At 36.5% G+C, this 72,089-nt stretch overlaps 2 protein-coding genes and 1 non-coding gene across 3 annotated transcripts; 2 read left to right on the forward strand and 1 right to left on the reverse strand.

Moving 5' to 3' along the window:
* The first annotated feature begins 1,929 nt into the window (after window positions 1-1,929).
* Window positions 1,930-3,043, forward strand: LOC131646434 (ribonuclease 1-like). The gene is made up of 3 exons (XM_058916465.1): window positions 1,930-2,113; window positions 2,213-2,368; window positions 2,455-3,043. The coding sequence occupies exons 1-3, from the start codon at window positions 2,009-2,011 to the stop codon at window positions 2,878-2,880; spliced, it is 687 nt and encodes a 228-aa protein (XP_058772448.1). The 5' UTR covers window positions 1,930-2,008; the 3' UTR covers window positions 2,881-3,043.
* Window positions 3,044-17,242: 14,199 nt separating this feature from the next.
* LOC131646436 (ribonuclease 1-like) lies at window positions 17,243-18,310 on the forward strand. Its single transcript, XM_058916466.1, has 3 exons — window positions 17,243-17,427; window positions 17,519-17,674; window positions 17,761-18,310. The coding sequence occupies exons 1-3, from the start codon at window positions 17,320-17,322 to the stop codon at window positions 18,184-18,186; spliced, it is 690 nt and encodes a 229-aa protein (XP_058772449.1). The 5' UTR covers window positions 17,243-17,319; the 3' UTR covers window positions 18,187-18,310.
* A 17,627-nt stretch (window positions 18,311-35,937) lies between these two features.
* Window positions 35,938-36,044, reverse strand: LOC131654397 (small nucleolar RNA R71). The gene has a single exon (XR_009299438.1). It is a non-coding gene; the product is annotated as a small nucleolar RNA R71 (small nucleolar RNA).
* Between the last annotated feature and the right edge of the window lie 36,045 nt (window positions 36,045-72,089).

Raw genomic sequence — 72,089 nt, forward strand, 5'->3', positions numbered from 1 at the left:
TTCTACAGTTAAATATGTTTTTAGCTAAGGTTTTGTAAGAGTTTGGTGAAATGAAATGTAGATTACATGAAATGTAGATTGCATGAAAAATAGACAAAGATAGTAAAATAGGGTTTAAAAACGATTTGAGAAAATTGTGCGAAGATTAGTTTTTGTTAGCTTGCTTCATACATACTCGATTAATCATGCGTATGAACTTATTAATGATTAATATAACCACGTATCCTCTCGATACCGTTTATCTCTAAAGAAATATCGTGAATATTATCATATTAACTATTAGATGATCTCTCATGCCAACAATCAACATGATAATCTTAAAAGCTTGATACAAGTGATTATCAACTCACAAATCTATCTCTAGAGTTTGTTTATTGATAGATGAATATCTTTTAGGTCAAAGTTTGAAACATATCTCTCAATAGTGATTCAAAACAACAAATAGAACATGAATAACAATATATTCACCATATATTAATCATCAACCAAGTTCATACACAAAAGACTAAAAGAAATACATATTTTACAAGCTAACTACCTCTAATCTTGACACAAAAGGAATTTAGCTCTCCATAGCCATGAAAACTTCAACAACAAGGAACATAACAAGATTCACTAGCATAAAAACTCAAAGAAGATGAAGAAAGATGCTTGGAAAATATTGAGTATTTCTCTTGAACTTTGTTTTTTCTTTCTTCTTCTCTTGCCCTAGATGTGCTGTGTGAAAGTATGGTTGGTGGAAAGGATAAGATCACCCCTAAAATATCTTTCAAGTGTCTAAAATCACAAGTGCCCAAAAAGTAATCTCGCTTAGCGAGATTGGATCGCTAAGCAGACTACTCAAAATATCTGAAAAGTAAACATACCTCGCTTAGCGAGATTGGCCCGCTAAGCGAACACCAAAATGTGTCTCGCCTCTGTTTTGAGTTCATCAAAGCGCGCTTGAAGCTGGCTTATTGAAAGAGACCTTCACTAAGCGAGATTGGTCCGCTAAGCGAGCACCAAAATTTGGTTAGCTTCGGGAAATAGGCTGGGGAAGCGCGCGTGGAGGTCACTAAGCAAACTTGATGATTTTCCACTTCTTGATTTTGGTTCCAAGCTTCTCCCAAGCCAAATCCTTCTACACTTTTCATTCTAATCTTGCCAAAAGTATAAAAACCTATAAAAACAAAGAAAAGTCAAGAAACTTGATATTTACAATCAAAACTCGTTTTTATTTATTTACTCAAATATAATGCATAATTGAATACACACTTGGGAAAAGAGTTATAGAAATACCACAAAAGTTATAAACAAAATATGTACAATTTGGATTCTAACAACTCTCCCCAACTTTGACATAACGAATTCTTTAACAACTATTTTAATAAATTATACTACACATAAACTAAAACTAAGTCCAAAATTGTTTTCATATACACTTACAATTTCAAGGTAACCTAAAACTAGAACAAGTTAGTAACATCTTATTGAAACCCTACTGTTGATAAATTGTTTTAGATGATTCAAACATTTTATTATTTTGGGACCAAACATTTGATTAATCTAGTAATTTATATAAATATCAATGAGTCGATATCACAAAACAACCTTGCGTCTTGTTTTGTATTTGGCCATAGCTCCAAAAAGAACCAAGAGTTAGAAACAAGTTTCGATTTGCACACGCATTCTACCGACCAATATGAAAGCAGTGACTAAAGAGATTCATGGTTATTATGATGGTTATAATACTAACAACATACGGTTAGTTGTAAAAAAGAAGCACCGACTTGTCACAATCATAAGCTCCGTTTTCACATGGAATTGGAAACCACAATTATTATTGCATGATAAGCATATCCCATTACGATACTCTACCTTTTTGGTTTATTATTAATTTCAATATTTTTTGACTCTTCAGTTTCTTCCTATAAATACATGAACCCATTCAACCATTTCATAATTGTCACACTCACTCAAAACTATAAAAACCTCACTAACTCTTCTCAGAATCACGTCAATACAAAAAATGGAGTCCAAAGGGTCTATTTTAGTTAAGCTTCTCTTGCTTCTTCAGTTATCAGTTCTATGTCTTTCACAACAAGATTTTGATTTCTTCTACTTTGTTCAACAGGTAACTTATAATTCATTTCAATCATCATCAATATATAGTTTAGTTACTGCTTACATTCAAATTAGTAATATCGCTTTTTTTTTTTTTCTGTATTTGCAGTGGCCAGGATCATACTGTGATTCACAGAAGAGTTGCTGCTACCCAACAAGTGGAAAACCTGCTGCTGATTTTAGTATTCATGGTTTATGGCCTAATTACAAAGATGGTACTTATCCATCTAACTGTGATCCCAACAGCCCTTTTGATCAATCTCAGGTACTTTTTCATTCTTCACCAATTGCATTTTTATATCATGTTTTCATTCTACTCACTTGTGTTGGTGCATATGATTATTATTACAGATATCTGATCTCAAAAGCAGTTTACTAAAGAACTGGCCCACACTAGCCTGCCCAAGTGGAAATGGAATTCAGTTTTGGACTCATGAATGGGAGAAGCACGGAACTTGCTCAGAATCAAGCCTTAAACAACATGATTATTTTGAAACAACTCTCAACTTGAAACAAAAATCAAACCTCCTTGATGCTCTTACAAGTGCAGGAATACAAGCTGATGGCAGTTCCTACAGCTTGAGCAATATCAAAAGAGCCATACAAAGTCAAGTTGGGTTTGCTCCATTCATTGAATGCAATGTGGATTCATCTCGTAACAGTCAGCTATACCAAGTTTACTTGTGTGTCGACACTTCTGGATCAAACTTCATTGACTGTCCAGTTTTCCCTAATGGCAAATCATGTGGATCTAATGTTGAGTTCCCATCGTTTTAAATATCAGTCTCTATGACAATACTGTATCTTCAAGTTTGTTTATCATCTTTGTTTAAACCTTTTTCTTCACATGTATGCACTTATTGTGTAATTGAATTTGAATTTGAATGCTATACAAAATATAATTGAGATGATGCATATTTTTATCACTTTTAGATTTTAAGTGAAGACGTTATATTCAAACACAGTTGTTTGGTCGTTAATAATTCAATGTGATGAACTAGTCTTGTGTTTTTGGCTCCTCAAAAGTATTACAACATCTAATTTTTAAGATATGTTTTCTGAAATTCTTTGAAGAGAATATGTTTTAAATTACGATTGCACACACTATGTTTTAGGCTTACTCACAATAGAAACTTTTCATCTTGCCAATATCATAATTGGTAACCATATCAAAAATAAAATAAGTATCAATGATAATAGGCTACCTCCAAATTATTTTTTCTGAATCTCAAAACTTTCATTTTATTGTTAAACTCTGATATATTGGATGAGACTGATTATATAATTTCATAATTTCAGATAAATAAAGAGTTTTGCTTGACTCATCTTGACATTATATCTACTGTGACTAAGTTAATGTAATTTTTTGGTCTCAAACTGAGTCTATTACACAAGTAAGGCACATTTTGTCTAGCATCCTTATAGGAAGATCACACTTCTCTATCTATCATATGGTTACATTTTAAACTCTTTCTGTGACTAATCTTTTTTCCGGTCATCAAACCTGTAGTAGGATATCCCGTTATCATCTTTCACGTCCTCTTCTTGGATGTCTTGAGTAGTGTTATTAGTTATGTTGACACTCTCATTTGTGATTAGACTTTGAGTAGTTTCATCTACTTTAGACTCGTTGTCTATGAAGCACGGACACCTCTAGGAGTAGGCGTGTCGCGGTGTCCGACACGCGTCGGTGTCCGACACTTGTATGACACCCGTACGACACGTGTCGGAAAAGTCAAACAAGTGTCGGAAAAGTCAGACAAGTGTCCCCTAAAAAAATAGTTTTTTTCTTTGCTTTGACACTCTTTTAATCAGTGTCCGACACTCGTATGACACTCATACCACATATTTCCGACAACTAAGACAAATATTTCAAACAAAAATTTGTTTTATTTCTTTGCTTCAACACATATTTATATATTTTTTTGACAAATCTCACACACATCTAAAAGAGTTAGACATGTATTGAACCAATGTTATCAATAAAGAATTTCAGACATTAATTTTGATCAATATATGGATAATTGAAACTCAAATATTAGCTTATATATAGCGGTGTCGGTGTCCTATGTTTTCAACATTATCGGTGTCGGAGTGTCCGTGTCGTGTCCCGGTATCCGTGTCGGAGTCTGTGCTTCATCGTTGTTCTCTTCAATTCTCTATTTCTGTTGAAGAGTTGGTGGTGGTTCGTCTTCTTCTTCTTCTTGTATTAACTTACTTATTTTTTAAGTTAGAGTTCTTGAAGTGTGTTCTTCTTATGTTATGAAGATTCTGTTTTATAAGCCTGTTTAACATAATTTATTTTGTTTAACCAATCGGTCTTTGAAAACAATATGGTTTGGTAGTCTTTTTTCAACCACTATTCCTTGGTTTCCTGAGTTTGTGCCCTAGTTGTAGAAATCGGTTGACTGTACTAAGAAGAAGCATTTTATTATTGGATATTCTAATTGAATACCATGAGTTAAAATTGATTATTTATCATATTTACTCAGAATTATTTTTTTCCCATATATTTTATTGAACTGTACTGAGCATTTTGATAAAATAAAGTGAATACACGTTGACAAAAAAGGGATTAAAACTTTCATTAATAGATAAGGGAAGTACATGCAAAAAAAATCAGATACAATACATTAAAGATAATATCTGAAACGTTTGGCCTTGAAAGAAGTTTTCCCAACTATAATCCTCCAAATCACCATCATATGAATCAAAATAAACACTATTTTTATCTAATTCAGAAGAGTCTTCTTCTGTGAGGGTCCTTCTCTTCTTGAATTTTTTTCTTCTCTGACATCTAGGGTGCTTCTTCGGACTTAGAAGTCTCAGGAGATGGGTTTGCTTCAAGAGGCTTGATCACCTCTTGTTTCTGCTCAATACAATGCTGTTTACCCAGATTTCTGGTAAACAACGCTAGTTTCTTCTTAAAGGTTGCAAGTGAGATCAACTAGAGAATCTCAGGACTAATTGTGTTATGTTTGGCTTAAATGTAATATTGACTCGTATTTAATGCAATAAAGGATAAATTCTACAAAGGTGTGAATGCATGGAATTTAAGGGTAAAGTACAAAAAATGACAAAAAATACAAAAAAGAGCAAAGACTGCAAAAAACAATAAGAATTTAAAGGGAAATTATTGCTTAATAATGTAAAATGATACGCATACGTACATTTCAGAAAGTTACACTCGTTTCTCACTTAATTTGCACAGAGATTGAGTATTCTTTTGTAAACGTAAAAATGCGGACCTTTAATCCTACGAACAAAGTAGCTTATATAGATTTACAAATAATAACTACCCTAACGGTCGACTAATACCCGACCAACACGTGTCTCGACCATGCAATCCTCGTCCAATAATCTTCCACGTGTCCCAAAGAAACAACCGTCTGCTTCTATCCGTTTGCTATCGACTCAAGGCGTCATATGTTCAAACTAAACCAAAAACTTCTAAGTCTTTTCCTTCGACCCCCTCCATACAAATCATTTTCTCGACTTTCTGTCGAACAACTTCGACTTAAACCCCTCTTCGACTATAACAATACCCCGCTTTCCTAAAAACCTTCCTTTTGGATACTTTTAGGGTGTTACTATAATCTAAAGATTCTAGTCGAAAACTTTGAGGTAACAAATTGCCCCCTCAAAAGGCCAATTTTGACTATATTGAGTGTTAGATCAAGATTGAGAATCTATGTTCAGAATCTAGTTTTGATGATAACAAGCATATATTTTGTAAGTAACAATTTTATTACTAATGGTTTCATTTAGTGTGCATAAATTATGCTAATACAGGTTGCATCAGAATCACAGGAACTGAATCAGACATGAAAGAAGAACCAAACATTCAGAAGATTAACTAAAGTCGAGACATCAGATGTTCTAATTAAGAACATATCAAGCAAGCCAAAGACCACAGAACAGAAGCAAGAGAAGCAATAATAAGGAACAAGATCATTAAGAAGAACAAGCAATATCAAGGCCTACATACAACAGTCTCAATCAGAAAGTACATGAGAAGCTGCAAGAAGATTGTTAGAAAGCATTGGATAAGTATTTCTTTTATCGTCTCCTCAGGGATTGATGCGATATTACCGCCGTTCTACAGCTTAGTGTGTTTTGAGTTAAGTTTGGGTAAAAGTTTGGTGACATAAAATGTAAATAGTATGAAAAGTAAGTAAAGACAATAAAATAGGGTTTGAAAACGATTTGAGAGAGCTGTGTCAAGATTAGTGTTTGTTAGTTTGCTTCATATGTACTCTAATGATCAAATATATGAACCTATTAATGATTAATACAACCACGCATCCTCTCGATACCGTTTATCCCTAAAACAATACCGTGATTATTATCATATTAACCGTCAGATGATCTCTCATGCCGACAATCAACGTGATAATCTTAAAAGCTTGATACAAGTGATTATCAACTCACAAATCTATCTCTAGAGTTTGTTTATTGATAGATGAATATCTTTTAGGTCTAGATTTGAAACATATCTCTCAATAGTGATCCAAAACAACAAATGAAACATGAATAACAAGATATTCACCATATATTAATCATTAACCAAGTTCATACATAAAAGATCAAAGAAAATACATATTTACAAACTAACTACATCTAATCTTGACACAAGATGAAACTTAGCTCTCCGTAGCCATGGAAGCTTCAACAACAAGCAACAAACCAAGATTTAGTGGCATCAAACTCAAGAAGAATGAAGAAAGATGCTTAGAAATCTCGATTTTACACTTTTGAAATAGTTTTCTCTCCTCTTCTCTTTGCCCTAGATTTTTCTATAAAGTGTGTTATGTTAAAAGTAAGTTGAACCATACAAAATATCAAGTTTAAGTGGCTAAGCACAAGAGATGTTAATACCTATAAAATACATTAACAAAAGTTACTAAACTAGCTTATATACAAAATAAACAAAAAGTTATTTATTTACATACTATTATATCTAAAGGAAATCAAACTTGGCACAAGAAGTTAAGAAATACCACAAAATTTGTTAGAACAAGATTTGTTCTTATCAATTATCTTAGTTTTGATGATAACAATAATATGAATTTTGCTTAAGATAATATGGTACTCTAATCCAATGCAATTTCCCTTTCAGGAAATATATATATAAAGAGTACGCATAATTCAGCGCTCAGAAGTTGTGTCTCAAATGGTTCAGCATGCAACATCAGAACATGGTCTGGCAAGACATCAGAAGATGGTCGAAGCAGAATCAGAACATGGCATCAGAAGAACATGAGATCAGAAGCACTGAAGATCAGAAGATGGTATCACGCAACAGAAGCACTTCAAGATCAGAAGATCAGAAGATGCTATGCACCAAGCTGTTTTGACTCTGATGATATTCAAACGTCGTATTCACAAACATCAGATCAGAAGGAAGTACAGGTGGCAGACTACGCTGACTGACAAAAGGAACGTTAAAGCTACTAAAGGCAACGTCAGTAGACACAGCGTGAACAAGGCTCGAGGTAGTTGACAAAAGCGTATAACATTAAATGCAATGCTGTACGGAACACGCAAAGCATTAAATGCATTCAACGGTCATCTTCTCAACGCCTATAAATATGAAGTTCTGATGAGAAGCAAGGTTACCAATTCTTAACAACTCTGAACGAAAATAAACTTGCTGAAACGCTATTCAATCAAAGCTCAGAATCTTCATCAACTCACTACATTGCTATTGTAATATCTTAGTGAGATTAAGCTTAAACGATAAGAGAAATATCACAGTTTGTGATTATAGCTTTTAAGAAGCATTTGTAAACTCTTGAATAGATTACATTAAGTTGTAAGGAACTAGAGTGATCGTGTGATCAGTATACTCTAGGAAGTCTTAGCAGTTGGCTGAGCAGTTTGTAACTAGAGTGATCAGGTTGATCAGTAGACTCTAGAAAAGTCTTAGAAGTTGTCTAAGCAGTTGTTCCTGGAGTGATCAAGTTGTGATCAGAATACCCTAGAAGACTTAGTCGTGGACTAAGTGGAAAACCATTGTAATCCGTGCGATTAGTGGATTAAATCCTCAGGTTGAGGTAAATCATCTCTGCGGGGGTGGACTGGAGTAGCTTCGTTAACAGCGAACCAGGATAAAAATAATTGTGCAATTTATTTTTATCGTCCAAGATTTAAAGTCACACTTATTCAATCCCCCCCTTTCTAAGTGTTTTTCTATCCTTCAATTGGCATCAGAGCGCCGGTTCTAAGGTGCAAGCACTTAACCGTGTTTAGAAAAGATTCAGGAAGAGAAAAACGCTTCATTTAAAAGATGGCTGGTGAAACTCCGACAAATCCACCTGCATCTACATCTGGCTCTGCTGAGCAATACAACGGTAACAATGGTTATACAAGACCGCCGGTATTTGAGGGTGAAAACTTTGAATACTGGAAAGATAAACTGGAAAGTTACTTTCTTGGTCTAGATGGTGATCTATGGGATCTTCTGATGGATGGTTACAAACATCCAGTGAATGCCAGTGGCGTAAAGCTGACAAGGCAAGAAATGAATGATGATCAAAAGAAGCATTTCAGGAATCATCATAAATGCAGAACTGTTTTGCTGAATGCTATTTCTCATGTTGAGTATGAGAAAATATCAAACAGGGAAACAGCCTATGATATATATGAGTCCTTGAAAATGACTCATGAAGGAAATGCTCAAGTCAAGGAGACAAAAGCTCTTGCCTTAATCCAGAAGTATGAAGCCTTCAAGATGGAGGATGATGAAGACATTGAAAAGATGTTTTCGAGATTTCAAACTCTGACTGCTGGATTGAGAGTTCTTGACAAAGGATACACCAAGGCTGATCATGTAAAGAAGATCATCAGAAGCTTACCCAGAAGATGGGGTCCGATGGTGACTGCATTCAAGATTGCGAAGAATCTGAATGAAGTTTCTCTGGAAGAGCTTATCAGTGCCTTGAGAAGTCATGAAATAGAGCTGGACGCAAATGAGCCTCAAAAGAAAGGTAAGTCTATTGCATTAAAATCAAATATCAAGAAATGCACTAACGCTTTTCAGGCTAGAGAAGAAGATCCTGAAGAATCAGAATCTGAAGAAGAAGATGAACTGTCCATGATTTCCAGAAGGGTAAATCAACTCTGGAAGAGCAAGCAAAGGAAGTTCAGAGGCTTCAGAAGTTCAAAGAGATTTGAACATGGAGAATCTTCTGATGAAAGAAGATCTGACAAGAAGAAGGTCATGTGCTATGAATGCAATGAGCCAGGACACTTCAGAAATGAATGTCCAAATCTTCAGAAGGAAAATCCCAAAAAGAAGTTTCATAAGAAGAAAGGTCTTATGGCAACCTGGGATGAGTCAGAAGATGATTCAGAAGATGAGCAGGCCAACTGTGCGCTGATGGCGACAGAAGATGACGGATCAGAATCTACATCAGAATCAGATTCTGAAGAGGTATTTTCTGAACTTACTAGAGATGAGTTAGTTTCCGGATTAACTGAACTTCTGGAATCCAAGTCTCAGATTTGTATCAAATACAAAAAGCTGAAAAAGCTATTTGAATTTGAAACAAAGAGGCTTGAATTGGAAAATTCTGAATTGAAAGATAAACTTTTAAAATTATCCAATGATGTTGGATCTCCTTCTAATTCAGAAAAATCCACTCCTAGTCTAAACCATATTCTGAAAGAATATGATTTAAGTTTCAGGAAGTTCTTATCTAGAAGTATTGGCAGAAGTCAGCTAGCTTCTATGATATATGCCGTATCTGGAAACAAAAGAGTTGGCATTGGTTATGAGGGTGAAACCCCATACAAACTTGAACCTGTTGATGAAATGAAACTCACATACAAGCCATTGTATGATCAGTTCAAGTATGGCCACTCTCATGATATTAGGCACACTTCACATGCACAAAGTTTTCACATAACACACACCAAGAAGCATGTGACACAACCTAGGAAATATCATGAAACTCATATTAAAAATTATCATGCTGTTCCTCCTATTGCTTATAATGTCAAACCCAAGTTCAATCAGAACTTGAGAAAATCTAACAAGAAAGGACCCAAGAAGATGTGGGTACCAAAGAAAAAGATTATTTCTTTTGCAGATTCTCTTGATAACAAAGAAGACAACATTCAACATGACATGACACCTGGACTCAAGTTGCTCTCAACACTTGAAGGGAAGAAAGATTGTCTTCCAAGCTCTGGTTCTTAAATCTGTTGAAGAAACTATGTTTGTAGGAATTCAGAAAAGAAGCTTATTAGTCTTGGAACCATCTATGATGTTTGCCTCTAAGGCTTTGATGTTTCTTTCTTGAGTATTCTGAATGCTCTAAATGCTACAGAATATACAACTTTGAAACATTGATTGTGGACAAATCAATAAACATCTGTTTTGATGATAAACTTGTTTCTGATGAAACAAAGAGCTTAAGAATTTCTGCAGATACAGTTTTGTCTTATCAGAAGCTGCAGAACAAAGAAGTAAACCTCCAGAAGCTGTGTACATCAAAAGTAATGGATCAGAAGATCATTCAGACTTATATCAGCACACTTCAGAAGGAGTATTTCCAGAAGAGAAATTAGATCAATTCAGAAGCAGTAATCAGAATTTGAAGGCGTAAAATCTTTCTGATATTTACAGCTGTCATCTATTATCTGATGATGAACACGTATCTGTACGGTTAGTACAAAGCGTGCAGTTGAAAAGACGCCGACCTAGGTAACTGTTTTAAATCATTTCATTTACCACGTTCTCTCTCCTCACGTCACTCATCATTTAATAAAATTGATTTCCTTTGATTCTGGAACTGTTCAATTTATATTTCTTATTTTTTTCTTTTCAAATCCGTCTCTATATATGTTTTTCAAATCATATCATACATCTTTTTCGCTCCTTTGTCTCTTTCTCTCTCTCCTTGCATTCTCTCGTTTGAAAAGTTCTTAGCCGTTTTCTAAAAACCCTAATCGAAAACCCAGTTCGCTTCTCTTGCTCGTTTTCGTTCATTCTGCATCAATGGCTGCCTTCTCATCCCAAAATGCTGAGTCATCTGTTCCTCATCATCTCCAAGAAGAAACGTTGCAACTTACTCCTGTTGTTGCATGCTCTATTCCCAAGAACAAATTAGAAGTTCTATGTGAACTTATTGTTGACTTTGACAACCTTGAAGAACATGGATTTAATCTTAAAGAAGACATCATCTTTCAAGGATGGACCTCGTTGTTTGCTGAGTTCGTTGGCCCAGTTTATCCAGATCTTGTCAAGGAGTTCTGGGCACATGCTGTGGTTGCTCCAAAATCAATACTTTCCTTCGTCCATGGAAAGTTTGTTGTTATTACTGAAAACATCCTAAGAGTGATGTTTGATTTGAAGAACGCGGAAGGAGCTTTTGAAATCGATAAAAGGGAAGATTGGGAAGATGTTCTATCCACTCTCTATTCAAATATCAAGAAAACAAAACACGTCAAGGAGTTGAGAGATATCTACAAAATCTGGACAAAGATCATTCTTGGGTGCTTCTACCATAGGAAAGCGACACATGCCGCTGACTTCATAAACAATGAGCAAAAATATATTCTTTATTGCATTGCCACTCAGAAGAAGGTTGATGTGGTTTACATTATCTTCAACCATATGTGGAAAGCAGTAAAGGATTCCAGAAACGCTTTCAGAAAAGAAAATGGTGGAACAATCATTCCTTTTGGTAGAATTATTACAAACCTTCTGGTGCATTCCAAGATTGTTGAGAGTCTGGAATCTGAAGGTATTGTGAAAGACCTTGCTGTCACATCTGGGGCTTGTCTGAACGCATTCACTTTAAAGAGGATGAACGTGATTAAGGCTATCATTAAGACTCCTCAACCTCTTACTGGAACAACAATCAGAAGAGAGCCAGTTCTAGCTGAATTCAAAACCTTCTTCAATAGTGAGGTACCACAAGTCAGAACTAAGTATCTGAAATCACAAAAAGAGGATAAGAGTCTTAAAGATCAAGACAAAGGTGCTCCTATTAAAGTGAATCGTAAGAAGGAGGAAAGGACCAAAAGAAAGTTTGATCATCCTGCTGCTACCACCAAGAAAGAAGTGGTCCCAGAAGAAGTGATTGCAAAGGCTGTTAAGGCTGTCTCTGCTGATTTTGAGAAGAAAAAGAAGGAAGCTGAGAAAAAGAAGAAGAAGTCAAATAACAATGCTGAAGTTGTTGAAGTTGTTGAGAAGAAGAAAATCAGAAAAAGGAAGATGATTATTCAAAGCTCAGATGAAGAAAATGCTGCTCAAGAGGCTGAGAATCAACCAGAAGTTCTGGCTTATGTCAGAAGGAAAGAAATCGCTAGCGGCAAAGCAAAGGTTATTGAAGAGCCGAAGCGTAAGAAGCAGAAAAAGACTGAGGATGTGGCCAAAGCTTTTTTGAGAGGTTCCAAAGGTATATGCATTTCTGAACCAAATTCTGTTCCTGCTGGTTGTTCAGAAGCTGCACCAATAGAGATTGTCCCTACACCTGAACCAGAAAAAGCCTCATCAGAATCACCTGTTTATGTCCATGTTCTTACACCTCCATCTTCTCCTTTAACCATTCCTTCCTCTCCACTTACCATAAATCCTGTTCTGGATATACCACCCCTTCAAACTCTCTTTCCATCTCAACCTTCTCTCAATACCACTCTTGAACACACTCCCTCCACCTCTCAAAACAATCCTTGTGATTCTCCTGTTCCAACCTCTGCATCACATGAGCAGCTGCTCCGTGATTGCAACTACACTCCCAAGCCTCGTCCTGAAGCTGAAGTGGTAGTGTTAGATTCTGATACTGAAGCAGAATCTTCTTATAGGTTGGATAGAGAACCTCTTCCATACTTCACCTCCAACCCTGCCTTTTCAAAAACCCAAATAAAATCCCGCCCTGTATATCCTATTGGTGTAGTTTTTGAAAACATAAAGAAGAATCTCAGAAGTACCTTTGATACTCTCAGAATTGCTGAAAGTTCTGGATTGAATGATGTTGCTATGCGGAACTTCTGGAGGATCTTTCGCCGAAAATCAGATGCTCTGTTTTTAGAACTTCAGGAAGCCTGTGTAGCTGCTGCCCCACGGCCTCGTGGAATTCTGAGGAATTATGAAGACTTCTGGTTTGCTCGCCTCAAAGGAAGATATCTTTTGGAAGAGAAGCCCTTTGTGGATGAATTGGAAGTATTAAGACTGGCTGCTGAAATGGAAGCAAATCCATGCAGGGATATGGTTATCTTTGTTCCTGATTATCCTGTTCTGCTAGGAGATTTCAAGACTCTCTTTGACTATCTGAGGGAAAACCCGTCTGAGAAAGATCCAAACTTGGTCATTCCAGAAGTTGTTGACCCACCAGAAGTTGAAGGTCCTTCTGCTCCAAGGAATCTAGCTGCCATTCTTCAGGCACTTGAGAATGGAGACTCGGAAATTCCTGCTGCAGAATATGGAGATGCTTCTATGCAAGAAGCAGATGCTGAAGATCATGTTGCTGAATCAGACCCTGTTGAGGATATCCCAGCAAATGATACTTCTATGGAAGCTGCAGATCAAGTTGTCATTCCTGTGGATCAAAGCTGTGAAGCTTCTTCTGATGAACCTTCTCGTCTTGCAAAAACGCTAGAAGAAATTCAGAGGAGACAGGATGAGCAAAGCTCACGCAATGACAAGTATGATGCTTTCATTGAGAGGCAAGAAGGACACAACAACGAGATGAAAGAGATGCTGGCCAAGATCTTGACAAGACTAGGGCCATCTTAGATTGAGTCTATGCTGTTTCTTTCTTTTCTTTGCATCTGTTTTGTTTCTGTGCATCTGATCTTTTCATTTTGTACTTCTGTACCCAATGGTTGAACCTTAATGACATCATCTTCTTCCTCCATGTGTTCTGTTTTATTCATCTGAATCTTTTCTATTTTTTGATGATATGACAAAAAGGGGGAGAAGATAAATGATAAATGATTTGATTAAATCTATCAGTTGCTGGGTAAAGAGGCTCCCACACATTCACTAACAAGAACTGCAAGTTCTATATGGTTTAAGTGTTTTGCAGGTACAGAGAAGTGAAGTGAATCTTCAGAAGCAAACACTAGAAGCAAAACCATAAGAAGCGTTATTCTGTAAAAGGAATAAGCTCTTGGAAACTGAAGCAAGCTGAGTGCTGTCATGCTTCAGAGATCAGAAGCAAGAAAGAAGAATGAATCAGAAGCACTGATAATAGAATTTGAATATCATTGTCTATCCTGTTCTGACAAAATTCTATTTGCTCTGATACATATAATGTTATGGCTCTGATACATTATTTCAGCCTATATGGCTCTGATACATATAATGTGTTCAAACATACATTTTATGTTCTAACTCGTTCATGCTGACTTTTGTCGTTTAGTTTTTGTTCTGTAACATTTCAGGATGTAGAGATGCTCTGATGATGCTCTGGTACATTCAACAATGTTCTGATACAAATCTAGCATGAAGTGATGTTGGTAGACATTCAAAGTTCTGAAGCTATCCGAGGGAAGCAGAAATCAGAAGATGTGAATGTTCTAAAAGATCCAGAAAACTCAAGTTCTGAAGCTGTCCTGAATGGAAGCAGAAATCAGAAGCTGTGAATGTTCTGAAGATCAAAGAAATTCAAGTTCTGAAGCTGTCCTGAATGGAAGCAGAAGTCAGAAGCTGTGAATGTTCTGAAGATCAAAGAAATTCAAGTTCTGAAGCTGTCCACGATGGAAGCAGGAATCAGAAGCTGTGAGTGTTCTAAGGATCTAAAGAAATTCAAGTTCTGAAGCTGTCCAATGGAAGCAGAAGTCAGAAGCTATGAATTCTCTGAAGGCAGAAGCTTATATGATCGTCTCTACCGAAATAATCAGGGAAGTCTTTTATCAAAGTTCTTCGAGTATTTATTTCAGGGGGAGATTATTTATCTCAGGGGGAGATTGTTAATCTCAGGGGGAGACATATTCATATGCTTATGCTATAGCTGTGTAATTTGTCTTTTGCCGTCTACTCTTTCTGATCGCAAATTCATATCATTTATATATGTTTTTGTCATCATCAAAAAGGGGGAGATTGTTAGAACAAGATTTGTTCTTATCAATTATCTTAGTTTTGATGATAACAATAATATGAATTTTGCTTAAGATAATATGGTACTCTAATCCAATGCAATTTCCCTTTCAGGAAATATATATATAAAGAGTACGCATAATTCAGCGCTCAGAAGTTGTGTCTCAAATGGTTCAGCATGCAACATCAGAACATGGTCTGGCAAGACATCAGAAGATGGTCGAAGCAGAATCAGAACATGGCATCAGAAGAACATGAGATCAGAAGCACTGAAGATCAGAAGATGGTATCACGCAACAGAAGCACTTCAAGATCAGAAGATCAGAAGATGCTATGCACCAAGCTGTTTTGACTCTGATGATATTCAAACGTCGTATTCACAAACATCAGATCAGAAGGAAGTACAGGTGGCAGACTACGCTGACTGACAAAAGGAACGTTAAAGCTACTAAAGGCAACGTCAGTAGACACAGCGTGAACAAGGCTCGAGGTAGTTGACAAAAGCGTATAACATTAAATGCAATGCTGTACGGAACACGCAAAGCATTAAATGCATTCAACGGTCATCTTCTCAACGCCTATAAATATGAAGTTCTGATGAGAAGCAAGGTTACCAATTCTTAACAACTCTGAACGAAAATAAACTTGCTGAAACGCTATTCAATCAAAGCTCAGAATCTTCATCAACTCACTACATTGCTATTGTAATATCTTAGTGAGATTAAGCTTAAACGATAAGAGAAATATCACAGTTTGTGATTATAGCTTTTAAGAAGCATTTGTAAACTCTTGAATAGATTACATTAAGTTGTAAGGAACTAGAGTGATCGTGTGATCAGTATACTCTAGGAAGTCTTAGCAGTTGGCTGAGCAGTTTGTAACTAGAGTGATCAGGTTGATCAGTAGACTCTAGAAAAGTCTTAGAAGTTGTCTAAGCAGTTGTTCCTGGAGTGATCAAGTTGTGATCAGAATACTCTAGAAGACTTAGTCGTGGACTAAGTGGAAAACCATTGTAATCCGTGCGATTAGTGGATTAAATCCTCAGGTTGAGGTAAATCATCTCTGCGGGGGTGGACTGGAGTAGCTTCGTTAACAGCGAACCAGGATAAAAATAATTGTGCAATTTATTTTTATCGTCCAAGATTTAAAGTCACACTTATTCAATCCCCCCCTTTCTAAGTGTTTTTCTATCCTTCAAAATTCATCTACAAAATATACACAAATGGGATTCTAACAACTCTCCCCAACTTTGACCTTTGTTTGTCCTCGAACAAAGCTAGCTCAAAAGCACACACCAACAAATCACACAAGGTTAATAACATCAATTGAATGGTTCAAACTTGAGTTACATACCTACAAAATAAGTCTTCCTTGCTTGTATAAGATTCTAGCATGACTGTGAACCAATTTCTAAACATAAACATTACAACACAATTGCATTAAGAAAATAATGTTCATGAATGAATCTCCTAAGTTTCTAGAACATTGGTTCTATATTAATACAACTTTCTTAAAAAAAAAAAAAAAAACTAACAACCTAGTTTCCTAAACTACCAACATAATTTTATCATCCTAATTGTATTTATATATTCTTGACAACTATTTTCATAAATTATACTAGGGATAAACTGAAAGCAAGTTAGAAATTGTTTACATATTCACTGACAAATAGTTTAAAAGGGACATAAAACTTGAAGAAATTAGTAAAATCTCATTGAAGCCTTAATGATTATAAATTGTTTTAGATGATTTAAACATTTGATTATTTTGGGACCAATATAAGTATATAACTGTTTTGGTTTTGGCCATAACAGGAAACAACAACCAAGAGTTAGAAACAAATTTCGATTGGCACACCCCATTCTACCGGCCAGTATGAAAGCAGTTACTCCAAAAGAAGCACCGACATGTCACGGTCATAAGTTGCGTTTACACATGAAATTGGAAACCACACAATTATTATTGCATGATAAGCAATGCATATCCTCTTACGATACTCTATTAGTACCTTTTTAATTTATTAATGTACTTTCAATTTTGTTTGATTCTTCACTTTCTTCCTATAAATACATCTATCCATTCAAATCATTTCATAATCTCACACTCACTAAACACCATAATAACCCTCCACTAACCCTTTTGTTGAGAATTACATCAGTTGAAAAATGGAGTCCAAAGGGTCAATTTTAATTAAGTTTTTCTTGCTTCTTCAATTACCAATTCTATGTCTTTCACAACAACAAGATTTTGATTTCTTCTACTTTGTTCAACAGGTAACATAGATTTCACTTCCATAGTCATGAACGTGATTTTAGTTCAGAAATGAGTTTTATGAAATAATCATTTGTGATTTTGCATTTGCAGTGGCCAGGATCATTTTGTGATTCACAGAAGAGTTGCTGCTACCCAACAAGTGGAAAACCTGCTGCTGATTTTAGTATTCATGGTTTATGGCCTAATTACAAAGATGGTACTTATCCATCTAACTGTGATCCCAACAGCCCTTTTGATCAATCTCAGGTACTTTTTCATTCTTCACCAATTGCATTTTTATATCATGTTTTCATTCTACTCACTTGTGTTGGTGCATATGATTATTATTACAGATATCTGATCTCAAAAGCAGTTTACTAAAGAACTGGCCCACACTAGCCTGCCCAAGTGGAAATGGAATTCAGTTTTGGACTCATGAATGGGAGAAGCACGGAACTTGCTCAGAATCAAGCCTTAAACAACATGATTATTTTGAAACAACTCTCAACTTGAAACAAAAATCAAACCTCCTTGATGCTCTTACAAGTGCAGGAATACAAGCTGATGGAGGTTCTTACAGCTTGAGCAGTATCAAAGGAGCTATACAAAAAGGAGTTGGGTTTGCTCCATTTATTGAATGCAATGTGGATTCATCTCGTAACAGTCAGCTATACCAAGTTTACTTGTGCGTCGACACTTCTGGATCAAACTTCATTGACTGTCCAGTTTTCCCTAATGGAAAATCATGTGGATCTAATGTTGAGTTCCCATCGTTTTAAGTATCAGTGTCTATGACAATACTCTATCTTCAAGTTTATTTATCATCTTTGTTTAAACCTTATTCTTCACATGTATGCACTTATTGTGTAATTGAATTTGAACCTTAATGGTATATAAAGGAAATGATCCATATATTTATCACTTTAAGGTTGTGCTAAGATTTTGGGTGAAGATGTGTTCACATTTTTGTGGTTGTTAATATTTCAATGTGTTAAACTTGCTTAGTGTTTTATGCTCCTCAAAAATCTATCCACATCTAATTTTCAAGAAATGATTCCTAATATTAGGTGAAGGCAATATGGTTTAAAATTGCGATTGCATACAATACAATGTTACAATGCACATTGTAGTGTAAAATAATTTTACGTGTACTTACCATAGAAACTTTTCAGCTTATACCACATATATTTTTATGATGAGTGAGTGTATTAAGTTAGTTAGAGTTTGTTTAATATATTGATTAGTTAATCAAGATTTGTCATGTGATGTTTTTCTCATTTTCAGAATGATTTCAAGCTCCCAATCTTTCGAATTCAATTTCTTTCATGATTCTGAGATTTATAATAAGGTTCATGATATACATGGCTTTGAGGGACATAAAAGGACAAAATATTAAAATTAAATTCAATGTTTGGAAGGTTAATTTTTTGAGAAAATTCCGACCAACAATGAAAACGAACATTTATACGGTTGTTAAAATGGCTAAAATGGTTGATGTAATTGTTATGACACGTGATTGATATTACTTTAGGGTTGTCGTACTATGTTGCTGCGAGATCGTTACCATAACAATATTGCAGATGAAATTTGAAACCCATGAAAGACACCTTCTAAGTAGACAAAATTGAAGAATCACATAACACCTGTTCCATACGGGAGTTAGAGTTGATCGGAATGTATGAATTTCAAGTTTATTGCGGTGGTTCAGAGCTACTAATACGTTGTAGAGGGGATGTCATGCATGATTAACATTTCAACGCTTAAGTTAGTACGAGAGTGAAAAGTGGTTTTGAATGAGAAGGAATTTGAATGTCTGCGAAGTGGTGGTGATATGCAAAAGGCCAATGAGAATGATAAGGGCCCAATTAAAGGAGCAGAAAACATAGAGAATCAGGGCCCAAGAACAAAAAGAATAATCAGACCTCCTAAGAAACTTGAAGACTTTGTGTTGAATTTGGCAGCTAGTGCAGAGAGCTTCTAGAAAATTGATGACTCACCTAAGTTTGTTAGATTTTATTTGATATTAGATTTTGCATATCTTTCTGTTATGTGCGTTGTACTCTATTGACTTGAATGAAATCACCAAATATTTGAGAAATGAGAATCAATTCCTCTAATTTTCTTAGGGTTTTTCTCTTTGAGCCATTAATTCAAAGATCTCACAAACACACACTGCTAACAGTGGTGCTTTCATCACTGACCTCTTTCTCCCGGCATATCCAAATGGCCAACGCCGTGACTCGTTCCACAAGCGAGAAATTGGACGAATTAATGCAAGTTATTTCACGTTTTCAGGAGCATTTTAACCTTTGTATGGATGAAGTTCACCACCGTGTTGAGTCTAGGGATGCTCAAATTAACCGGTTTAATGGTTTATCCATAACCATATCCATATCCGGTTATTAAAAACCGGTTAATTTTATTTTGAATTTTCAACCAATCCATTTTAAAATTTATTTGGATATCCATAACCAATTAGTTGGATAACCACAACCAAATAAAAGATCCAATATGGCCCAAAGCCCAAAAACCTAATCACGTTCCACGCTTCTCTTCTCCTTTCTATTGATTGAAAACCCAAACCCTAAACACTATTCTATCTTCTCCATTCTCGACCGATTCAGTTTCATCAATATCGTTTTTGTGCTCTTTCATTCTCAATTTGTGGAAGGAAAGAAGAAATCAACCCAGGTAAATTCATTCATTTCCCACCATCTGCAGCATGTGATAGTTTTGTTTATAATTTAGTGATTGAAATGAATTTTTTTCTTTATCACCATCTGCAGCATGTGGCAGTGTTTCGTTTGTTCAGCTATTTTCATGTTATTGTTTCTGCATTATTCTATTTCAATTGTCAATGTTAGGATAAAAAATTGAGTGTTGAAACTAACTCGTGTAACCTTAGAATTTGGGCAATGATGGTAGATAGTTTATTCTATGAAGATTTGTTAAATAACTTTGTTATGTAGTGTGCTCTGTTGACTGTTTATGCCTCAGTCATCATGCATGTTAGTACTTTTATTTTATTTTGAAATGACAAATGTTAGTTATAGTGATGCTACACCCACAGAGTTAACAGAACATAGCTGTCACAAAATCGAGTAGCATTACAACGCATGCAAATGGCTAAGTATGAAAAGGAACAAAACTTTCAGTGATTACATAACACAGTCTTTAATGAAGAGATTTGTTAGTTATTTTATAAGAAAATGTTAATTGTTTGTTGTTAGTAGGTTTCTTGTTGAAGAGTTCTTTAGGAAGTGAGCTTTGAAGGTGTTGAATAGTTACTGCAAAATGCCAATTTTTTAGTTATATATTGCTTCCATCACAGTCGAGAGATTTTTTATATGTAACAAACATGTAGCTTTAACAGTTTATCTCTTGTAATAATCCCAAATGTTTGCTGAAATAGCTTATCAGTTTTATGCCGAAAACCATTATAAAAAAAATAAATATTTAATTTTTAAAAAGTGAATTTTTATGTTCAAAACTGGATAATTTTTAAAACCGGTTATCAAACTAAAAACCAGTTATTAAATCAAAACTGGTTATTAAATCTGGTTATGGATATAACCGGTTTTGAAAAAATAAATCCGGTTATGACAATTGGTTTTAAGATCCGGTTATGCTAAATGGATAATATATGGATATGGACTGGTTATGGATAATAACCGTCCATGAGCATCCCTAGTTGAGTCCCTTGAGCGCCGCTCACAATCACTGGATGCCACTACTCCACGCAACCACATCGGCACGGAACAACCTCAACGTTACATTCTGAAACTTGAAGTACCCAGATTCAATGGTGTCGATCCTCATGGGTGGATTTTTAAAATCACTCAGTTCTTTCTTTACCACCAAACACCAGAGCAGGAATGCATTACCGTCACCTCCTTTTACCTGGATGGTTCGACTTTAGCGTTGTATCAATGGATGTACATCAACGGATAAATAGTTTCATAGACCCAATTTTTACAATCACTTGAGCTTTGTTTTGCACCGACGATGTACGACGACCCACGAGGTAAACTGTTCAAGCTTCAACAAGCAAATTCCGTCGCGAACTACCTCAGTGAGTTTGAAGCCCTTGCAAACTGTATCGTGGGAATCTCTCCACAAGATCTCTTAAGCTGTTTCATTTACGGGTTAAAATATGAGATCCGCCGCGAAGTTTTGGCTCAGCTACCTTCCTCCCTCTCACAAGCCTCAGGTCTTGCTAGATTGCATAAAGAGAAAATACAAGACTTAATGCGCCTAACCAAACCCATATCTTTTTTGCCATGGCATGGTTCTCCTTCTACCCGTACGATTTCCCTAATTCCGGCAAAATCTACCCCTGATTTTTCTGCGAGCAAGCCAAGTGCACCTCCGTTACTACCCACACCTCCGTCCAAAACCCGTTTTCGTCAATTATCGGCAGCTGAACTCGCCGAACAAAGAGAGAAAGGGTTGTGCTTAATTGTGATGAACGCTTTTCACGAAGTCATAAGTGTAAGGCTCACTTCCTCCTTTTGAGTGCAGATGACGATGGCTACAACACAAAAGAGAATGTTGAATTCGTTTCAGGGAATTGTGATCCGCTCGGTGCCTTGTTTCACCCACCGGATCCAACCCAATTGGCCCAATTAAGTTTTCATGCAATGTCCGGTATACATACGGCCCAAACAATCAAAGTCATAGAGGGTGTGGCCTAACATTCATTCCATGTGCTAGTAGATGGGGGCAGTACACTTAATTTCATCCAAACTCAAGTGGCACGCACTTTGGGTCTCCTTCATAGCCCATCTCCGTCCTTAAGGGTCGTTGTGGGTAATGGTGATGAACTTACTAGTGTCCAAGTGTGTAAGGAGGTAGAGATTGAAATTCAAGGGCACAAATTCGTAGTGGATTTGCGCACTCTTAACAGCATTTCCTATCATCAATTGAAGAAAATGGTCCAACATGACACCACAACCCAAGTCTTTTCTCTTTAGCTTCTTGACCCCGATGATTCCATTTCCCCTACGTTCAATTATCTTGCAGTTCTAAACCCTAAATTGCAGAATCTCCTTCAGCGATTCTCACCATTGTTTAAGGAACCAGAATCTTTACCACCGTCTCGCTTTACTGATCATGCCATTCCTAACACCACTAATGCCGCACCTGTCAATGCACATCCATACCGCTATCCCCATGCGCAAAAATTGGAAATTGAAACACAAATTTGCAAATAGTTGGTGAATGGTTGGATTCAACCGAGTAATAGTCCCTTCTCCTCTCCCGTGCTTCTCCTCAAGAAGAAAGATGGAACATGGCGAATGTGCGTTGATTACTTTGCCTTGAATGCCATTACTGTGAAAGACCGTTTTCCGTTGCCCACAGTGGACGAACTTCTCGACGAGCTAGGAGCATCAAAGGTTTTCTCCAAGCTTGACCTCACTTCAGGGCTCCACCAAATAAGGTTGCACCCTGAAGATATCCCCAAAACGACGTTTTGGACGCACGAGAGTCATTATGAATATCGAGGCATGCCATCCGGACTTTGCAACGCACCAGCAATGTTTCAAGCTACCATGAATGACATCTTCCGCCCATTGCTTCGTTGCACAGTCATCGTGTTTTTCGATGACATCCTTGTTTACAGTGAAAACATGGAACAACACTTACTTCACCTTGATCATGTCTTTTCCCTCTTATCTGAGCATCAATTCTTTTTGAAGGCTTCAAAGTGTTCCTTTGGCCAAACATCTATCACTTATTTGGGTTATATTGTAACTTAGGGGACTGTGGCTCCTGATCTGTGGGAAATCAAAGCAATTATGCAATGGACGATACCGAAAACTTTGAAGACTTTGAGGGGATTTCTAGGGTTGTCAGGCTACTATCAAAAATTCATTAACGGATATGCTTCAATTTCCCTCCCACTAACATCTTTATTGAAGAAATATTGTTTTAAGTGGAGTGAGGAAGCTCAGTCCTCTTTCATCCAACTCAAGCAAGCCATGGCCTTTGCGCCCGTTCTTGCTCTTCCGAATTTTGTTTCACACTTATCATCCAAACGGATGCCTCTGGTTATGCCATGGGAGCAGTGCTGTTGCAGAAAGGGCATCTGCTGGCCTACTTCAGCAAGGTATTCTTCCCACGAATGACTAAGGCTTCACCTACATTTGTGAGCTTCACGCCATCACCAGTACTGTTAAACGTTGGAGCCAATACCTCTTGGGTAACTTCTTCATTATTCAAACGTATCACAAGAGCTTAAATGAACTACTCACTCAAGTCATTCAGACTCCGGAGCAGCAACATTATCTCTCTAAACAGTTCGGATACAATTTTGAAATTCAATACAAACCTGGGAACACCAACATTGTTGCCGACGCCTTATCCCGCATACCTGACTCTCAATCTCTAACTCTCCTCAACCTCACTATTCCTCAAATCGTATTTTTGGAGGAATTGAAACAGGAGTTACTCACTGATTCCACCTTCTTGGAATTAAAAGAGCGCTTCGAGCAGGATCCTTCTGCATATCCTAACTTCACATTCGCTGATGGATTATTGTTTTACCAAGGCAGAATCTGGATCATCCCCAAATCGCGCTTCAAACAATTATTATTACGAGAGTACCATGAAACTCTCATTGGCAGACATGCGGGAGCTTCCAAAACCATGAAACGCCTCTCCAAAAATTTCTTATGGGACAATATGAAGCAGGAGGTTCAGGTTTCTATTCGCCAATGCATTGTGTGTCAGCAAACTAAGTATGTGCCTCAGAAGCCCAACGAATTATCGCAACCGATTCCTATTCCTCATCACTTATGGGAAGAAAACTCTATGGACTTTATCATTGGATTGCCTCCATCCAAGGGATGTACCGTAATTGTGGTGATTGTTGATCGGTTTTCGAAGGGAATTCATTTGGGATCCCGAGCTTTTGGTTTCATAGCTTACAAATTGGCGAAATTATTTGTCTCCATTGTCTGCAAACATCATGGTCTTCCCAAAAGCATCATTTTTGATCGTGATCCTGTGTTCATTAATCAATTTTGGAGAGACTTATTCAAATTCAGTGGCACCCTTCTGCGAATGAGTTCTACGTATCATCCCCAAACCGACAGTCAAACTGAGGTTATGAACCATACGATGGAACAATATTTGCGAGCTTTTGTGCATGATAAGCCTCATCAGTGGGTTTTATTGTTACCATGGGCGGAATACCATTACAACACCTCTATTCATGCTGCGTCTGGTTTCTCTCCCTTTTAAGTGATGTATGGTAAACTTCCTCATTCGATCCCCTCGTACATTCCTGGTTCATCCCTCATTGATTCTTGCAATTATGTTTTGACCTCACGTGACAAAATTCTCGCTCTTCTGCGTAAGAATTTAACCAAGGCACAATTGCAGATGAAACGTAATGCAGACAAGCACCGACGTGCAGTTGAATTCTCAGTCAGGTCTTGGGTATACGTCAAACTACATCTTTACCGACAATTTCATTATCGGGCGCCAAATATCATAAGCTTTCCAAACTCTATTATGGACCTTATCTCATCATCGCTAAGGTTTGCCCTGTTACTTACAAATTAGAATTACCAGCCCAATCCCCTATTCATAATGTTTTTCACTGTTCTCTGTTGAAACCTCGTGTGGGTTTACCCCCTACGGTTGTTGATCAGATTCCCTAAGACTCTGTTGATAAGCATCCTTTGATTACACCCTTATCAGTTTTAGCTTTCCTGACACAAGTAATTGATAGCGTCCCCACACGTATGGCTTTGGTGCAGTGGCATGGTCTGCCTCCCGAAGATACTTTTTGAGAACATTGGGAAGAGTTGCAGCGTTTACACAACCTTGAGGACAAGGTTGATTTTGTTGAGGGAAGTATTGATATGCAAAAGGCCAATGAGAAAGATAAGGGCCCAATTAAAGGAGCAGAAAACATGGAGAATCAAGGCCCAAGAACAAAAATAAAAATCAGACCTCCTAAGAAACTTGAAGATTTGTGTTGAATTTGGCAGCTAGTGTAGAGAGCTTCTAGAATCAATTCCTCTTCTTCTCTAATTTTCTTAGGGGTTTTCTCTTTGAGCCATCAATTCAAAGATCTCACAAACACACACTGCTAACACTGCTAACAGGTGCACAATTTCCTCTTTAAATAGGGGTAATGATTGGTAACTACACACATGTAGAACAATATGGGATACAGTCAACTGTTAGTTTGATCTATACAACTAGCAACACACTCCCGAGAACGATTATCTATTTGATAGGAGAAAAGAAAATAGTCTACCTATTTTGTGACAAATGCTTTTTTGTATCTGTGGTGTCGTTTTTTTACCTCCCCGTTTCACTTGGGAGGACGGCACACCGGACCCTTCACACGAAATTTGGAAGGAGAGAGGCGCCCTTGTGAGATGAATTTTATTTCAGTTCTTCCTACGATAGCACACGAACTTTTTAATTATCCTACGAGGAGGAAGGGGAAAAAGATCTCAAATAAACCCTAAGAGTTTGCTAAGTGTGGGGATTCACCTAGACTAGAAATTCTGGAGTCCGGGAGGTCGGTTATACATAGGGAAGGTTTTAAGCACCCTACATATCCGTAGTACTCTACGGGAACCTTCTCTGTGTCTATGTGTTTGTGTTGCTGCTTAATTGGGAAAGTTTCTCCTTTGTGTTAGGAGAAAGAATTGAATTGAATTGAAAGACAAGTGAACTGACTTTTTTTGGTTTTTGATTAGCTCGCTGAGATTCCTTGTGAATCTCATGCCTACATATCCCTAATGGAAGTCAGAGCTTTTTGTAGTTCAAGGAACTAATTAGGGAAGTGAATTGATTTTGGGTTCCTTGTTTGAAGCTCAAGGTTGAAGCTTGAATTAAATCTTTGTTTACAGGAAAGAGACATGAAGTCATCTTTACAGAGAGGTATTTCTACTATTCCACCACAAATATTTGAAGTGACATAAAAGCGGGATTCTTTTCATAAGAGAAGGAACTTACTTGTGTGTGTGCAAGTATGCCAGTCACAGTCTCTTGAATGAAAGAAAGATTCTCAACCAGTTTAGGGAAAGGAAACAAGTCTGGGTGTGTGTTCCTCAAAGCATGCCTTTCAAAATCCTAAATGGGAGAATGTTTTGAAATTGAAATGAAAATGTTTGTATTTTTGAATGTGGTGAAATAGGAGAAATATCTATTTGTAAAGATAAATCATGTTTATCTACTGTATGAAAGATTTGAATTTGATTGGCTTGTATGAGGCCCAAGCTCGAGGCTTAAAAGAGTTTTGATTGACCCTAGAAGATGACTCTATTAGGGATTGACTTTGATTGAAGGAATTTGTGTTCTGTATGAAGCCCAGAATTGAGGCTGACTCTAGCTGGAGAGTGTTTGTTTTATTTGAAAGAAAGGTTTATTTGGTGTTCTGTACAAAGCCCAGAATTGTGGCTGACTCTATCTATGGAGACATTATTTTCTGCCTTGTACAAAGCCCAAGGTTGTGGCTATTCTTGATGGGGAAAGAATCACTGTGGAGACTCTATTATCTGCCTTATACAAAGCCCAAGGTTATGGATGACTCTGAATAGGGGAAGATCTACCAGTTTGGGATCTTTTGACTCAAAGGAAAATATATGCCTTGTACAAAGCCCAAGGTTAAGGCTAACTCTACTGAGGGTTATTCTGTTGTGCAGAGATTGATTGTTGACCCTACTGAGGAATTTGCTTTTATTAAGCAGGGATTGATGAATGAAAGCCCAGAGTTGAAGGTTGACCTTACTGGGGAATTTGTTATGTTGAATGATTAAGACTGACCTAGGGTTGACTCTACCGGGGAGTTTTGAAGGTTTTGAATGATGGATGATGGAAGCTAACCCTTTCCAGGGGATTTTTTACTTATGAAAGATTGATTTGGAAGCTAACCCTTTCCAGGGAATTTTATGAAATGAAGGAATGATTTTGGAGGCTGACCCTTTCCAGGGGATTTTGACTTATGAAGATTGATTTTGGAAGCTGACCCTTTCCAGGGAATTTTATGAAATGAAGGAATGATTTTGGAGGCTGACCCTTTCCAGGGGATTTTATGAAATGAAGGATTGTTTTTGGAGGCTAACCCTTTCCAGGGGATTTTATGAAATAAAGGAATTGATTTTGGAGGCTGACCCTTTCCAGGGGATTTTATGAAATGAAAGATTGATTGATTTTGGAGGCTAACCCTTTACAGGAGATTTTATGAAATGAATGATTGGGTAGCACTCCATTGATATGAAAGGGATGAAAGGATTGATTTATACTTCTTGTTTAAAGCCCAAGATTAAGGCTGACCTGACTGAGGAAATTCCAAATGTGGAATCTTGACTCTATTAAGGAGAAGACTTACTGGAGATTGAAGATATGGGTGAAAAAGACTGTCCATGTCTCTCATTTCCAAAAGGTGAACTCAATACTGAGATTGAGACATACTTGGCTTATTTGAAGTCTGGTTTGAAGAATAGAAGAATCTCACCAGGGTAGGCTAAAAGGTGACTAAAGACCTGTTCCTACGTTTATAAGAAACCTGATGGGTCCTTGTATACAAGCTCAAGAGAAAGCTGTGAATATGCTTTTAAGAAGCCTGTGGGTCCTTGTATTGTAAGCCCAAGAGGAGGCTAATCGAGGGTCATTGAAGGTCCTTGTTATAGCACAAGAGAAAGCTATGTTGGCTTTGAACTTAGTTTGGCTCTAAGCAAATGGGTAAGAGGTTTCACCAGGAATACTTCCTCTTGGGTGGATGTTCCCTATTTTTGTTCTAAGGCTTTTTTCAAGATGTTTCACCGGGAATAATTCATCTTGAGGTTGAACTAAAGAATTCTAATTAGGAAAGAGCCTTCACCGGGAAGACATTCTCAATCCTAGGCCATAGTCCTATAATATATATAGTTTATTTGTCCTAAGGTTTTTATCATACGAAGTTCTAAACAGTGTATGTACAATAGGGGTTAGGACTTAGACTCAAGGAGAGGCCCATGTGAAATGGATTTGAAGTTGAAGTTGTTTTTAAAACAGATGAATTGTTTATTGAAAACAGTTGGATTGTTTATTGAAAATAGTTTTGAAATGTTTTTGTTTTGAAAACAGAAGAAGTGAAGATGGACACTTGGTCACATAGGTATATGAAGAGTTTCACCGAGAATAATGCCCTTCAATACCGAGAAGAAAGTTTTGAAAACAGATGAGGAATTTTCTGTTAAAAGAGGATTTGAAAACTATAAAAAGAAAAGGTGTTGGGTCTTACACTCTATTAGAGGCCCATAGATGATTTATTACTGTTTATGAAAAACAGTTGAAGTTGATTTGCTGGAGGATGCAAGGTTTTGTTGTTTGAAAACCTTGATCGTCTGTTTAATTAGAGATTGAAAACAATTTTGAATTTTGACAAAAGTCAACTTAATCAAGGTATAGACAAAGTCTATGTTTTAATTAAGACCTAATGGATTAGAGTTTTATCACAAAAATATTTACAAGAGATTCGGTTTTTAAAATCAAATGAAAACTATATTTAAATTATTTTAAAATACTTAAAAATATGTTATTTTAAACCTAATAAAAATGTATCAAATAAATAATATTTTTTTGTGATTTTTTTGGTTATTCATAAAATATATATATATATTAAATGAAAAGTATGTGAAAAAAACAAGTGAAAAAGATTTAATTTGGTAAGTGAATTAATTAGTTAAAGTTGTGAAGAAATTGAAATGAGAAAAGTGGTAAAAAAATAGGTTTTGTCTCCACCAAGGCTTGAACTCACACCCTTATGATTCTCATCACAAAACAATACCAAATGATAGCATATGGCAATCATGTGATAATATATGAAAATGTTATTCTAAAAATAGTTTGAAAAATAAAATGAACAAAAGGTCTAAGGGGGGATCGAACCCCAGACCTAAGGCAAGGCAAGGCTTTTGAGCGCGCGCTGTAACCATTGGGACACTACGATGAATTCGTAGATAACACGCCTACCATTCAAAATAAAATAAACTTATTCTGGGAAATTTGAAAAATGGCGCCACCATCTTCATCTTTAACCTCAAGCTTCCATAACTTTTGAATTTGCTATCTCACTCGTTTCTCAACCAAACTCAGAGATGTAAACATGGATTTTGCTCGTTTTTGAACAAAGATCATGATAGTATCCTTTGATTTCATTTATTTTCAGTGTAATTCAAAATTCATATGCATGAACACTAAGAACCCTAAAACTGAAAATTAACATGATATGATGCAATTGACTGAGGGTTAATGATCCTCTCAGGTGCATAAACTTGTTGGTATAACAAGTTTTCATTTATTAAGCATGAATCATAGAGTTTGAAGTTTGTGAAACTTACCTCTGAAATGGAGATCAAGCTCTGATCAAAGTGTGTTACAGAGTTGCTGCAATGATCCAAATAGCTTCAATGATCATCCAGGAAGGTGTTGAGATGCCTAGCTTGTGTTAGAACTCCCCAGAACTTCTTGCTCTACCTCAACTGATGTGGCTCTAAGTGAGAGGTGATGATGATGATCCTCCATGTATAGAAGTGTTCCAGGTGTTTGGATCACTTCTAAATAACCCCTTTGATGTGTTTGAATACTTACTTTCAAAGGAAGAGCTCTGGTTTGAAGAATCTGAGTCTTCTTGCCAAAGAACCTTTGAAAAACATAAGTATGGGGGAGAGAAGGAGAAAGCATGATTTTTCTGTTGCTTTGGTGTGTTGAATACTGAGGATGACACTTCTATTTATAGGCAAAGAGCTCAGTGCAATTGAAGAGAGCGAGCTTGCTTAGTGAAGTTACTTTGGTTTCTTGGCCATGAAGGAATTTCAAAGAATATCACAATGCAATGATGGCATTTTTGAGCTAGCTCCCCATCCATTGATCTCTTATGATCTTAAGGGACAATTCTGATGTGTAGAGCTCTCTAATTGCCTCAGAAAAGATTCCAATTGATGAATCACCATTTGCCATAAATTCCTAAATGTAATGATTACATAATCACATGGCTTTGATTTTTGGATGTTTTGGAATCTTGATTCAAATGATTCAAACGATTCTCTCTAATCTCTTCTGATATATTTGAAGTGTAGATGCACCAATTAGTGTAGGTCTTTGCACAAAAATGACCAAAACCAAAGTTGGTCATGCCTTGAAAATTCACTTCATGTGCCTTACTTTGCTCAAGCATAACTCTTAGCTCAAAATGAATTTGGAGGAGGTTGAGAACAATATAGAAAGCCCTTGACATTTACTTCAATCCATATGTTTTGTGTTTTCTCAAAATCCTTGAGGAAGTTAGTGAAAATGACCCATAAAGTTTGGAGAAAACTAGGGTTTTTCCAACATTCTTGGTTATGCAGCAACTTTGAAGCTCCATATGTCTTCAATGGTTGATTTTTAGCAAATAAATTATATGTGACAAAGTTGTTCATTGGACCAAAATCTACAACTTCGATGTTGGAAGTTTTTTTCAGTTTGTACTTAAAATTTTGAGATATTCCCTTCCAAAGTTTTGAAAACAAGACCTTAAAACACTTAGAAAAATTTCTAAGTATGAAAAGTCAAACTTTGACTTTTTGATTCTTGATTGATTTTCTTGATTTTTCTTGGTCAAATAACTTCAATAACCATATATTGATGATTTCAATCTTCAAAAGTCCATGGTTGACTAAAAACCCAAAAAGTCAAAGGTGGTTTGTACAGTTGACTTTTTCAAATGAATTGCAATTTCCGGAGATTTCAGGTGAATCAAGCTATCCTCTTCAAATGAATGATATGAGTGGAACATATTGAGGTAATAGAGTATCTTGAGCTATGGAGTTAGTTGTGGAACCATGTCCTGATTAAAAGCCAACGGTCCAGGTGAATTAGGTCAAAAACCCTAATTGTAGGCCAGATGAAATTGATGATTGTGGCCTCTGAATTGAAGTAAAATTACCATTGGATATTGACATAGGGATCATTTGAAGAAGATTAAGCACTTTGAGTGATGCCCTAGAGCTTTTTAGGGTTCCCAAATGTGGGCCCTGATTTTAGTCCTTGATGGATTCAAAATCCTAGTTTGGTGGCCTGAGCAAGCCCGAGTCCTGATGACTGATGTCTGAACATCATAGGTGGATGGATGAATCATTTTGAGTCCTATGATTGTATTGGAAATCATTTTGTTATTGATTTATCCTTTGCCTGAACTTCTTGTCCTTGGACACCCTAGACTGAGTACTTGGTAAACAAGTGACTGCTCTGGGTATTTGTCTTGAGTTGATGAAGTGTCTGGAGATGTGACATCTCAAGGGGGTCAAAATTAGGGTATTACAGTATCGTTATTGGGTCTTTGCCTCTTTGGGTCTGTGTGGACGACCTATAATAGTTTCTCCCAAGCCCTTGTTTCTACTTTGCAGGATGGGGGTTTGTGACATGTATCTTTGCTCGGCAACAAAATCTTTGGACGTGGAAGTTCCAAATGAGACACTGTCGTTCTTAGGAATAACTGCATTCAATGCCTCTGTATGCTAGTTAATAATGATATTTATTTTTCTTTAGAGTACTAAGGTGCTTTTTGAACCGTTTTTGAGGAAATCTCAACAATTGGTAGTGCGGGGTGATCGTATGATCCTCAATGCTCAAGTAGTATATAAAAGGCTTTCGAAGATTATCTTTACCCTTTATGCTATTATCTACCTACAAAAGAAAGTATTGTTGCGTCTTTTGTTCTTCTTCTCTAAGAATGTTCTTGTTCAAGCGTTGGATAAAGTCCATACGATTTTGTAGGTTTGCACTGGCCTTTCATGTTTAGTTGTTCCTTTCTTTGAGTTCTAAAGTCCAATGTTTAATTTTGTCCCTTTTTCTAGGGTTTCTAAGAAAGTGAGCGTTCGAGCTTGCTTCTTTGCTACATTTTACCTGCACTCTTTCATAAATTATTTTAATTCTGGTGATCATGTCAAATTCAACCAAAAAGGCTTGTAAAAATATTTCAGACGATTGAATGGATTTAAAAATATTGAGGAGTGTTTGCGCTTTTGTGTGTGAAGGTGTCTTAAACCAAGTTTTTACTGACGTGGGTCTTACGAATGACTAGGGAGTATTTTACACCAGATGAAGAAAATAGGATTCACAGTCAATGTGATGGGTACATAATCCCTTTTCATGAATGCCTATTTTCTTTCATCGCCTATCGCCTTCCCTTCAATGATTTTTAAGTCAACATTTTGAAGCATTTTCTTATCACTCCTTCACATTTACATATGGTTAACTGAGCCTTTGTTAAAGTCTTCCATCACTAGTGTGAGAATAAGGAGGGTGTACTGTCCAAAAGTATAGTTGTGTGCGTGTTCCCCTTGCAAGGACAAAGAGACTTAGAGGCCCTAGTAGGTATATTTCACGTTTGAGGGTAAGGAAAATATGAGTCAGTAACGACTATGACTCTTTCTTTATCCAAAACACGTCTTATTCCAATCATCTTCTCCCTAGGAGAGAGGAAAACATAAGGGTGAGGCGACACTTCCCTTTAGGCAGCCTTGCGTCATCGCCTTTTCCTAGGCGGTCCCAAGCTGTCTCCCTAGGGAAGGTACATTTGCAAATATAACACTACATAGGGTAAGCTGACTATAACGTTCTTCTTCCATCTTTTAAAAAATAAAAGCAGCTCCAACTATTCAAATGACTATGGCTTGGTATCTTTGAGGCAAAGAATCAAGTATTTCAAGGCTTATTATGACAATGTGAATGGTTATCGAAGGAATGGGATTGGATATTTGGACTCAAATCCATTATTTGACGAGGGCGGGATCATATCTATATAAGGAATGTTATTTGTGCTAAGAAGAGCTATACTTGAAGAACCAATTGGTGACTTTATGTAATGAACTTGATTACACTAGTGGAGTCGTCCCTTTTTATGAGGCGTTAAGAAGCCGGTTGAGAAGGTGCATTCATTTCGGGTAGATGAATCTGGTTGAGATTCAGGTTTCCTATAATCAATTCATGGTAGATGAATCCTTACCATCTATACGACAAGAAGTTGAAGAAAGGTTGGCTTGTATCCTAGATTTTAAAGAGATTCATGTTGAAAGACATCCATATAAGCTTCCCCCGTCTTATTTTGGTAATTGTCCTATGGGCTGGATAATTGATAACACGAATTTATACCATATATTTAGCTTAAATCACATAAATATTATTAGCATTTTCATTTAATTATGTTATTTTATTATAGTATTATACGGGTATTTGCGATGTTTCAGGTATTATGTCCATGTTAAAGACTATTCGTGAAAAGAAGAAGAAATGGAGCAAAATATTCATATTTATTCCAAGAAGATAAAAGGAGAGGTGCTGAAGTGAATAAGGGGTGCAAAGAAGGCCCAAAAGCAGAATGGTAGAAGCCCAATCCACGAAGGAGCTGAAAGCAACCACCTCAGCACGTGGAGACGCCCGTCTCCAAAGGCCCTAGCCACGTCACAAGGTGGAGACGCCCGTCTCCAACCTCCCTTAAAGATCTCCACTTGAGACGCACGTCTCAAGTTCATTCACCAAGTCAAACTACGAAGTGGAGACGCACGTCTCTGGGAAGAGTCAAGCAGCTACTATTTTTACGGAAGAAAAAGTGCTTCGTGAGGGAGAGAAAGCTACTACTACTCAACCTATAAAAGGAGACCGATAGTTCATTATCAAGGGTCCGAATTTTCTGCAACGAAGTTCTGCCGAATTTATTTTTGAACGCATTATTTTCTTTCGCATTTTAATTCTCAGTATTCTTTTCTCAGAGCAATTTCTACACCGGAAATTGTTGTGAACTTTCAACAAATCTAACCTTACGTTGGATTTAGTTTTTTTTATTCCTTGTTTAATTTACGCCGAATAATTTCTGAAGAACGATCCAACCGACCTGTGGTGGAAGTTCAAGTACTCGAAGATTCAAGTTTTATTTCAGATTAATATTATTCAGGTTTCTTATTTATTGCTTTAATTATATTCTTTTGCATGATATGTTGTATGCCAATTAATATGCCTATTATTATAAACCGAACTGATTTATGCATGTTTAACCGTATCAATATGTCTGGCTAATTTATTTAGATATCGGTATGTAGAGTAAGTTAACCGTGGGATCCGAAATAAGTTGGCTTAAATATGTTTTATTAAATATCACTTGTTTTTGGTTTTATGTCTAATCTAATTTGCTAAAGTTCTAAAAATCAATAGAGCGAAAGTTTGAGACTTTAGGACTGATAAAGGTTAAAATCAATAGAGCGAGAGTTTGAGATGTTTAACTGGATAGTAGACATAGAACATTAGTTTTAAGGATGGCGAAAGCGTATTAAAACTAATTAGAATTTATTTACTTTCAAAAAGTGTTTTTAAACCCGACGCGGGACAGCGAGAGCGTACGTTAGGGAATACTAGCATGATCTGAGTCAACAGAGCGAGAGTTTGAGACTAGGAGATTTAAGTAGGTAACGTCTTCATAAAGCGAGCATTTTATTAAATATGTTATTTTCAAAAAGCTTTTCTAAATCTAATGGGATGGCGAGAGAGTACATTACAAGTTAGGATAGTAGTCTAAATCAACAGAGCGAGAGTTTGAGAGGAGGACTTTTAAACGACATAATTAATAAAGATTTTTAATTAAATGAAAACCATAGCCAATGGACCTTCGGATCACCTAAGTTAGACGAAATACATACTGATATCCGTTTATTATTATATTTCTTAGAATTCATAATTTAATTTTCCCTTAGAAACAACCAAAATATTAGTAGCCTCAGCTTTACAAAGTAACCTTAGATAACGGTAGATCGATTCATAGTCCCTGTGGATTCGATATCTTTTAAAACTACACGACACAAATGTGCACTTGCAGTTATCAGATTTATAGACACAAAAAGTCGCGATCAAGTTTTTGGCTCCGTTTCCGGGGACTATTTAAGTCGATATCGTAACTCACTGTTAAACCGTATAGACTAGGGAAATTCTGTTCCTTTTCTTTGAACAATTGTATGCCAAATACTCGTTCACAAGGAGGGGAATTAATACAACGAATTAACGAAATCGAACATTTTATTAACGTAAGACGTCGAATTCATCATCTTCCCGAAGTAGAACCAATTCAAATTTCTCAGCAATTGATCTTTGCTGATCAACTAACCCCAAAGTTAGAGATGGATGCTCTTCGTCCTCTCAGAGACTATGCCGCTCCTTCACGAGCTAAACCGCACTCAAGTATCGCACCACTTGCAATTGAGGCAAACAATTTCGAACTGAAACCTCCATTGGTGCAAGATGTCCATCAGAACCAATTCTCTGGAAGCCCTGCAGACGATCCTAATCTCCATTTATCCGTGTTCGTGCAATACGCTGACACTATCAAAGCTAACAATGTCAGTCCCGAAGCTATTCGATTACGTCTCTTTCCTTTCTCCTTGAGAGATAGAGATAGAGCATGGATTCAATCCCTACCCTCTAATTCCATAACAACTTGGGACGAATTGAAGAGAGTATTCTTAGCGAGATATTTACCGCCTAGCAAAACTGCTATGCTAAGAGGTCAAATCAACGGATTTACCCAAAAAGACAACAAATCACTCTTCGAAGCTTGGGAGCGATATAAGGACATGCTAAGACTATGCCCTCATCATGGACTCGAACCATGGCTGATCATCCATATTTTTTATGGTGGTCTACTTTATAACACTAAAATGACCATAAATGCCGCTGCTGGCGGAGCTCTGATGGACAAACCTCATGATGAAGCATATAACCTCATAGAAAACATGGAACAAAACCATTACCAATGGGGAGGAGAACAAACCGCTGTAGAGAAATCCTAAACCAAAGGAGGAATGTACGAAGTAAGTGGTATAGACCGCTGTAGCAACCTGCCCTAAAAATTAAGCTTTTAGAGTCGCCACCTATTCTGAAGGGCGAATAGGAAACCCTACGCAGTTAAGAGATCGGGGTAAGATTATTATAATCGGGTCGAGGGAAGGTGTTAGGCACCCTCAACCCTTTCCTATGGCTTTGAATCTAAGGTAACAGTTTTATGGCTAAATTTATTAGGGTTTAATAGCTAAAGAAGTGAAAAGGGCGAAAATTAAGATCTGAGTGAATTGAGATTTTAGGGAGGGGGACTCGCCTTGGTTATCCAAGTGCCTACGTATCTCCTTATGGAGAATCAGAGTCAACGTAGTTCGGGCACAGGGTTGTACGCCTTTGAATTGATTATGGAGGTGTTTGAAGGCTTTTTGAATGGCCTATCGTAGTCTTGAATTTGATTTGAAAGGCATTTTGAGTTGCCTTGTCGAAAAGGATGAAAATCCGTAGTGTCGTGGTTTAGTGTGTTTTAAGATTTGGGCGTACAACCCTGATTTAATATGTCACCATTAGATGCGATGATCAATAGATTTGATCAGTATAGCTAACGGATTAATGGAGCATTGCTGGTTACTCACATCGATAGATTCGATCGTCGCAGTCAGCAAATTAAATGTATTTTAAATTATATATTTTTATCTCTCGTCTAATGCGACTAATAGCTTTAGTCGGGTCGAGGAGAGAATTATTCAAGAATTAATTAAATTAGAATTAATATTTTTTTTCCAAATGGTAATGGGATTGGGGCAAACCCTGATGATATAATCTTTCTAGGGTTTTTTATGATTTTTAAAGTAATTTAAATCAATTAAGGATTAATTAAAATTAATTAAATCGAGTAATCGAATAATCGGAAAAGTAATCCTAAACCTAATCCTAATTATATGCTAATCCTAATTTAAATAAATTGCATACACTAAAAAAATATTAATATAATTAAACACTCATATAAATAAAATATAAATAACATATATATAAAAAAATAAAGGAAACCTGGGCTGAGATCCCATGTGTTGGTCCCCTGGGTGTCCATGGTACTCCTCTAGTCCCTGATGCGTTGGATCTGCTTCCATGATGATCCAGTGGCTACAGACGAAGGAACACCATAAACCTTGTGTAGGTTGCGCGTCCTGGAACATGCGAGAAACAATAGCTAAAATAATGTTAAGAACCCAGGGATCGAACCCGGGTCTTTATGATAAGATGCTTCTCTCCCTTGCCATTGCGCTGCGCCTTTTTAGTCGTTAATTAATTACCCAAGACAAAATATATACAATAGACAAGAAGTAAATGGGAAAGTCAAAAAGAGTGGCACGTGGGCCCCAGCGACTTTCCCTTTTGTTTTCGTTTTGAAACACCTTATTCCAGCCAATTTCATTGCACTGTATGCTAAAGAAGAGACAATACAAAAAACCAAAAGACAATTTGTGAGACAAATACCCTTCTTCCCCTTTTTCAAGGAATATATTTTTTCTTAAACAGAACCATGACAAATCGGACCAGGACGGCGGCGCGTGGGTGGCTTGTATTCTCGATGCGGACGATGATGGATGTTGTAACGCACACGGCGAGATCGGAGCTGTGGCTGGTGTTCGCGCGGACGCGTCGGTGTGTCGCGGCGGAGGAGAGTAGCGGTATGAGGTTCTTCTGACCGGCGCGGTGGCAGTCCTGATGATTCTGAAATTGTGTTGTGCGGCAGAGTTTCGGTTATACGCAACCGGAGTTATGGATGGCCAGCGGCCGCGATTCTTTTACGAATTGCTTTTGAATCTTGTTCCCAATTTATTTTCTTAATCTCCTCTTTGAAAGTTGTTTGTTTGGTTTGACTTTGGGATAAGGTTTTGCTGTTGCCGTGGTATTGGATTGAAGGAGCGCGTTGCGATCTGAGCGGTGTTCGCAGGTTCGTTGAGGACTGGATCGGAAGAGATGGTTCATGGCATCAGTACGGCAGAATGATGATTATGGCTTCTCTTCTTCTGTGGGTGTGAGGACGCGGCGGATCGGAGCTACACCGTTGGTGTGGAGACTACATGGAATGAGTTGTCTCGTTGAATTTGCTTCCACATCTTTTTCTGCAAAACAAAAAGGAAACAAACCTGTACAATGCGGTTATATTGTTGTTAGTAATGCCTTATATGTTGTAGTTGATGGTGATGACTGTGTGTGAATGAATAATATGGTTATTGATGGTTTATGGATTTGTGTTTGGCTGAATGTTTCATGGCGGAATTGATTTTTTTAAATGGTGATTATTCTATGCGATTGAATGGTAGAAAAGTGATGAATGTAAAAAGGATTTGTTGATGTATTGTATGTAACAACAAAAAAAGGTTTGTAAATCATAAAGATTCTTGGCGAATGGAAAAATGGGTGACTATTTTGTACGTGATAGTGAGAGGCATGGTTAGAGACTAGGTTAGGGTTAGTAATCCATTGTTAGTCCCTTTTTTTGTTTACAAAACCCTTTTTTATATTAGTCAATTTAGGTTTTTTCTTACACCTAATGGGCCTACTAAAACTAAACCTAATGATCCTAAAACTAATTCTAATAATAATAGTTAGTAATAATAATATTTAATAACAATAATCCTAATACTAACTAATACTAATTATAATAATAATAGTTAGTAAAAAACAAAGTGTTAGTGAAACACAAATAACATCCCAAAAATGATAGAACTTTCTTTTCTTTTTTTTGTAATAATTGGGCCCATTATTTGGATCCCAAAAATACTTGTTGTTCAAACCCCTATTTTATTTCAAACGATTTATAAGGGAGCGAGTTTGACAATAGAAATGCCAAACCCTATGGCCCTTAATTTTGACTCTTGATGGATTAAGAGACGTAGATCAAATCGGGCAAATTTTGGGGTATGACAGCTGCCCCTGTTCAATCTTCTTAAACCTGAAGAGTCAGATAGGCACGTCTGCATATCGTGATCTAAAGGTAGAAGATGATTGAACATTGAGAATACCCTGAAATTTGCATTTGTTGGGAAGAAGTTCTGTGGGAGATGGGCTTGAAGATGCCACCCAAGGTAGATACCATTTTTTCAGAATGTGAAGCCAACGCCTTTTGGAAGGAAGCAGGTGATTTTGATTGTAGCACGGCCTAAAAAGGCAACCTGAATTTTATGCAATGTTATGATGCATGCGATGTATGATGCAGTGAGTTTCCCAAAATAAATGAGAGCCATGTATGTATATGCACTATGTATGAATGAGGTATGTTAGTTGAATGATGCATGATTGTTATTTATGTCAATTGAAGTATGCTAGTAATTCTGAAAAGAAAGATAAAACCTTTGTGTGTTATTGATGATGTTTTGGAGAATATCACTGCCGAGGGACTCACGTGATAAACCCAATTGAAGAAACCTTTTGTAAAACCTTGAGCTCGAGCGTGAGAGAAAAGATCCGTCCTGCTAAAGCCTGAGTCTTACATAGCGAGGACTTGTAAGAGGGATCACTTGTTATGATTCTAACAAGCTCACCTGCACCATTAGGGTAATTTGCCAGGGTTATAGCAAACTCACCTGCACCAATAGGATCATTTGCGAGGGTTATCGCAAACTCACCTACACCAATAGGATCATTTGCTATGGTTATAGCAAACTCACCTGCACCATTAGGGTAATTTGCTAGGGTTATAGCAAACTCACCTGCACCATTAGGATTATTTGCGAGGGTTATCGCAAACTCACCTGCACCAATAGGGTCATTTGCGAGGGTTATCGCAAACTCACCTGCACCATTAGGATTATTTGCTAGGGTTATAGAAAATTCACCTGCACCAATAGGATCCTTTGCTAGGGTTATAGCAAACTCACCTGCACCAATAGGATCATTTGCCCTGGTTCGGACAAATTTCACCTACACCATTTGGATCATTTGCCCTGGTTCAGACAAATTTCACCTACACCATTTGGATCATTTGCCCTGGTTCGGACAAATTTCACCTGCATAAGAAGAGATCATTTGCTATAGTTCTAGCAAACTTACCTATATCAAAGGAATTTCCTGCCATGGTTCTGACAAGCGTACCTGCATGGAAAAGATTCACCTGTTTGGAGACTCACGACTCGAGGGTCGGAGAAAATAGCATGTCAAATATTCATGACTCGAGGGTTTGAAAGGGAACGATATGTTTAGAAACTCACGACCCGAGGGTCGGAAAACACACCAATCACAACACGAGGGTTGGAAACTTACGACACGTGGGTCGGAAACACTTATCACAACACTGGGGTTGGAAACTCACGACACGTGGGTCGGGAAATACACCTGTCACAACACAAGGGTTGGAAACTGGATTTTTGTAGTATGTGAATGCACTAGATGATATGCATATGCTAATGCCTATGTATGTATGCTGACGCTGATGTTAATCCCAAAATTGAACCCGTTGAACTTGTTTACTCTATGCTTGCACCTATACCATGACTATGCTTATGCTGGCTTTGTAATGTTTATGTATGCGGGTAATGCTTATGCTTATGTATATGTTGATTGATGTAGCGAGTGGAACGAAGTAATGTCTTCTATAAGACTACCTGAAAAGGTTTCTGGAACGGATATGAAGATTTGTCTTGAAGAAGACTACCTGAAGAGGTTCTTAGAATGGATAGAAATATGTCTTAAAGAAGACTACCTGGAAAGGTTCTTAGAATAGATAGAAATTTGTCTTGAAGAAGACCACCTGGAAAGGCTGAAAATGTTTTACAAATACTACCTAAAGAGGTTCTTGGAGAGGACAGTGAATGTCTTAGAAAAGACCACCCAGAAAGGTTCGTAGAATGTCTTAAAGAAGACCACCTGAAGAGGTTCCTGAAAAGGATGACAAATTGTTTTAAAGAAGGCTACCTAAAAAGGTACTTAGGAAAAGGATGTCCTGAAGAAGACTACCTAAAAAGGTTCTTGGAAATGACGATGATTGTCTTAGAGAAGACTATCTAGAAAGGTTCTTAGAAAGAGAATGTCTTGAGGAAGACTACCTGAAGAGGTTCTTGGAAATGGATGATTGTCTTAGAGAAGACTATCTAGAAAGGCTGAAAGATGTCTTAAAAAAGACTACCTAAAAAAGTATGGTATAATGTATCAACCAATGTATGTAATGCATGACTTATGTGTATTTGCATGATGCTTCAATGATAGGTTGTTGATAACCGAAGCGTATATAGCTTGCTAGTGTTGTAAGGTTGTTGGATGCTAGTGCGATTCCCCGATACCTATTTTTGAAGATCGTAGTTAGGAGGAAAATTTGTTCGATGTTGTAAAATGTGAGAACGCCTTTTCCTTATGTTGTGCGCCTTGCCCCAGTTTGGCTTTTTTTGAAATACTCCACGCCTTTAACCTTTTGAGGTTCTCCACGCCTTTAACCCTTTGAGTTGTTTACCTTATGGGTTTGATATCCAATGCCCCAGTGTTTAGTGGAGAAGGATGCTGTCATACCCCAAAATTTTCCCATCATATTTATTCATATTTCAGTCCCTCTGACTTTTCAAAATACTCAAAGATATACAAGAAGGAAGCGTGCAGTCTCTCTCCTACACAACAACCCTCAAACTAGGGTTTTGATCTTCTCAAAGTAAAATCAGTTTCTGATACCTCAAATGGATTCCATGGTCTCTCATATGCCTCAAAGGATTCTCCTGCCTACTTTCAAGCTCTGAATCAAAAGATTGCTCATCCAATGGCCCAAACGATCAATAGTCGACTGGTTGACCTAAAAGTCAAAACTTCTGATTTTTTGTCAACATCCTCATTATGAAGTATCATTCATCATTTGATCAAGTATTGATCATGATTCATCAAGAAAAGTTCCAAAATCATCAAAATTCAAAGTTTCTAAATTAGGGTTTTTGAACTAAAAGTCAACTGAACTTTGACCAGCCATAACTTTCACATGGAACATCAGAAATCTCCCATCCAAAGCTCAATTTGAAGGAAATTGAATTATCTAAAACTTTGTCTCTCACATGCCAAGGCTAAAAATGCACCATTTAAGAGATATGATCCAAGACATTATAGGTCCTTTTAAAAGTCAACCAAAAGTCATCTTTTTCAAATGAAGCATACATGAACATGGAAGATTGAATTGAGATGAAACCAAAAGGAGGCTTTAAAGGACATCTTTAGTTTTCTAAAATGGTCAAGAGCATATCCATAGGGTTGAAATTGAGAGAGATATGAAGTTCACAAGTTGGTTAAAATTCAAGAAAAACACAAAACCCTAATTGAACAATTTTGAGTTCCTTGACAAATGGGCCTAAGACTTTGATTGTAAACATTATCATGACATAAACAAGGGCTTGTAAATCCATCCTCATCCTTTTATGGTTTTTATTTTTATTTATTTACATTTATATGGATTTTTATTCATTTAAATACTAAATAAATTAAATAAAATACAAAATAAATGAATCAAATGACATGGCTTGATTTAGGACTATTTTAAGGCCCAAGCAAAGTCCAACACGTGAAAGATGAGATTGGAAAGGGATTTGAGTAGAAATAGAAAGATTGGAATCAAATTTCAAACAAAATTTTCTCTTAACTTTCAAGTCATCAACTACTCATATCCAAGCCCAAATTCGTACCCTAATTTACTCATATATCTTAATCTTAATATATATAAATGGAAGCTTGTCATGATGGCAACCCTAGCCACGTGTCATCATGATAGTCATTCCTAGGAAAAACCCTAAAGTGTTATTTACTAATTTGACCCTACACCTAATGTGTTATTTACTAATTTGACACTACTTTAAAAATAAATAATAATAATAATATAATATTTCGGCACAACTATTAATAATAATCATATAAATAATAATATAATAATATATAATAATACTATCCAGATAACAATATTAGAAATAATTTTATTTATAAATATTATAATTTTTTGTATATTATACAATAGCCGAAAATAAAAAATATAAATACAATTTTAATAAATATATAATAATATCATAACAATTTTAATTATATTCTATTTAATTATTATAAAAATTAATGTTTATAAAAGGAAGAGATTTATAAACGGTTAATTCAATGAAAATTAATTACAATGTAATGTCTTATGATATATTATTTTTCACTCTAAATAAAAAAATTAAGCTAAAAATAATTTTAAAAATTAATTAATATAAAAAATACATAAAAATATGAGTAACTATATCCAAGTATTTAGAACCTATCATTTTTCACTGAAAATGAAAAGATAATTTATTTATAAAGAATTTTATAAAAATTAAATAACATAAAATTATATAAAAATATGGGTAATTAAAATGAGTATTATATATATTATTAAAATGTTATTAAATTAAAAATACATGAACTTCTTTAAAAAAATAATATATTTAAAGTATAAAACATTTTTATCTTTCATGATTTTTTACGATTATAATATAAGATATCTAAGAACATTTTGATGAAATCATTGAATTAATGGAATCAATGTAAATAGGTGTCATTAGTAAATAAATTAGAGGATTTGGGGTGACAAAATTAATGAGAGAATGTTAAAAAGGAAGACTTTGATGTAATTAGTTAATTAATTTTTATTACAAATTTTTTAATTTTATTTACATTGTTATTATATTATTTTATTCTTAATATCTACCAACAATATTTGTTTTGGTTACTATCAATGAAGTTTCTAATAATCATTTTACAAATAATTTTAAAAGTTGAAGCAATTTAAAATTTATATAAAGTAATGTATAATAATTTTATTCTTACTCTATTTTTTTGTAGTAAATTGTATTTTAGTAGTAATTATTAATTTATATTTTTTTTTATATTTTAATGTTATCATAATTATATTGTATATCAGTTACGATTTATTTTAAGTACAACTATCCGTTACAAATTTCTAATTATTGTAAAAGTTAATGTTTATAAAAGAAAGAGTTTAATGAAACGGTTAATTCAATGAAAATTTAAATTATAAATTCAATCACACAAATATATAAATTAAATTTAATAGTTTGTAATTTCTGTATAAATTCAATCAAAATATATGTGGTGTTTTATTTCCTTCCATAATATCATTTTATTATTCTTAAACGGTCAATTTGTCCCACTTTCTATCTTAAATAGATAAACTCCTCTTGCTGACTACATATTCTATATTTTAGAACATGCATAAAATGGAAAAGCATGAGATGAATGGGCAAATTATTCAAAACCCATAAAAAACAAAATTGTTTTTTCTATCTTTATCTAATAATGAAATGTTTCATTTTTTTACAACAATTCAAATCAATTTCATATCCATATTTTTCTCTATAAATTTTAATTTTATTGTTTTGATCATATTCCAATTCATTTTATAAATATTAATTTGATCATGTTTAAATTCATTTCATACTTATATTCATATTGTCTAATATAATTTCTAATTGTTATTTTGCAGCTTTTGCAATTTGAATAAGAGTCTGATAGGCTTCAATTTCTACATAGAACAATCTTAGAATGAAGATCAAAATATAAGTATCTTACTCTTACAATCATTTGGAGCATCACAATTTTAGAAACTGAGTTCAAATATTTTTTTGTATTGATTTTTATTTATTTTTGTGGGTTTAATTTCCTTCCTCTTTCTTCACAAGTCTAAAATAACTATGTTTTCTTTCTGATAAATATTTATTTCTTTCTTTAATATAAATTCTAATAATTATTTTAATCATATTTTGTACTCATAATTATTTTGATATAGATTGTTTATTGTCTTTGTAATAAACATTCACATAAATTTACATGTCTAGCAGTTTTATAGTTTATGGTCTCTACATATAACAATTTTAGAATGAAGATTGAAATATACACTGTCATTGCTTTCGTCTAGATCTAACCATACCAATTAAATTATTTTTATTAATTAATTTCCTTCTTTTATTTATGATTTCTTTCGAATATAACCATATAAATAATATTTAATTTTCATTTAATTGTTATGAACATATTTTTTTAAAAATCTTCTATAAATTGACTTATTATTCTATATTTTATTCTGCTGCATAAAAAAAATACAATTATGAGGGGATGTGTCAGTTGAGAAATATAGAATATGAAAATAATAAAGATTTTAACATTTAGGGAGTTGATAATGACAAAAATAAATGATATAGCCGCGCATCGCGCGGGTCACAATCTAGTATGTCTAATAACATGGCAGCCAGGGGAGGACGAAATAAGGAGAAAAATAAGGGTTTCAAAAGAACGAAATTTCTAAGAAAAGGCATAACCTTGCATCACTAGTTTCAGACCAATTCGATCACTTGGAAGCATATCTTCACACTCCTGAAGGTCCTTTGACTCCATTCATAACATTCTTGAAGCCAGAAGCATTCTCCAACTACACGTTTCACCATCATTGGTTTGTTCATCTTCTTGAAATTTAAACTCTAAATACCGGCCATATTAATAATTACTATGCATATATATATATATGTTCATTATGTGACTTCGAGTTGTTTTGAACCCTTTTCCATGAGCTTTGACGTAGGATCGACGAGTTGCCATTGTTAGGGCAAGGTTGCTCGTGTGCTTCGTCTTCGAGTTACAGAGGGTTTCAGCCCAAACCGATCGCACCAGTGGATTTGTAGCCTTCGAATTAGGAGGTCTGGGTTCTTATGATTATTGTTTACGTCGCGTTGTGCAAGTTTGTTTTTGTTGCAGGTCTGCTACGACAATGTCGAAGTGAAACCGTAACCAAACGGAAGCAATTCCGTAGCGAATTGCAGAGCCCAAATGAGGAAGAAGATGCACAATGTTATTGACCTATTGACCCTACGTGTGAGGTTCTCGTTGGCTAGTCAAAGGATACGTTCCCTCTCTCCTTTTTCCATTGGTTGAAACGTGAAACGCGTGGGCCCAGTTTGACAAATACTGACATTTGAATTTTTTTTTATTACTTATTATTTTGTTTCCATCCACTAATCATTCATGTATTGTGGCTCAGTTGGTCAAGCGTGCGTTCAAAGGCTGATGTATGCAAATACAAGGATTCGAGCCTTGCAAGCTGCCATATTATTTTTATCATGTATTTTCATTCGCAGGTACCACGCAGCTAGTCTACGTGCGTGCATCGTGTATCCTCACATCACAGCCATCAGACCCTGCAACTTAGAGATCCAACGCGCGCCAAAGCGAGGATCCACCATGGTCGTCTAGAGCTTCGCTGCACTTGATAACTGCGCCCAGGTTTTTTATATTTGTTTATATAACTTGTTTACTCTTTTTCTAAAACAGTTACATGTTTTTTTTTCTTAAACAAAATCAAAATTCTTTTAATGAAAACCATAATTTAGGTTTTAGGTTTTAAATTTTAATTTAAGTTTTTTTTTTACTTTATAAATCTAATTTAGTTTTTGTTTAAAAATTTTAATTAGGTTTAGGAAAATTAGATTAATTAACTTATAATTTAGATTTAAAAAATCAGGATTAATTTTTTTTATAATTTAATTAATTTAATAAATAATTTTAGGTTTGATTAATTAGTAATTTTAGGTTTAATTTTAATCATAGTCAAGGTTTAGCCTTTAATCAAAACCATGTGGCTATCAGCAATGTAAGGGTTGTCCATCAAGCTGTAGATCAAACGGTAGGTTTAGGTTTATGGTTTTGTAATCAAACATTGAATTTCTTCATCGCGATTCTCTTCTCATCTCATATTCTATGATTGACGCATGATTGTTTATTTAATTTTTGCTTTTGATTTAATTATTTAAATTCTATTATTTAATTTCCGTATTTATTTAGTTTTTACCTTTTATTTAATTACGCTATTTGTTTATTTATTTATTTTATGTCATTTAAATTCTAGAAGGTGTATAGGTTGCTCATTCAATTTTTGATGTAATAGTAATTAGGATCCTTTTATTTTCTGCCTTTACTTTCCGCACCCATAAACTGTTTTAAATTTCTGTATACTATTTAACTGCGTGGTTAGTAATCTTAGGGAGTGCAAGCCTTGTTTAAAATAAATTAGCTCACTAATTATAAGATAAATATCCGAACTGAACCACGTGATTGTGCCACACACACCTTTAGGGTAATCCCTCTGGTTGCCTTGTTGCCTTAATTTTGTTGCCTAAAAATAGTCAAGTCCCTCGATTCCGAGGATACCTAAAGCAATGTTGCTTATTGTCTTCAAAGTTATAGAAACTCCCTCGATGTTGCCTTGGTAAATGATTTGTCCCTATTGCTAAGGTATCCTCGCATGATGCCTAAAAATATTAAATGACTATTATATCCTTCCCTTAGACTACTTGCCATCTTTATGGCAAGGGACAGTCTTATGGCGAACGATAATTCTCGATGACCCTTCACATCCAATTGAAAGACTTCCTGCCCTCTTATGGTATGGATAGACCCTTTCGCCCGAAAAGCTAAAAGAGCGATTTTTCAAACTTAGGGTAGTTGCTATTAATTGCTTGCTCTTTTTCAAATTCAAATTCAAAATTCAAAATCTTTTCCCACTTCTTTTCAAAGAAACTTTTCAAAAAGACTACACTTATTTACAAGCTAAAGTTCTTATTCAAATTTCTATTCACACCCTACTTTTCAAACAATTCAAACAAACAAGTGAGCTAAGCAATTAAGAGCCCATGGATAACCATGGATACAAAGGGTGCCTTACACCTTCCCTTTGTATAACTTACCCCCCGAACTCAAAATCTTTCAAAAGGTATTTCCTGTTCTTTTAGCCTTTCCTAATTGGATAAAATAAAAGTCGGTGGCGACTCTTGCTATCCGCAACATTTTCTTTAAAAGTCAGTTCACCGTATTACAGATGCCTATGATCTCCGAGCAATGAAGGAAGTACCCCGAGACATATCCATGTTATATGCTTCGACATTTAGACGGAAGGGTATGCCCTTGATCTCCAGGATATAGAGGGCTATCCACAGTGTTCTATTCTTTGAATTTGAATTCTTCCCATGTTTGACATGCCCCTGATTGTGATTGCTTTGAGGTGTGCCCCAAGTCGATTGAACCTTAGGAAGAATACCCCCTAGTGAATAGGATTTTTGATTGTATGCCCCTGCGATCCTTGAGTTTTTGCCCTTGTTAAGGGGAACCCCCTAGATGTGATTCCCCCCATTCCAGAGTCTTTATTAGAAAGATCGCCTTTGATTAAACCAATTTTGAGATCTCCTCGATGCTAAGTGTATACTCGTAGGTGACGTTGTACCCTTTGAGAAGTAACTCCAATGCGACGCGTATGCAAGTTTTGAAATCGAAGTCCGTTATGAATTAGGACTGGATGATGAATGCTTGAAGAAGCGCAGTGGTTAGAAATAGTTTTAACAAACCTAGGAGTCAGTATAACAAAATCCTGCTTGATATGCTTTCGTAGTTAACCTTGCCTCAATTAGGACTTTTAAATGTTGTAACTTGGCCTGGTTTATGTTTTAAGAACAATGGATATAAGGCTCAAAAATTATTTAATTCCACCCCTTTCTCCTTGATGTTCTCCAGATCCTAAAAATTCGCCTAATCCAATGAATGTGCTTTGTTTGTAAGAGAATCATTTTAGTTCTGGTGTTGAGCAGAAGCCTTAGTAAAGATCCAAGCACTGCTGAAAAATGTTGTAAAGATCCAGGCATTGATGTGAAGCTTTGACGGTTTAGCAGTCACAAGATTATCCTTTGTATTTCGCCTTTGTTTTGTTTTTATCCCTTATTTTTGCATGAACCAATTCCTTTGAATTTGATCCATCGGGATGCCTTAATTTTTTCCTAAGTCGCTTTTGTTTTTCTTTCATGAAATTTTCCATTTGACTTAGCGGGCGTTTTTTCTTTTGAAAGCTCCTTTTGAGATTTGATCCTTGGATATTGAATGTTGTGACTTCCATGTTGATTTTGATTTGTCAGCTTCGACTTTGATGCGTCCTCGATCTTGAATGATGTATTGAGGAAGAAGATTGTTGTGAATGCTATCTCCATTGCTCCCTCAATCTTGGATGAACGCGAGGAAAAGGATATGCTTGAAACTTTGCTTGATCCTTGCTTGGATTAACTGATTCTCTTGACAACCAAAATACACCATTGAATTAATTGAAATCTACCCTGCCCCTGGTTAAAATCAAGGTTTATTTGAAAAGTAGAAACAAGCTCCAACTCCTGGCTCGAGGGGGTAACGAGGGATTAACATCCTTATGTCTCCACTATTTGGGAATTGAAACAATGTCTGTACATCGTCGGTTCGGTCTTACCTTGAAAGCATATGTTTAGCGAGACTTAGTTATTTGTATTCGTCATTCTCCCTTAAGTTTGTTAATAATTGAAAGTCGAAATTGAAACAGAATAGAAGGGTGCGAGTGGAAAGTCGTAGTAGTGAACGAATGAAGCGAATGGATTGATTTCAAAACATGCATGAATATTTTATTGAATTACTATTCGAAAGGTACAACATTTTTACATCAAATAACATCTTAGGATCATAGAAGTTACAACTTGAAATGATAAACCTATTGATCCTAGGGCAATCTCTTTTGTGAGTCTGTCGACTTTGTTTCACTCCTTAGTTCGTGGACTTGTAGGAGTAAAGGGTAATCTCAAACTTTCCTTGGGCACGTCAAACCTGTCGGGAATAAATTTGTTAGCGGTGGGTTTTCGTCGTATCGGAACTTCATGAGTTTCCTTTGACTGAACCTCTTTTGCTTTTTCTAAGGATAGTATCACACCGTTCGCAATCCTCGGAGTCCGTAGATTGATAAAGGAAATTTAGGACCCTTTTTCCCCTTGGTGGAGAGTTAATATATGTCGCTTTCCCTCCACCGTAGTTATGCACCTTTGTTCAGGATATTGCCCCAGCTAGACTAATCCTTGCCCCTAGGTTATCGTAGAGTGTCCTTGCAAATTTGATGTTTTCTAAGATGAACCTTTTTATGGCTAGATACCCCTTGAGTGTATCTATGAGGGAACTCTTTTGTTGAACTAGTCCTTGCTCGACGATAGTCTTTTATTGTATTTATAATCAAGTTACGACAAGGCATGGATATGTAAATGGCATGGCGAAAGACATCCTCTTTTTTTTTTTGTAGTGAGGCCGAGATCGTTTTCAATAATTTATCCTCCTTTCTCCATAGTTGATGATCCCCTTTGGTCTTTGAAAGTTGCGGGAAACCGGCTAGCATGGTAAGTATGGATGCGAGCGAAGGTAGAGATGCAAATGTGAATGTAAATGTATGATTGCACGAAAATGCGACTGCACGCGTATGCAAAGGACCCCTTTATTTTTGTATATTATGACTCCTTGTATGTAATGCAATTCGGACGTGCGATAGATATAATCCTAAGGATAGTCTATGCGGATTTAGGGATGACATTAGACCCTAGTGACATACGTGCGAGCTTGAGATTATAATACGCCAATGGGAATCCCTCAGATTAAGGGGTACGCGGAAAGTAGCAGCTGATGACCGTTCAGGACAGTCACCAAGTCTCATGACCTTCGAGAGGTCGTTCGACGTGTACTTACGAAGTTATCCCTCGTGGGAAGGTTCTCTATGTGGAACGCAACCTATCTAAGGACGATATAAGACGAAGTGAACTCCCTACAGGCTAGGGATTGAAGGCGCATAAATGGAAGTCCAAACCCTACAAGTCAGAGGATGCGCGGGAATAAACACGGGTTAACCGTTCAAGACAGTTACTAGCTCTCATGGCCATCGTGAAGCCAATCAACGTGCATTAATGAGGATGTCCTTCAGGGGAAGGACACATTGTTTTAGAAACACATGGGCGTAAAAGAAAATCCCTATTGGCTAGGGGGTTCGTAGAGGCAAGCACAGAGTGACCGTTCGAGACAGTCACTATATCTCATGGCCATCGAGAGACCAATTGACGTGCGTAAACGAAGATGTCCCTCGTGGGAAGGACGCGTAGTTGTAGATACAATGATATAAAAATAAAATCCCTACATGTTAGGGAATGCATAGATGGTGATGTCCTTCGTGGGAAAGACGTGGTCTTAGAAATTAGAGTCCCTACAGGCTAGGGACCACGTAAGGATACCTGCAAAATTGAAACGCATACATTCGTGGGATATAAATCGCAAATATATATCAAGCACAAAAGCACAAAAGTCCTAGGTTCATAGGTTCGACGTAGCGACTTTAGGGAGCCTACCCTTTCCATGGGAGTGTTCTAGAAGGTCTCATGGGGTCGTTCGTATCCTCCGAGACTTTTTGTCTCTTTATATTTTAGAACAACTCATTTTATCCATGAGGTTCGAATTTTTGGGGTAGGTTCTCAGAGAGATCAGCCAAATACCAAGTCCTGCCCTCAACAAGGTCAAGCCTCGTATTGGACATTTCCGGATATTCAACCCACTCTGAGTGGAATTATCAATAAGACTCGTAGGCGATTCAAGTCCCCCCTGGTCTTAAAGATAACTCCCACACTTAGGTTTAACAACAATTTTATATATCCCAAAAGATGCAATAGAAATAAAAATATTCACTTAAATAAATATTTAATTAAATTGCAGTAATGAAATTGCAAAGGAAAATAAATAAATAAATAAAATTTAAATATTTAAACTAACCTCGAAATCCGGCTGCTTACAATTTAAAAAATGCAATACACAACAAATATTTAAATAAACAGACATTATTTAAATAAACAGATATTATTTAAATAAAGAGATGTTTATTTAACTGATGTGAATAGATGGAAAGGAAAATAAATAAATAAATAAAAATAAAAATAAAAATTTAAATATTTGTGCAAATAAATAAACCCTAAAATGGCGAACTAAACAAACCCTAAAAAAATTTGCCAAAAACCTAAACCCTACCAAAACCCATAGGGGCGTAATAATTCACCATTATAGTGTGTCCCCAGCAGAGTCGCCAGCTGTAGCAACCTGCCCTAAAAATTAAGCTTTTAGAGTCGCCACCTATTCTGAAGGGCGAATAGGAAACCCTACGCAGTTAAGAGATCGGGGTAAGATTATTATAATCGGGTCGAGGGAAGGTGTTAGGCACCCTCAACCCTTTCCTATGGCTTTGAATCTAAGGTAACAGTTTTATGGCTAAATTTATTAGGGTTTAATAGCTAAAGAAGTGAAAAGGGCGAAAATTGAGATTTGAGTGAATTGAGATTTTAGGGAGGGGGACTCGCCTTGGTTATCCAAGTGCCTACGTATCTCCTTATGGAGAATCAGAGTCAATGTAGTTCGGGCACATGGTTGTACACCTTTGAATTGATTATGGAGGTGTTTGAAGGCTTTTTGAATGGCCTATCGTAGTTTTGAATTTGATTTGAAAGGCATTTTGAGTTGCCTTGTCGAAAAGGATGAAAATCCGTAGTGTCGTGGTTTAGTGTGTTTTAAGATTTGGGCGTACAACCCTGATTTAATATGTCACCATTAGATGCGATGATCAATAGATTTGATCAGTATAGCTAACGGATTAATGGGGCATTGCTGGTTACTCAGATCGATAGATTCGATCGTCGCGGTCAGCAAATTAAATGTATTTTAAATTATATATTTTTATCTCTCGTCTAATGCGACTAATAGCTTTAGTCGGGTCGATGAGAGAATTATTCAAGAATTAATTAAATTAGAATTAATATTTTTTTCCAAATGGTAATGGGATTGGGGCAAACCCTAATGATATAATCTTTCTAGGGTTTTTTATGATTTTTAAAGTAATTTAAATCAATGAAGGATTAATTAAAATTAATTAAATCGAGTAATCGAATAATCGGAAAAGTAATCCTAAACCTAATCCTAATTATATGCTAATCCTAATTTAAATAAATTGCATACACTAAAAAAATATTAATATAATTAAACACTCATATAAATAAAATATAAATAACATATATATAAAAAAATAAAGGAAACCTGGGCTGAGATCCCGTGTGTTGGTCCCCTGGGTGTCCATGGTACTCCTCCAGTCCCTGATGCGTTGGATCTGCTTCCATGATGATCCAGTGGCTACAGACGAAGGAACACCATAAACCTTGTGTAGGTTGCGCGTCCTGGAACATGCGAGAAATAATAGCCAAAATAATGTTAAGAACCCAGGGATCGAACCCGGGTCTTTATGATAAGATGCTCCTCTCCTTTGCCATTGCGCTGCGCCTTTTTACTCGTTAATTAATTACCCAAGACAAGTTATATACAATAGACAAGAAGTAAATGGGAAAGTCAAAAAGAGTGGCACGTGGGCCCCAGCGACTTTCCCTTTTGTTTTCGTTTTGAAACACCTTATTCCAGCCAATATCATTGCAGTGTATGCTAAAGAAGAGATAATACAAAAAACCAAAAGACAATTTGTGAGACAAATACCCTTCTTCCCCTTTTTCAAGGAATATATTTTTTCTTAAACAGAACCATGACAAATCGGACCAGGACGGCGGCGCGTGGGTGGCTTGTATTCTCGATGCGGACGATGATGGATGTTGTAACGCTCACGGCGAGATCGGAGCTGTGGCTGGTGTTCGCACGGAGGCGTCGGTGTGTCGCGGCGGAGGAGAGTAGCGGTATGAGGTTCTTCTGACCGGCGCGGTGGCAGTCCTGATGATTCTGAAATTGTGTTGTGCGGCAGAGTTTCGGTTATACGCAACCGGAGTTATAGATGGCCAGCGGCCACGATTCTTTTACGAATTGCTTTTGAATCTTGTTCCCAATTTATTTTCTTAATCTCCTCTTTGAAAGTTGTTTGTTTGGTTTGTATTTTGGGATAAGGTTTTGCTGTTGCCGTGGTATTGGATTGAAGGAGCGCGTTGCGATCTGAGCGGTGTTCGCAGGTTCGTTGAGGGCTGGATCGGAACAGATGGTTCATGGCATCAATACGGCAGAATGATGATTATGGCTTCTCTTCTTCTGTGGGTGTGAGGACGCGGCGGATCGGAGCTACACCGTTGGTGTGGAGACTACATGGAATGAGTTGTCTCGTTGAATTTGCTTCCACATCTTTTTCTGCAAAACAAAAAGGAAACAAACCTGTACAATGCGGTTATATTGTTGTTAGTAATGCCTTATATGTTGTAGTTGATGGTGATGACTGTGTGTGAATGAATAATATGGTTATTGATGGTTTATGGATTTATGTTTGGCTGAATGTTTCATGGCGGAATTGATTTTTTTAAATGGTGATTATTCTATGCGATTGAATGGTAGAAAAGTGATGAATGTAAAAAGGATTTGTTGATGTATTGTATGTAACAACAAAAAAAGGTTTGTAAATCATAAAGATTCTTGGAGAATGGAAAAATGGGTGACTATTTTGTACGTGATAGTGAGAGGAATGGTTAGAGACTAGGTTAGGGTTAGTAATCCATTGTTAGTCCCTTTTTTTGTTTACAAAACCCTTTTTTATATTAGTCAATTTAGGTTTTTTCTTACACCTAATGGGCCTACTAAAACTAAACCTAATGATCTTAAAACTAATTCTAATAATAATAGTTAGTAATAATAATATTTAATAACAATAATCCTAATATTAACTAATACTAATTCTAATAATAATAGTTAGTAAAAAACAAAGTGTTAGTGAAACACAAATAACATCCCAAAAATGATAGAACTTTCTTTTTTTTTTTGTAATAATTGGGCCCATTATTTGGATCCCAAAAATACTTGCTATTCAAACCCCTATTTTATTTCAAACGATTTATAAGGGAGCGAGTTTGACAATAGAAATGTCAAACCCTATGGCTCTTAATTTTGACTCTTGATGGATTAAGAGACGTAGATCAAATCGGGCAAATTTTGGGGTATGACAACCGCGTTAACGCTAAAGTAGATACTTTAACTCAAAAGATTGAGAACTTAACCATCACTCCTGCAGCCACCGCGGCTGCTGTAGCTCCTAACTGCGAGATATGTGGATTAGCTGGACATGTCGTTGCCAAGTGCCAACTTCTAACACGTATTCCACCTGATCAAGTAAACTACGCTCAGGGAAACCCTTACTCAAACACGTACAACCCTGGATGGAAGAATCATCCAAACTTTTCCTATAAGAACAACAATGCGTTGTACGCGCCTGGACAAGCACCTGCTGTCCCACCTGGCTATCAAAAAGCACCCGTAGCTGCTCCAAATGCCCCTAGGAAGTCGAATCTAGAAATCATGATGGAAAAATTTATAGCTTCCCAACAAGAAACTAACAAAGACTTCCTAAATCAAAACATTCACAATAGTGAGCAACTAAAACAATTAGCAAACAAAGTAGACGCTTTAGCTACACATAACAAAATGCTAGAAACACAAATTTCCCAAGTAGCTCAACAACAAGCGCCTACCGCTGCCCCTGCTGGCACGTTTCCTGCTCAACCACAACCTAATCCTAAAGGACATGCGAATGCGATTACATTGCGAAGTGGAACAAACTACGATGGACCTGTCAATCCTAGAACTCAAAACGTACCCATGTCACAACAAGAGCCAAAGGAAACCAAAAAGACATCAACTGACGATCAACCCGTTAAGATAAATGAAAACAACACCGAAGTGGAATCTAAAAAAGAGAAACCTTATGTACCACCAACTCCATATAAGCCACCTATTCCTTACCGTCATAGATTAGCTAAATCTAAAAATGAAGCGCAATTTAAAAAGTTTGTAGAACTTCTGAAACAGTTAAACATAACCATACCTTTCACAGAAGCTATAAATCAAATGCCTTCATATGCTAAATTTCTAAAAGAAATTCTTTCAAACAAAAAGAAACTCCAGGATAACGAAACTGTAACGCTTACCGCAGAATGTAACGCCATCATTCAAAATAACATGCCTCCCAAACTAAAAGATCCTGGTAGTTTCTCCATACCTTATGTAATAGGAAAAACTATTATAGATTAAGCCTTATGCGATTTAAGAGCCAGTGTTAGTTTGATGCCTCTTTCAACCTGTAAGAAACTAAACTTAGGTGAGCTTAAATCAACAAGGATGTCTCTTCAACTAGCTAGCCGTTCAGTTAAATATCCCGTAGGAATGTTGGAAAATATCCCTGTGCGAGTAGGTCAATTCTACATCCCAACTGATTTTATCATCATGGATATTCAAGAAGATTCTAACATCCCAATCATACTAGGAAGACCATTCTTAGCAACTGCTGGTGCAATCATAGATGTTAAACGAGGAAAACTAACCTTCGAAGTAGGAGAAGAAAAGATTGAATTTATTCCATCTCACTTCTTAAAAGCACCCGCAATTGATGACACCTGTTGTTTCATGGATATCACTGACAAATGCGTCAGAGAAGCGAAAACTGAACCACTCGAAAACCCTGAAATCCTAGAAATCCCTATAACTGAAACACCAGATGATAACACGCAAGAAGAAAACCAAAACCTAAGTTTAAACGAATGTTTAGCATTAACACCTGATCCTACACTTGCTCCAAATAAACTGACTGATGAACTCAAGACGCTTCCTAAAAATCTAAGATATGAATTCCTAGACACCGAACTCGAACGACCTGTAATAATCAATGCTGACTTAGGACCGATTGAAACCGAAAAATTGTTAGAAGTCCTAAGGAAATATCCAACAGCTTTAGGCTATAAGATATCTGATCTCAAAGGAATTAGCCCCTCTGTTTGTATGCATCGAATTATGCTTGAGGAAGACTCAAAAACCTCTAGAGAACACCAGAGGAGACTCAACCCGATTATGAGCGAAGTGGTTAGGAAAGAAGTTTTAAAACTTTTAGAAGCTGGAATAATATACCCCATATCTGATAGTAAATGGGTTAGCCCAGTCCATGTAGTACCTAAAAAAGGAGGAGTCACGGTGATAAAAAATGAGAAGGGTGGAACTATAACCAAAAGAGTTAAATCTGGTTGGCGAATGTGCATAGATTATAGAAAGTTGAATAAAGCCACTCGTAAAGACCATTTTTCCCCTGCCATTTATAGATCAAATGTTTGAACGCTTAGCTAGACATTCTCACTTCTGTTACTTAGATGGTTTCTCCGGTTTCTTCCAAATCCCAATCCACCCTGATGACCAAGAGAAAACAACTTTCACCTGCCCATTGGAACCTTTGCCTACCGACGAATGCCATTCGGATTATGTAACGCACCTGTGACATTTCAAAGATGTATGATGGCAATATTCGCCGATTTCCTTGATAATATTATGGAAGTCTTTATGGACGACTTCTCCGTATGTGGACAAAGTTTCGAGGGATGTCTTGCGTATTTAGAAAAAGTTCTAGAACGTTGCGTGAAGGTTAACTTAGTCTTAAATTGGGAAAAATGTCACTTTATGGTACAAGAAGGGATTGTGCTAGGACATATCGTGTCAAACAGAGGAATTGAAGTAGATAGAGCTAAAATAGAAGTTATTGAAAATCTCTAACCTCCAAAGACTGTAAGAGAGATACGAAGTTTCTTAGGACACGCTGGTTTTTACCGATGCTTTATCAAGGATTTCTCAAAGATAACTAAACCATTAACCGAATTATTAATGAAAGACGCCGATTTTATCTTTGATGACAAGTGCTTAGAAGCCTTTAAAACCCTTAAGGAAGCATTAATCTTCGCACCCATTATGCAACCCCCCGATTAGACTGAACCATTCGAAATAATGTGTGATGCAAGTGATTACGCTGTAGGCGTTGTGTGAGGTTAACTTAGTCTTAAATTGGGAAAAATGTCACTTTATGGTACCAGAAGGGATTGTGCTAGGACATATCGTGTCAAATAGAGGAATTGAAGTAGATAGAGCTAAAATAGAAGTTATTGAAAATCTTCAACCTCCAAAGGCTGTAAGAGAGATACGAAGTTTCTTAGGACACGCTGGTTTTTACCGACGCTTTATCAAGGATTTCTCAAAGATAACTAAACCATTAACCGAATTATTAATGAAAGACGCCGATTTTATCTTTGATGACAAGTGCTTAGAAGCCTTTAAAACCCTTAAGGAAGCATTAATCTCCGCACCCATTATGCAACCCCCCGATTAGACTGAACCATTCGAAATAATGTGTGATGCAAGTGATTACGCTGTAGGCGCTGTCCTAGGTCAACGAAAGGATAAGAAACTTCACGTCATTTACTATGCAAGTAGAACTATGGATGAAGCTCAAATAAATTACGCTACAACCGAAAAAGAGCTTTTAGCTGTAGTATTTGCCTTAGATAAATTCCGCTCCTATCTAGTGGGAGCCAAAATAATCATATACACCGACCACGCCGCTATTAGGTACTTATTAACTAAAAAGGACGCTAAACCGAGACTCTTAAGATGGATCTTTCTATTGCAAGAATTCGATTTAGAAATTAAAGACAAAAAGGGAACAGAAAATGTCATAGCAGACCACCTTTCTCGTTTAGAAAACCTAGAACCTGAAACTGTTCCTATTAACGACGATTTTCCTTACGATAAGCTTATCGCTCAATTAGAAAGAAACACTTCCGACGAACCTGTCGCAACCACTCTTGCCATGACCATTACACCCTAGAATGCAGATTTCGTAAACTATTTAGCCGCTGGTGTACTCCCTCCTAATTTAAGTTACCAACAGAAGAAGAAATTTTTCCATGACCTAAAACAATACTATTGGGATGATCCGCTTCTTTTCAAGAGAGGCCCCGATGGAATCTTTAGATGTTGTGTACGCGAGGAAGAAATAGGAAGTATAATAACACACTGCCATTCAGCCCCATATGGAGGTCATGCAAGCACGTCTAAAACCTATGCAAAGATCCTCCAATCTGGACTCTACTGGCCTAACCTGTGGAAAGACGTTCACTTTTCCATTACGAACAATGATAGATGTCAACGAACTGGAAATATATCGAGACGAGACGAAATGCCCCAAAAAGGCATTTTAGAAGTAGATATATTTGATGTCTGGGGAATAGACTTTATGGTTCCCTTTCCATCATCATTTGGCAATAAATACATCCTCGTAGCTGTCGATTATGTTTCGAAATGGATAGAAGCTATCGCTTCCCCTACAAACGACGCACGAGTGGTAACCAAGTTATTTAAAAATGTCATCTTTCCTAGGTTCGGCGTACCAAGACTAGTAATTAGCAATGGAGGCTCTCATTTCATTTCAAAAATCCTCGAAAAACTTCTTCAGAAATATGGAGTTAATCACCGAATAGCGACACCATACCATCCACAAACAAGCGGACAAGTGGAGGTATCCAACCGAGAAATAAAACAAATATTGGAAAAGACTGTTGCTATATCTAGAAAAGATTGGTCCTCCAAGTTAAATGAAGCTTTATGGGCTTATAGAACAACCTTCAATACTCCAATAGGAACAACCCCATTCAAGCTCGTTTATGGAAAATCTTGTCACATCCCGGTAGAATTAGAACATAAGGCTTATTGGGCCATTAAGACATTAAATTTAAATTACACTACCACTGGCGAAAAACGCATTCTTGACATAAACGAATTAGAAGAGCTTAGACAAGACGCTTACGAAAACGCTAAAATTTATAAAGAAAGAACGAAAAAATGGCACGACAAGCGTATATCTAGGAAAAGTTTTAACATAGGCGATAAAGTTCTGTTATTTAATTCTAGGCTGAAATTATTTCCTGGAAAACTACGTTCTAAATGGTCTGGTCCCTTCGAAATTACTAACATCTTTCCGAGTGGAGCGATAGAAATTAAAGGAAAAACGGTCGAACCTTTTGTCGTAAATGGGCAACGTCTTAAACATTACCATCGTCTCGAGAACGATGAAAATATTCAATTTTTCAAACTTGACGAGCTACCCGCTCATTCTAAAATATGATTTTTGTTTAAATCGTCGAGATTACGACATAAAACAAAGCGCTTAGTGGGAGACAACCCACATTTTTATTTTTATTTAATTTTCTTATTTTTCTTTAACCATTTAATTTAAATTCTATCTTTTATTTTATTTTTATTCTATTTTAATTTTTATGTTTTTAGTCACTCTTTAATTATAATAATTATTATAATTATAATCACTATTTTAACTATTGTTATAAAAATTTCATCTTTTTATCATTATAATTATTATTATAACTTTGTTATATCACTTTAATTTTCATTTCTTTTTAATTTTCTTCTTTTCAACTCTAGCCTAATTCTGACTTAATTTTCATATTTTTCAACTTAACTCACAGGCTAACTTAGTTACTAACTGATCACGATGCAAGGAGTTGACAATATGGAAGTAGTGTTCAGAGGAAGAGGGCAAGTAGGAAGATATGCTAAGCTAGCTCAGAGAAGAATGGATGTGTCTCTCAATCCTCACTGCCCGACTATGAGGAATTTAGGAATTGAAGAAAGCGTTATGTACTTGCTGAACCAAATCGGTTGGACTGGCTCTCACTTACTACAAAGATTTTGTACCTACCGAAAGCTCACTCTGGAATTCTTGAGTTCACTAACTTATCTGCCAAACTGTGGAAAAGGAATGAGAAGAGGAATAATTCTCTTTAGGCTGTTTGGAATAAAGTATCAGTATTGTATCCGAGATTTTGCTGCTATGTTAGGACTTCCTAATGGAATTGATGCATTTACTATAGTTCAAGAGGAACTATTTGCCTACCGTGAGCTAGAGAATTTTTGGGGAAGAATTACTGGAAATGATAATCCTGAAGAGCATGAATATTTTGAATATGACATGCCTGAAGCAGAATCGGAATCTGAACCTGACACTTCTCCTGGATATTATAACATGAATCCTCCTGAGTATGAACCTATGCCCGAGGATGAACCTGTACCTGAGTACGAACCTATGCCTGAGGACGAACCCGTTCCTGAATATGAGCCTGAAACACCTACTGGTTCGCAAGAAGATCAATCCGAGGATATGACCGAAGTTGAGCTTGAACCACAACATCCTAACCCTTTAGCACATCCTGCTGCATCTGTTGAATCTGTAACCCCAAGAAATGCTCCTCTGAGGATCGAGCATGCTTATCACCCGATTACCCATGGCCAAGCTATCGATGCACTGTAACACGAAGTACAGCATATGCGAGACGAGATGCACTCTTTACAAATGCACTTCTTTGAATTCATCGACACCGTTAATGCCCAGTTCGACGAAGTTTTCAAGCACATCTATTCGATATCTCCCAATATGCAAAACAAGAAAAGTGGCTAGTGATGTTGATTATTAGAAGATTAGTTTTTATCTTTAGTTTTAATTTTTTTTTAGATTCATTAGTTATTTCCTATTTCTAGTTTAGAATTAATTTTATGCATTTTTCTATCTTGCTACTATTAACAATCAGTATTCAGTATTTTTATTCATAATACAATATTTATTATTCAATCCCGATACTGATCTATTATCTTTTATGCTATTCTATTACCTGCTATATATATTCTTAACAGCATAAATTATAATGAATCTTGTCACCTACAGTTTGCATTTTATAGTATTAAATTGTGTCACTGTTTTGTACTGTTCACATGCCCTATTATATGTGTCAGACACAAGTGACCAAAAGCAAATGACAAAACATCCACTTAGGACAGGAGACGCCCGTCTCCCCTTTTGTGGGACCACCCCCCTGCGTGCTTAGGACAGAAGACGCCCGTCTCCATGCATGCATGTTCTGCAGATTGCCCACTTTAGACGCTCGTCTCCCAAGAGTGTGGCAGTTTGACTCTGTCTTGACTCAAGCACGCAGATTAACCAAGTTTCCACATTTTTGAATTTTGAATTTCAAATTCATCATTCAATTTCTCCCCTCTCTCCATTTATTTCTTTCATTTAACCATCATAAACTCTATACATTCATCCCACCTTCACCACTACCATAACTCACAATTATTTGAACCTTTATTCCACCATTTACAAACCACAATATAAATTCATACCACCATCACTCTCTTCTTCACACCCTCAAAACACTCCATTTCAAATTTCTCCACACATTTCTTTTCTTTCTTCCTAATACACACTGCCTCCACGATCTATTATCCGAAGTGTGCGCCCTGAGAGACCACCTCCCGACCTATCACGAATTATTTTCCGAGAGGACGACGATGATGCTCAACAAACAAAATATTTAGCTTTCTATGAACGTTCAGTTGTCCCTACAAGATATGTGGACACTGAATGTCTAGAAACTTTGGGTTTAGCAGATGGTGTAAACTGCTTACTCACAAAATCTCACCTACTCCGCCTCTGTACTGAATTCGCCCCTAATTTTGAGCCACTCGTCTTAGAGTTTTTAAGCTCTTTCAACTACAACACTCCTTCTGATCTACCACTCTTAACTGGTAACATCCAATTTCGGATGTTTAATCGTGAATACAATTTAGATCAAGAAGAAGTTGCCACTTACTTACGATTTTCTCATGACCAACATGCTCGTCGCAATATTTTTGAAGAACTCAATGGCCGATCTTGGGAGCAACTTGCTTTTGAACTATGGTTTAATCTAACTGGCAAACATGCTACCGATTAGAGGAATCTTCTAGCCTTTCACATTCAAAATCCCGCTATACGTTATTTTCAACGTATTTTGGGACATACTATTTTTGCAAGATCCAACAACCACAAGGTGAACCAGGATGAGTTATTCTTCTTGTTCTGTGCGCTCAATAATTTACGCATCAATGTCGCACCTTTTATGCTCCAACACATCCAAGGATGCGTCAACTCTCCCGCTACAAACCCATTCTGTTTTGGCAGTGTAATACGGTGAACTGACTTTATTCGAAATGTCGCGGTAAGCAAGAGTCGCCATCGACTTTTATTTTATCCAAATTATCAGAAAGGCTAAAAGAACAGGAAAAAACCTTTTAAATAAAAAACTGAGTTCGGGGGGTAATTTATGCAAAGGGAAGGTGTAAGGCACCCTTTGCATCCATGGTTTTCCATGGGTTCTTAATTGCTTTGCTCTTTGAAACCAAAAGTTCAGAAATGTAGAAGAAGAAGAAATAAGGACTTTAGCTCGTAAATGAGCATAGCCTTTTTGAAGGTTTATGAAAAAGTGTAAGAAAAAGATTTAAACCAGAGCAAAGCAATTAGGGGCAAGTTACCTGGTTAGATGAAAAATGTTCTTTTAGCCTTTCAGGGCTATCCATACCATAGGAGGGTAGGGAAGTCCTTTCATTTGGAGGTTAACGGGTCATCAAATTATCGTTCGCCACAAGACTGTCCCATGCCATAGGGGGGCAGGTAGTCTAAGGGAAGGATCAGAATAGCCATTTACTTTTAGGCAACCGGAGGATGCCTCAGCACTTCGTAGGCAACTTCGGGGGGCGAGATCATATTAGCGAATCGAAGGCAGCATCATTAGGGACTTATGATCTGAATGAACTGGGGGCAACATTGCTGAGGTATCCTCGTATTCGAGGGACTTGGCTATTCTGCATTAAAAACACAAGGCAACAGGCAATAGGCAACAAGAGGGGTACCATAAAAGGTGCGTAGGTACAACAATCACGTGATCAGATTCAGAATAAATTATCTTGTAATTAAGTGACTCTAATTCAATTCAAGGTTACACTCCCTAGAATTACTAACCACGCAGTAATATAATATGACAGATTTAAGTGCCTTCAAGGCCACACAATACAACCTTGAAACAGATACATAATACTATGGGGATAGGGAAGAAAGGAATAATAGAGCCAACAGTGCAATAGGTCTGACACAAGTAATAATTTAAAAGTAAGAAAAATAAATTAGGTTAGGTTTTAGGGTTACCGACTAATCGAGCTTTGACGGTTGGCTAACCCTGAAATTTGGAAAAGGAAAAACAAACACAAAAGGGGTGAGTGTAGGCGGAGTTCATTATTATTTGATGGTAAACCCGGATTTTAAATAAAAGAGGCAAAAATAAAATTGTATTTAAATCAGTAAAGAATCAGAACTTAGCTTTTCGATTGGCATGGCGCATAGTCGGAGGATCTTGAGGTAACCCTGAAAATTTGCGCAAAGAAGAGAAGAGGAAAAATTCAGTGTAGGCACGATCTTCCTAAACCCTGATCAGGGCACAAGTTAGCCATGGTCAATAGAATAAATAAAAACCAAATTAATTGTTGGTTTTCAACCCAATTAATTAAATCGGCGGAAATAAAATTTCGATTAAACAGCCTAACCCTAATTATGTAATTTAATCAATCAATAAAAATATTTGTAATTAATTAAGCAATTTAAACAATTTAAAATAAAATAAATATTCTTTATTTTTATGTTTTTGTGAAAAAAGAAAGTTAATAACAATCTTTATTAAAAAGGAATTTTGAAAATAAAAGGTATAAGCAATATATAAATAAATAAACAAAATAAGTTATAAAATAAAAAAAATTGGAAAAAGGAACTTAGCTGATCCTGTGTGGCATGGTTGAGTGTGCATGTGATGATCCTTCAACCTAGTGTGTTGGATCTGGATGCTGATGATCTAATGACTGGATGTTAAGGGCATACGGTGGTCCTGCGTTTGAATGCAACACCTGATACGTAATCAAATGAGAATAAGAAAAACTTATGTCTGAGGCTAGAGTCGAACTCGCGCCCTCACCCCCAGACAATTTGGTCGTTCATCTCAGCCACTGGGGCGCTTTTACTTTGCTGTTAATTATACATATGAATAAAATAATATACGAAAACAGTTTAATCAAAAATTCAAAAACAAAATGCGGCACAGACTTCTTCTTCCTCCTTCGAAAATCTGCAAAAGAGAACGCTTCTTTGGCCACGTAAATTCTAAAGACATTGATCGATTGTAAATCGTCCTGTGAATCCGTTGGTGACCACGGTTTAGGCCAATTTTGCCTGTATCAAAATATCCTAAATTTGAAGCTTCGAGACCTAACAATGGCAACTATCAAAATATGCATCCAAACTTACAATTAGCAATCCAGAAACATTCTCCATATCTATACGAACACAACCATGTAGCCAACAGGTGTTTATGATGCATAGATTAATGAAATTGAACCAAAAAATATAAGGAACAAACCGTGACTTAGTGATAGGGATTCACGACGCTGCACTGTTTGGGAACAATCGGGAATGCCTCAAAAACGTCCTAGGAAGGATGTTTGATCTTCAAAACTTCTGGAATTGGCTTGGAACTTCCTTTGCTATTTCTCTTTATTTCACGTTTTTTTTTTACTTGGTGATAGGGTTTCTTGCTTCCAATTTTTCGTCCAAAAACCTCTCCTTGTACGTGGGATTGTTATGAATATATAGGCCAGTGAATTAGGTTAACAAATTTAGAGAGAATCCAATCAAATCTTCGCACTTTGATGATGGAAAATTTGATTGATCTTTTGCACCTCAACCTTCTATTTTTGACCCCATCCTATTTTTCCAATATTTTTCACGTGTCTCAGCCCTTGGGATTGATTGGAATCTGAACAAATGAATGAGAAAGAATCATAATATATTTTTTATGATTTTATTTGGTTAACTTTTGACTTAAAATGAATTTAAGTGAATAAATTCAATTTAAATAAAAGAAAAATCACAAAATAAATATCTTATGATCTTTGGGCCTCTAATGAGTTTGATATCACGTGGATGGTTTGAAATTATAGGCCCATTTAGTAAAAAATGCAATTTCCATCACTTAGGTTTTCCAGCATTTTCTCAAACTTCCCTGAATTGTGCAAGCCATAACTCTCTCAATTTTTATCATATGGAGATGTTCTAGGACTTTTTGGAAAGCCCAAGATATATTCTTTAAGCCACTTTCGAACATATTTTTCATTTGGAGATTTTATCTTGATGATATTGCTCCTGACAAAAAACAGTTTTTTGCGATCTTCTAGAAGGACCTATAATGTATTGGCTCATATCTCTCAAATGAAGCATTTTTGGACCTGTCTTGTGAGAGGCAAAGTTGTAGAGAATTCAATTTCCTTCAAATTGAGCTTTGGATGGAAAATTTCTGATGTTCCATGTGAGAGTTATGGCTGGTCAAAGTTCTGTTGACTTTCTCCTATGAAACCCTAACTTAGAAACTTTTGGTTTTGTTGATGTCTGATCTTTTCTTGATGAATCATGATCAATCCTTGATCAAATGATGAATGATACTTCATCATGCGGATGTTGACCAAAAATCAGAAGTTTCGACTGTGGTTTGACCATAGTTTGACTTTTAGGTCAAACTAATCAATTGTTGATCATTTGAGTTGTTGATTGAGCGATCTTAGGAATCAGAGCTTGAAACTTGAGGTGAGGATCCTTTGAAGCATGTGAGAGACCATGAAATCCATTTGAGGTATCAGAAGTTGATTTTTCTTGGAAAGAAACAAAACCCTAGTTTTGGTCCTTATTGTTTAGGAGGAGAGTGAACATGCTTGCAATTGGATATCATATGAGCCTGAGGAGACTGCTTGAGCCAAGATATCTTGAAATATTATGGGCAAATTTTGGGGTATGACAGGCGGTATTGTTACCACATTAGCTTCTTCCTTAGGCCTCACTGATGATATTCTCTCACTTTGCACATTACATGATGCCCGCTCAGTTCCTCGATCTCACTTACTGCCGTGACTCTCACATGGTATCACCACGAATTGATGGTCGCTACACCCTGGTAGTCAACAAAACTCTGATTCCAAATGTCACTCTACCGTGCCCCAAGCAAATTAACATCTGTTATATTCAGCGTTGGCGGCTTATTTTTGAAGATCCTCAAGGACACCAACCTGAACAACATAATGAGCCGGTAGATGAAATGGAACATGAGTTCAACCAAGTGGATAATGTTTTCAATGCTCCACAACCCGATGCACATCAACCTCCTCCAAATAACCCCCAGGTTTAAGAAGATTGAACAGGGGCAGGTGTCATACCCCAAAATTTGCCCATCTCATTTCATCGTCAAGGGTTCAAGGTTCAAGGGTTTATTCAAGCAAACAATCTCCTAATCGAGGGCCTCTTAAATTAGGGTTTGCACTTTATCAAAAAAGTTTGAATCTCTAAGGCCTCAAAAGGATCTCAAGGTGTCTCATATGTCTTAAAGCATCTCCATGTCAAAAGTCAAGCTTCGATTTCAGGGATTGCTCACTCAATGGCTCAGACAGTCAATAGTCGACTATGTTGACCTAAAAGTCAACTATAGTCAAAATACAGTCAAACTTCAAGACTTTTGGTCGACATCAAGTATTTGAGGTTATATTCATCATTTGATCAAAGGTTGATCATGTTCCGTTAATAAAGACTCAGAAATGAACAAAGTCAAAAGGTTCAAATTAAGGGTTTTTTATAGGAAAAGTCAACTCAACTTTGACTGGTCATAACTTCTACATGGAGTATCAGAAATTTCTCACTCAAAGCCTATTTTGAAGGAAATTGAATCCTCTACAACTTTGTCTCTCACAAGCCAAGGCCATAAATGCACCATTTGAGAGATACGGTACAAAAGATTATAGGTCCTTTTCAAAGGTCAACCGAAAGCAATTTTTTGTCAAAGGGAATATCATCAAGATAAAATCTCCAAATGAAAAATATGTTCCAAAGTGGCTTGTAGAGGACATCTTGATGTTTCCAAAAAGTCATAGAACTCTTCCATATCTTAGAAATTGAGGGAGATATGCCTTGTCAAAGTTGGTCGATTTTGGATGGAAAATGTGAAGCGAATAAGGTTCAAATTGGATATTTTTGCAAATGGGCCTATCTTGTTATGATCCAAACTTGATTATAAGGTTACCAAGAAGCTCCAAACTCAGTCCCATGACTATATGGTTTTTATTATAATTTTAGTGGATTTTTATTCATTTAAAACATAATTTAAATCAAAATAAATGAAAGAAATATGCAATATTTGATTTGGTTTTGATTTACAATCAAATCTAACTATCCAAATGCCATATTTTTGGTCCAAATTCGTCCATAAGCTTCAAGGGCGAGAAAAGAGCATTTTTGGAAAGATTTGATAAAAGTTTCAATCAAATATCTTCACATCAATGGGCAATATTTTGGGATGGATTGGAGAGTGTTTTCTGCACAATAATTGACCTAATTCAAACATATATAAACCAACAACAATTGCAGACGCAAGAGGAGGGGAATTCTGGCCTCCAAGGACAAAAACCGAGTCCATAAATTTCCAAGAAAAATCAAATTCGTGTTCAAGGACAGGGGTCGATTCAGGGCGTTTTGAGGATTCAAGTGCACTCCTGAAGTATCATTGGTCATTCCTCAATGCTTATGCATGCCTGAAGCTTCATGAAACCCGTCCGTTAAGTCACGGTTTTACCTCATTATTTCAAGAATCGTGTTCTTCGATTCACGCACCCTTACCTGATTTCGTTTGCATATTATTGGTATTCATGATGTTTGTAACATGTTTGATGGGCTTAATTTGATTTTTGATCCAGATACGGCTGTTCACCATTATTAGGGTTCATAAGAGGTGAATTGGGGATGGCTGGTTAGAGATACAATTAACTAAAAACGATGGCATAATCACGTTTAGAAAGAAATTTTGGAGCCAACTGTGTAGTTTTTTTGAAGTATATCGTTGTATTTTGTGAATTGTATGTTTGCAGGAAATAGCTACGAATACCATCATAGCAATTTTGTAGCTAAATCGTAGGTGAAAGACCAGATCCATCGGGGAAGAAGAAGGTTGGGCGCGCGATGGTTTGCAATTCAAATTTCTAAAAAGAACTAACTTATTATATTAGATTCGTTCCATTCAGGTGTCAACCATCAAATTCCAGCGCAATTGGTAAAACACCACGCTTGTAACCATGGAGACGGGGGTTCGAGCCCCACCTGGGACATATCTTTTTTCTAACAATTGTGTGTTATGGTTGTCTCATGATTCAATGCTCTTCTCCTGCGCCTCACCATGGTACGCTCTCATACAACATCCCTTGGATCCATCAAACAGCAAATCCAATGCATCAGGAACTGAGGGCACACCATAGACCTCTCAAACGCAGCTACACAGGAGTGAAGCCAGTTTTTTCTATATTAATATTTTATTTATTTTATTATTTATTTAGATTAAATATTAGATAATTAGGTTTAATTTAATTAATTTCTTTTAGGATTAGGTATAAATTGGGGTTAGGCTTTTAACTAGGGTTTAGGATTTTCTCCCGATTATTTCGATTATGTCGATTTAATTTATTTAATCATTTTTAATTATAAAAAATCACAAAAACCCTAGGAAGGTTATCATGCATTAGGGTTTGCCCAATCCCGCTACCATTTGACAAAAAAACATTAATTCTTCCTTGATTAATTTATCAATTTTCTCCTCGATCCGACTATATCTAATGGTCGCATTGGCGAGAAATAAATTTAATTTAATTTATTTATTTGTTAATATTGATTTTAATTTAACTGGTTCTTGGCTAATTTTCTCCTCGATCCGACTAAACCTATTGGTCGCATTGGCGAGAGATAAAATAATAAAGCACAGATAATGAAATTCGCCGTCATGTAATAACCCAATCTATTGGTTATGAGAGGCAATGATAAAACTCAAGATTTAATTACGCAAAATTAAAATACACTTTATTTGCTATTCGTGACGATCGAATCTATCGGTCAGAATGGTTAGCAATACCTTATCTCATCCGTTAACTATAATGATCAAACCTATTGATCATCGCAACTAACGGTAACATATTAAATTAGGGTTGTACGCCCAAATCTTAAAACACTCCTTCAAACTACGGATTTTCATCACTTTGACAAGGCAACTCAAAATGCCTTGCAAACCACAAAACTCATAACTACGATAGGTAACTCAAAATACCTTCATATCAAATTCTAAGGCGTACATCCTTGTGCCCCGAACTACGTTGACTCTGATTCTCCCTAAGGAGATACGTAGGCACTTGGCAACAAGGCGAGTCCCCTTCCCCATAAATCTCACTTTTCCCCTGTTCATTTCCTTAGCTATTAAATCTGAATATTTTAGCCATAAAACTGTTACCTTAACTCAAAACCTTAGGAAAGGGTCAAGGGTGCCTAACACCTTCCCTTGACCTGATTATAATAACTTACCCAGATTTCTTTATACTGCGTATGGTTTCCTATTCGCCCTGGTAGAATAGGTGGCGACTCTAAAATCTATATTTTTAGGGCAGGTTGCTACAGCTGGCGACTCTGCTGGGGAATACACTTTGGTTAATTATTATGCTCCTAGTTTTGACAGGGTTTAGGTTTTGGTTAATTTTTAGTTTTTTGGCAAATTTTTAGGGTTTGGCTAATTTGCCAAAATTAGGGTTTTGGATTAGGATTGAGATTTTATTTCTTTTCTTTTTATATTTAAATATTTAAATTTTTATTTATATATTTATTTACTATTTCTAGGATTTAGGTTTTTTATATTTAAATATTTAAATATTTATTTATTTATTTATTTATTCATTTACAATCTCATTCATTTATATCAATTTAATTAAATATTTTTATTAATTGAATATTTGTGTTTTATCGTATTTTGCTGGGATTATAAATTGCGTTAAAACCTAAGCGTGGGAATTATATTTAAGACCAGAGGGGAATTACATCGCCTACGAGTCTTATTATAATTCCACTCAGAGTGGGTTAAATATCCGGAAACGTCTGATACGAGGCTTGACTTTGTTGAGGGAAGAACTTGGTATTTAGCTGATCTCTCTGAGAACCTACCCCTAAAACTCGAACCTCATGGATAAATGAGTTGTTCTAAAATCCAAAGAGACAAAAAGTCTCGGAGGCTACGAACGACCCCATGAGGCCTTCTAGAACATACCTATGGGAAGGGTAGGCTCCCTAAGCCGTTACGTCGAACCTATGAACTTAGGGCTTATATGCTTATGTGTATATTATATGTTTACAATTTATATGCCGCAAATATTTGCGTTTTAATTTTGCAGGTGTTCATATGCGTTCCCTAGCCGGTAGGGATTCGGTTTCCAAGATCATGTTCTTCCCACGAAGGACATCTCCATTTACGCACGTCGATTGGCCTCTCGATGGCCATGAGATTTAGTGACTGTCCTGAACGATCACCCCATGCTTGCTCCTACGCACTCCCTAGCCTGTAGGGATTTTCTTTTATGTCCATATGTTTTTACAACGACGTGTCCTTCTCCTGAAGGACATCCTTATTAATGCACGTCGATTGGCTTCACGATGGCCGTGAGAGCTAGTAACTGTCTTGAACGGTCAACCCGTGCTTGATCCCACGCACCCCCTAACTTGTGTAGGGTTTGGATTTCCATTCATCCACCTTTCACCCATAGTCTGTAGGAATTTCACTTCATTCGATATCATCCTTGGATAGGTTGTGTTCCGCATAGAGAACCTTCCCACGAGGGACAACTTCATTGGTACACGTCGAACGGCCTCTCGATGGCCATGAGATCTAGCGACTGTCTTGAACGATCACCAGCCGCTACCTTCTGCATACTCCCTAATCTAAGGGATTTCCATTGGCGCGCCATAACGTTTAGCTTGCACGAATTTCACTAGGGTCTAATGTCACCCCTAAGTCCGCATAAGCTATCCTTAGGATTACATATGTCGCACGTCTGCATTGCATTGCATATAAGGAGTCGCCATATACAAAAAAGGGAGTCTTTCGCATAAGCATGCATTTTCATTTTCATGCATTCATTTACATTGGCATTGGCACTTCTACCTTCGCCCGTATTCGTACTTACCACACTAGCCGATTTCCTGAGACCCGCGAAAAATCAAAAGGATCATCAACTGTGGGGAAAGGAGGATAAATTATTGAAAACGAATGCGGTCTGACAAGGAGAAAAAAGGATGCCTTTCGCCATGCCAGTCACATGTCCATGCCTTTTCATAATAGGATTGTAAATACAACAAAGGTTATCATCGAGCAAGGATTAATTTAACAAAGAAGTTCCCTTATAGATACACTCAAGGGGTATCTAG

The sequence above is a fragment of the Vicia villosa genome, linkage group LG2, assembly GCF_029867415.1.
Source record: "Vicia villosa cultivar HV-30 ecotype Madison, WI linkage group LG2, Vvil1.0, whole genome shotgun sequence".
NCBI lineage: Eukaryota > Viridiplantae > Streptophyta > Magnoliopsida > Fabales > Fabaceae > Vicia > Vicia villosa.

Bases quoted from the DNA above. Each gene is read 5' to 3' on its own strand.
- LOC131646436 (XM_058916466.1), top strand. From the start codon at position 17,320: ATGGAGTCCAAAGGGTCAATTTTAATTAAGTTTTTCTTGCTTCTTCAA. The intron at 17,428-17,518 runs GTAACATAGATT...TTGCATTTGCAG, and splicing joins TCTTCTACTTTGTTCAACAG to TGGCCAGGATCATTTTGTGA. The intron at 17,675-17,760 runs GTACTTTTTCAT...TTATTATTACAG, and splicing joins GCCCTTTTGATCAATCTCAG to ATATCTGATCTCAAAAGCAG.
- LOC131646434 (XM_058916465.1), top strand. From the start codon at position 2,009: ATGGAGTCCAAAGGGTCTATTTTAGTTAAGCTTCTCTTGCTTCTTCAG. The intron at 2,114-2,212 runs GTAACTTATAAT...CTGTATTTGCAG, and splicing joins TCTTCTACTTTGTTCAACAG to TGGCCAGGATCATACTGTGA. The intron at 2,369-2,454 runs GTACTTTTTCAT...TTATTATTACAG, and splicing joins GCCCTTTTGATCAATCTCAG to ATATCTGATCTCAAAAGCAG.